We start from the raw sequence: 72,089 nt of genomic DNA, 5'->3' as shown, positions 1-72,089 counted from the left end.
GTCTTGAACAATATTAGCCAACTTTAATGGCTTGTACAAAGTAGCTGGTCGAGTAATCAGAACTAATATTTTAAACCTAGACAAATATGACACGTAACAAAATAATTAAGCCTACTATACATGCCATAATTCAAAACGTTTAGTTCAAATACCCTAAAGTATGATAGTGCGGGTAGATCTTCACGATCCTTAACTCCCGAGCAAGCGAAGGACACTATAAGACAAAAGAGAGAAACAAAGTAAGCTTATAGCTTAGTAAGTAAGTATGTAAATACTAATTAAAGAATCTAACATGTTTACACAACAATTCAAGTATATCTACTTTAACTTCACTATTCATTCCACTTTGATTAAGCTGTCTCTCATTGCGTCATATTCACTAAATAAATCATAACTCGAGTTACAAAACTCAAAATTCAAATCCGTAAAATTTCCTGAATCTAGACTCATAAATCTTTTTGCTAATTTTTTCTATAATTTTGGTTCAGCCGATTAGTACAGTTTATTAGTTAAAGTTTCCCTGTTACACAGCTTGACTGATCTGACCTCTGTTCACTATGAATTGAATTTCTCTCAGTACACAATTCAAACAACCCTGAAGTCTATTTCATTTAAAACTATTCTCAATAAGGAATTTAGGCATGTAAACTATATTTCTTAATTTGCTTTGTACAATTTTTAATGATTTTTCAAATTTGGAACAGGGATCACGTATTCATCCCGAGCAAGTCACATACAATTGTAAATATCTCAAAATATAGAATTCCTTTGCTTGCTCTGTTTCTTTTACATGAAAGTAGACTCATTAAAATTTAATTTTACATCTTATTCAACTTCTAATTATATTCCTCCTATTTTTGGTGATTTTTCAAAATCACGTCACTGCTACCATCTAAAAAACAGCTTTAATGCTAATTTCACTCTTTCACACATTCTTTATGCTAACCTCATTTTATCTTATATATGTATATACCACAAATCATTTTCACCACATTTCATTCACCAAAAGTGTAGGTCCAAACCACAATATCACCACAAAACCATCCTGTTGAACAATTCGGATCAATCCTCGATATTTAATGGTTTCAGCACACATCCCCACCATCATACTTCATTTAGTTCGACTCTCTTGTACACATGGTGAACACTTAGTACCACTCATGCGACCTAGCCGATTTGTCTCGTAGCTCTCTTGTCTACATGGTGTCCTTCACTTGGAATCACGCATGCGACCTAGCTACATTTATCTTTCACGTAGCTCTCTTGTCTACATGGGATACATCTCGTATCACACATGTGACCTAGCTACTACAGGTGTCTCGTAGCTTTCTTGTACACATGATGTGCACTCAAAGATCATACATGTGACCTAGCTACGCCCTCTATTTCATTCGATCTCTCAATGTTCAACCGGATCTCTCTCTATATTTATTTCCATTCTTCCAATAGTCAATTTATATTTTAACATCAGCTAGTATATTTATATAATTGGCTGAAATATAAGAATGTACATGAAATTATTGTAATATTTACATACAACTTACCTTGGTGCAAAATGTGGAAATTTTGCAATTTAGTCCAAAACTTTTTCCTTCCCGCTCGAGATCAATTCGCGTCTTTCTTGATCTATAGTAACACATTTAGCTCATTTAATACTCATACTATTTATTTCAATCCAAAAATCACATAATGGAAAAATTACATTTTGCCCGCTAACTTTACAAAATTACAATTTTGCCCCTAGGCTCGGAATTTAATTTCAGCCCTTATTCTTATGTTTTATGATATGCTGAACATTTTCTCTTCTACAACAACATCAAATTCTCACTCTATCATATAGTTATGAACAATAGGTATTTTTACCGATTATGCTGCTTTTACTCGTTTTCACTTAAAACCGAGTAGCACAAGTTATTTAACATAATTTAAAACCTCATATTCTATCATAAAACATCAAAATACACAAATTTCACCTATGGGTATTTTTCCCAATATGAACCCTAGGTTAAATTATTACTAGCATAAGCTTAATCGAGCTTCCGGATTCCAAAACGTAAAGAACATTAAAAGCGGGCTTGAAATCACTTACTATGGAGCTTGAAAATTGAAGAAACCCTAGCTATGGAGAGAGGAGAATTCGGCAGCAACTAAGGAGGATGATGATCAATTTTGTGTTATTTTTCCATTTTATTTCATTTAATATCCAAATGACCAAAATGCCCTCCTTACTAAACTTTCAAAAATTCCTTCCATGTCCTAATTTTGTCCATGAACTTAAAATTGGTCAAATTGCTATTTAAGACCTCCTAATTAATATTCCAAAACAATTTCATACTAAAACTTCCGGATGCAAATTTTGCAACTTATTCGATTTAGTCCCTACTTTCAATTTAAGCACTTTAGGCATAGAATTTCATCACAAAATTTTCACACAATCATGCAATCATATCATAAACCCCAAAATAATTATAAAACAATTATTTCTATCTCGGATTTGTGGTCACGAAACCACTATTTCGATTAGGCCCTAATTCGAGTTGTCACAATTCTCCCCCCCTTTTGAGATTTTCGTCCCGAAAATCTTACCAGAAAGAGGTTTGGGTAATTTGTTTCCTCATAGCTTCCTCAAGTTCCCACGTAGCCTCTTCTATCCCATGTCCGTGCCACAATACTTTCACTAAGGCTATACTTTTATTTCTTAACTGCTTAACTTCTCGAGCCAAAATCTTTATTGGTTCCTCCTCATAGGTCATATCCGATCGAATCTCAATTTCTGTTGGGGAAATCACATGTGAAGGATCAGAACGATAACGTCGCAACATTGATACATGAAACACGTTATGAATTCTTTCTAACTCTGCCAGTAAGGCCAACCGATATGCCATCGGTCCAATTCTCTCAAGAATCTCAGACGCCCAATAAAACGCGGACTCAACTTGCCTTTTCGACTAAATCTCGAATCTTTTTCCATGGTGACACCTTCAAGAACACTTTATCACCCACCGAAATTCAATCTCTTTTCTTTTAAATCGATATGACTTTTGTCGATCCGAAGCGACTTTCAAGCAATCCCGAATTACTTTTATTTTCTCTTGGTTTCTTTAACTAGATCAACTCCGTGAATCTGCTTTCTCACTAAGCTCGGTCCAATATAAAGGAGTCCGACACTTACGACCATACAAGGCTTCAGACGTGCCATTTGTATACTTGATTGATAAGCATTATTGTAGGCAAACTCAATCAAAGATAGATATTTCTCCCAACTACCTCCAAATTCTAAAACACAAGATCTAAGCATATCTTCGAGTACACGAATTACTCTTTCCGCTTTGACCATCTGTTTGTGGATGAAATGCGGTACTAAAGTTCAATTTTGTACCCAAAGCTTCTTGTAACTTTTTCCAAAATCTCGAGGTAAATCTTGGATCTCTATCGATATTATAGACATAGGTACTCCGTGCAACTTCACAATTTCAAAGAATATATAATTCGCTAATTTATCAAGTGAGTAATTGGTACGTCTTGGTATAAAGTGGGCTGACTTTGTTAATCTATCAACCACTACCCAAACAAAGATCCTTCTTTTAGGAGTTAAAGGCAAACCGGTTACAAAATCCATGGTAATCTTGTCCCATTTCCACTCGTGCACCATTACCGGTTGAAGTAATCTCAAGGCACTTGATGTTCACTTTTACTTGTTGATGATCAAACACTTGGTTACAAATTCAGAAATGTCCTTTTCATACCGGACACCAATATGACTTCTTTAAATCATTATACATTTTTGTGCTACCAGGATGAACGATAAACACCATTGTGCGCCTCATGTAATATTTTACAATCAATTTATCGTTTTTCGCACACATATCCTCTCGAAACATCAAACAGTCATCCGGTCCAACTCGAAAATCGAGTCGTAACTTTGATTCGCATTGAGTTCTCTTGATCCGCAACTCACTATCATTCTTTTGAGCATCACAAATCAACTGGAGAAATAATGGTTTAGCTCTCATCTCTGCTAAGATTGACCCATCATCGACAATGCTAACCCGTGTTCATGGCTCTCAAAGTAAAAAGAAATTTTCGCTCAAGGCGTCAAGAATTACATTTGCTTTTCCGGATGATAATCAATCACTAGATCATAATCCTTTAATAATTCAAGCCATCTTCGCTTGTTGCGATTCAGATCCTTTTGATTCATCAAGTACTTCAAACTTTTGTGATCAGTAAAATTCGGCATTTTCACCGTACAAAAATGTCGCCAAATTTTCAAGGCAAAAACAACAATGCCGGCCCAAATCATGTGTAGGATAGTTCTTCTCATGCGGTTTTAACTGTCTCAAGCATAAGCTACCACTTTACCCTCTTGCATCAACACACATCCAAGGCACATCAACGATGCATCACTATAAATTACGAACTCCTTTCCGACTTGGTCGTACTAAAATTGGTGCTTCACCAATCGTGCTTTCACTTTTCAAAACTTTGTTGACATTTATCACCCATTCAAACTTAACATTCTTTTGCAACAACTTAGTCATAGGAGAGGCAATCATCGAAAATCCTTTAACAAAACGTCTATAATACCCGCTAAGCCTAAAAAGCTTCTAACCTCGGATACATTCTTGGGCGGTTTCAATCAACGATCGCAGAAATCTTGCTTGGATCCACCAATACCATCACCGAGACTATATGTCCCAAAAATCCGACTTCACGGCCGTAACTCACTTTTACTAAACTTGGCAAACAGCTTCTTTTCTCTCAAGATCTGCAATATAGTTCTCAAGTGTTCGGCATGTTCGGACTCATCTCGAGAATAAATTAAAATGTCATCTATAAACACTACTACAAACTTATCCAAATATGGCCGAAAGATCCGATTCATTAAGTCCATAAATATAGTGGAGCATTTGTTAAGCGAAAGGCATCACAAGAAACTCATAATGTCTATACCTTGTCCTAAAGGCGGTTTTCGACATCCGACTCCTTAACTCTCAATTGGTAGTAACCGGACCTCAAATCAATCTTTGAAAACACTGTGGCCCCTTTAACCGATCGAATAAATCATCAATCCTCGGCAATGGGTACTTATTCTTTATAGTCACCTTATTAAGTCGACATAATCAATGCAAAGTCTCATTGAACCATCCTTCTTCTTTACTGAATAATACAGAGCACCCCAGAAGAGAAACTCGGTCTCACAAATCCCTTGTCTGTTAACTCCTGCAATCGAGCCTTCAATTCTTTTAATTCAATGAGCCATTCTATATGGAGCAATCGAGATCGGTGCAAGATGCAGCAACAAATCAATGGCAAAATCTATCTCTCTGCTCGGAGGCAACCTGCAATTCCTCCGAAATACATCCGAAACTCACAGACTATCGATCGATTCAAATTTCAGTTGAGGCAACTCAATATTCATTACATAAGCGAGATAAGCTTCACACCCTTTTCTCATGTATTTTTGTGCGGACATGTGCGAAATCACCATAGGCAATTTATTTGATTCATTTGTTTCAACCCACGAATTTCTCCATTTTCACATTTCAACTCTAGTGTCTTTTGTTTACAATCTACCTTAGCATCATACAATGTTAACCATCCATTCCCAAGATAACGTCAAACTCACCAAATGGTAACAACATCAAGTTGGCGGAAAACAGTGACCTTGAATCATTAATGGGCAATTCTTGCAAACCTTGTCACTAGCACATATTGGCCTAAGGGTTCGACACTTTAATCGTAAACTCAAGAAATTCAACAGCAACTTTTTATTGGATACTAAATTCATGCAAATATAGGAATGAGTGGACCGGGATCAATCAATGCAATAACAATAGTATCATAGAGAGAAATGTACCAAGAATGACATCGGAGATGATGCATCTTCTCGCACGTATAGCATAAGCTCTAGCAGTGCTCTAGCTTTTGATCTTGCCGTTAAATCTTTCATCACAGTTTTACTACTAGTCCCACCTCCAAGATTTCTCGGTGGTCTACCTCTACTAGCGGTGGTATTCATCTAGCACTCAAATCTTTCTTCTTTAACTTTCTCCGGACAATCTCTAATAAAATGCTCACGAGAACCTTTTGAAACAAGCTCGCTCGGTCCCCAACACTCACCATAATGTTGCCTACCACATTGCTGACACTCGGGCTTTCTAGGTCGCACATTACCCACACTTGCCACCAAGTAGCTTGAGCTTTAGACCTGAATATGCTCTACCACGATCTCTGTGAATCCCCAATTGAAACTGTCATTCGAGGGTTTGTCTCTTTGGACCTCTTTGGTTGAGATTGAAATGGCTTGCTTATCTGTCTTTTTCTGACATCTCGAGCCTCAATAGCAACTTTTCTTCTTTCTTTGTTCAATTCTTCGGCTTTAAGAGCTCAATCAACCAATACTACAAATTCTTTCAACTCCAAAATTCGTACAAGCACTTTAATATCCTCATTCAGCCCATCTTCAAATCTTCTACACATAATAGCCTCGCTGGACACACATTCCTAGGCATACTTGTTTGAGTCTTACAAATTCGCGTTCATACTCGCTACGACATTTTCCCTGCTTCAATTCAAGGAACTCCTTCCGTTTTTGATCAATAAATCGCTGGCTTATGTATTTCTTTCTAAATTCTTCCCGGAAGAAATCCCAAGTAACTTTTCTTTTGGCACCATCGCAACCAAAGTCTTCCACCGGTGGTAAGTCGAATCTCTCAAAAGTGATACAAGACACTTTAAGCATTCCTCGGGTGTACATGAGAGCTCATCAAATACACGGTAGAATTTTCAAGCCGAATTTCGCTTTCTCGGGATCATCATCGACCTTTGCTCTAAACTCTTGCCCCTTGTTTACTTAATCTTGTCAACCGGAGGCTTGTTCATTCTTACCAAATCTATACCTTGAGCAGCTACAGGAATCGCCCGAGGTATAGGAGGGGTGGAGGAGGTTGAGCATTTGGATTTGCTTGAATAAATTCAAGATACCAATTGTTCATCATTTGGAGAAAGGCATCCGAGCCTTATCTCCTTGTCTCAATGTCTCAGTGTCTACTTTCCATAGGCGCGATCCCTTGTGCGGGAGCCGACATTACTAAAGATCATCACCATAGTTCCTTCAGATCCATTACTATATTAAAACAAAAAACAGTTTAGAATAATCAGGAGTCACCACACTATCACAATATTTTTATGGCATGTATAGCTAGACTTTTACACACACTTTATTAGTCCGAGAACCGACTAAACCATAGCTCTGATACCACTAAATGTAACACCCCTTACCCGTTATGTCGTTTAAGCAGATACAAGGTATTACCAGAACATAACACATACCATTAAACATAACCGAGATATAAATATGTCATCCAATTTGATAGTGCATCGTATAACATATGTCTTGAACAATATTAGCCAACTTTAATGGCTTGTACAAAGTAGCTGGTCGAGTACTATAACTAATATTTTAAACCTAGACAAATATGACACGTAACAAAATAATTAAGCCTACTATACATGCCATAATTCAAAACGTTTAGTTCAAATACCCTAAAGTATGATAGTGCGGGTAGATCTTCACGATCCTTAACTCCCGAGCAAGCGAAGGACACTATAAGACAAAAGAGAGAAACAAAGTAAGCTTATAGCTTAGTAAGTAAGTATGTAAATACTAATTAAAGAATCTAACATGTTTACACAACAATTCAAGTATATCTACTTTAACTTCACTATTCATTCCACTTTGATTAAGCTGTCTCATTAGGTCATATTCACTAAATAAATCATAACTCGAGTTACAAAACTCAAAATTCAAATCCGTAAAATTTCCTGAATCTAAACTCATAAAGATTTTTGCTAATTTTTTCTATAATTTTGGTTCAGCCGATTAGTACAGTTTATTAGTTAAAGTTTCCCTGTTACACAGCTCGACCGATATGACCTCTGTTCACTACGAATTGAATTTCTCTCAGTACACAATTCAAACAACCCTGAAGTCTATTTCATTTAAAACTAGTCTCAATAAGGAATTTAGGCATGTAAACTATATTTCTTAATTTGCTTTGTACAATTTTTAATGATTTTTCAAATTTGGAACAGGGATCACGTATTCATCCTGAGCAAGTCACATACAATTGTAAATATCTCAAAATATAGAATTCCTTTGCTTGCTCTGTTTCTTTTACATGAAAGTAGACTCATTAAAATTTAATTTCACATCTCATTCAACTTCTAATTATATTCCTCCTATTTTGGTGATTTTTCAAAATCACGTCACTGCTACCATCTAAAAACAGTTTTAATGCTAATTTCACTCTTTCACACATTCTTTATGCTAACCTCATTTTATCTTATATATGTATATACCACAAATCATTTTCACCACATTTCATTCACCAAAAGTGTAGGTCCAAACCACAATATCACCACAAAACCATCCTGTTGAACAATTCGGATCAATCCTCGATATTTAATGGTTTCAAGACACATCCCCACCATCATACTTCATTTAGTTCGACTCTCTTGTACACATGGTGAACACTTAGTACCACTCATGCGACCTAGTCGATTTGTCTCAGAGCTCTCTTGTCTACATGGTGTCCTTCACTTGGAATCACGCATGCGACCTAGCTACATTTATCTTTCACGTAGCTCTCTTGTCTACATGGGATACATCTCGTATCACACATGTGACCTAGCTACTCTGGGTGTCTCAGTAGCTTTCTTGTACACATGATGTGCACTCAAGATCATACATGTGACCTAGCTACGCTCCTCTATTTCATTCGATCTCTCAATGTTCAACCGAGATCTCTCTCTATATTTATTTCCATTCTTCCAATAGTCGATTTATATTTTAACATCAGCTAGTATATTTATATAATAGGCTGAAATATAAGAATGTACATGAAATTATTGTAATATTTACATACAAACTTACCTTGGTGCAAAATGTGGAAATTTTGCAATTTAGTCCAAAACTTTTTCCTTCCCCGCTCGAGATCAATTCGCGTCTTTCTTGATCTATAATAACACATTTAGCTCATTTAATACTCATACTATTTATTTCAATCCAAAATCACATCATGGAAAAATTACATTTTGCCCCTAACTTTACAAAATTACAATTTTGCCCCTAGGCTCGAGAATTTAATTTCAGCCCTTATTCTTATGTTTTATGATATGCTGAACATTTTCTCTTCTACAACAACATCAAATTCTTACTCTATCATATAGTTATGAACAATAGGTATTTTTACCGATTATGCTGCTTTTACTCGCTTTCACTTAAAACCGAGTAGCACAAGTTATTTAACATAATTTAAAACCTCATATTCTATCATAAAACATCAAAATACACAAATTTCACCTATGGGTATTTTTCCCAATATGAACCCTAGGTTAAATTATTACTAGCATAAGCTTAATCGAGCTTCCGGATTCCAAAAACGTAAAGAACATTAAAAGCGGGCTTGAAATCACTTACTATGGAGCTTGAAAATTGAAGAAACCCTAGCTATGGAGAGAGGAGAATTCGCAGCAACTAAGGAGGATGATGATCAATTTTGTGTTATTTTTCCATTTTATTTCATTTAATATCCAAATGACCAAAATGCCCTCCTTACTAAACTTTCAAAATTCCTTCCATGTCCTAATTTTGTCCATGAACTTAAAATTGGTCAAATTGCTATTTAAGACCTCCTAATTAATATTCCATAACAATTTCATACTAAAACTTCCGGATGCAAATTTTGCAACTTATTCGATTTAGTCCCTACTTTCAATTTAAGCACTTTAGGCATAGAATTTCATCACAAAATTTTCACACAATCATGCAATCATATCATAAACCCCAAAATAATTATAAAACAATTATTTCTATCTCGGATTTGTGGTCACAAAACCACTATTCCGATTAGGCCCTAATTCGGGTTGTCACATATATACTTAAAAAAATTAAATTAGTACATTGCATGATCTTGAATGATTAATTAAATGCTTTTTGGTGGCTTTGATATATCATTATCGAACTATAATACAATATATATATGAGTATTGTATGTATAAAATATTGAAATTTTATATGTAATGTGATGTTTGTTTGTGTGTTTAGAATGAAATGCGAATGTGAACATAGATAATAGTTGAGTAATGTTTGTGTTTAAAATGATGGAATGGAGTGGATGCTTTAAATGTGTTATGAACAATTATAAGTTAAATTAAGGTTTGCTAAATTACCATTGTCATTGTCGAATATGTGCTTAATGAAAGAAGAATTTGTTGTTGAATGTTTTAAATGATTTAGATAGTTATAAATTAAGTCGAGGCTTGGTAAAATTGAATAATTGTGGCTTAATTGTTTAATGGCAATTGGCTATTATGGTGAAATGCAATGTTAATATTTAGTTGCTAGTGTTTATATGTGTGTTTGCCGAATTTGAACTTGAATAATGATTTGAGCATGATGTATTGTATTGAGATTATGCTTAAGTGAAATTATAGATATATGTGATAAAATTGATTTGTGATATACATGTTTAAATAATATGAATGTAAAGAGTTGTGAAAGAGTAAATTGTAGTAAATCTGCTTGGGACAGCAGCTGTAACGTGAATTTGGAAAATCACCATAAATTGTCGGAGTGGATTTAGAAGATGAATAAAATATGTAATTAAAGCTATATGAGTATAGTTTCAAATGAAATCAATGAGAACATATTTTGACTTCTGTACAATTAGAAATTTGATTCATAGTAAAGGGTGGTCAGATTAGTCAAACAGCGAAACAAAGGAAAATTTAAGAAAAATCTGGTATTGATTGGCCAAACTAGAAATTCTGAAAATTTTATGGACAAAAGATATATGAGTATATTTTCATGGAAATTTTACGGCAATTGATTTGGAGTTTCGTAGCTCCAGTTATAAATAATTTAGTGACTGTTGCTCAGGAAGACAGCTTATAGTAAATTTGTGATTATGTGGTAAACATTGATAAAAATTTGTTAATGAGTTGCTTATTGTTTTCTTATAAACTTACTTTGATCTATATGTGTGAAAGTCGAATATATATATATTATATTTTTGAAGTAATGCTTGAACAGTCGAATAATGACTAGTTTAAAATTGTTGATTTTAAGCTCAAGAGCATAGAGGGGCAAATTCAGATAAGGGAAAAGAGAAAGTAGTTGAATAGCCGATTCGAGACTGTTTGAAAATATTCGAGGTAAGTTTTAAGTAGTTAAATATATATAATATTCAAAAATCAGATGACAGACTATGAGAATTAAGTGTTACTTGTCATATATGTACATGGCCGAATGGCAATTTGTATTGGAAGTAAAAAGTGATATGCTTTCATGATCAAATGATAGTGTTAGATGAAAATGAGTAAGATTTTACGTGTAAACTATTATGTATTTAAATGTGAGTGATGAAATGAGATAAAAGTGAATGAAATGTAGGATGAGATATTGAACGATGCTTGTACCTAAATTGGTGTGATTGTGTTATATAAAACTTGTTGTTTTGAATATTGTGCAGTACTATTCGGGCCTTTGAGCCTAGCAGGCTATAATGCCGGTGAGATAATATTCGGGCCTTTGAGCCTAGCAGGCTATAATGCCGGTGAGATATTATTCGGGCCTCGAGCCTAGTAGGTGAAATGCCGGTGAATGAATTCGGGTTTTTAAACCTAGCAGGCTGAATGCCGGTGATTTGATAAAAGTCTAAAACTAAGATACCTCGTGTTAGAACGACGAATGAATACATTCAATACGTTAAGTTGGCCAAGTACGTGTTATGTATTTATATGTGAGTTTGATTTAAATTAAATCATAAGAGTATAATTTGATACATATGTGAATACATGATATGTTTATATCTATGATTATGATACATTCGATCAAGGTGTGAATGTATGTGAAAATGTTCAATTTTTTTTATGCCATATGAATTCAGATTAAGTGTAATTAGAATACTAAGTGTGCATTATATGCTTGTGTATATTCGGCCAATGGTAATAAATATATAGGAAATGACCTTTTGAGAAATTGGATAATTGATGTATAATTGAGTTTGTCTATTGTATTGCTTAAAACTTACTAAGCTTATGAAAGCTTGCTCCTTTTGTTATATTTCTCTATTTTATAGATTGTTAATTCCAGATTACTGCTTCGGGGAGGGATTGTCGTGACTCGTCACACTATTTGTCTTTTTCGTACTGCTATATTTTGGAACTAGTATGGCATGTATAAAATAGACTTAAGTGAATGATATTTTGAAATGTTGATGCATATAAGCCATGCGAAAATGGCATCTTTTGAATGTTTGTATAAAGTTTTTTTTTTTTGAATGCATATAAAATTTAATGTTGTAATATCATTGTGATTGTACAAATGTGGTATTTTGGGTTGGTAACACTTAATAACCCATTCTGGCGACGGATATGGGTTATAGGGGTGTTACAATTTTATCGGTATCAGAGCTACGATTTAGTCGATTCTAGGACTAATGTAGCGTGTATGGGTCTAGCTATACATGCCATAAAATGTTAATATGATAGTGTGATGATTTCTGACAGTTGAAATGTGTTTTTCGTATAGTAATGAATTCTGATCCCGACTGAGCAGTAGCTGATGATGTGGAGAGCATAGCGCCTGCTCCCGCGCTAGGGACAGCACCGTTGGACTCTCAACCGAATGCTAGTAATCAAAATGATGAGGCTAAACAAGCCTTTTATGCTATGATGAACGATTGGTTTACTCAGTATATTCGGACTAATCCGGCTGTTTCACATCCTCCACCCCCGACTAATACAACCCCTGCACCTGTGGTACCTACAGTAGTTGACCCGTTGAGGTTGAGCAAGCCCCCAGTTGATAGAATTCGACAACACGGGGCTACTGAGTTCAAGGCTACTGACAGTGATGATGCCGAGCAGGCTGAGTTTTGGTTCGATAATACCATTCGTGTGTTTAATGAATTATTGTGCACACCCGATGAATGCTTAAAATGTGCTATATCTTTGTTACGTGATTCTGCCTACTATTGGTGGAATACTTTGGTTTCAGTGGTGCCGAGAGAACAGGTTACTTGGGAATTCTTTCAAACTATGTTCTGCAAGAAATATATCATTCAAAGATTCATTGATCAGAAACGAAAGGAATTTCTCGAGCTCAAACAGGGTTCTATGGCAGTTACCGATTACGAGTGAAAATTTGTCAAACTTAGTAAATATGCTCGGGAATGTGTTTCGTCTGAGGCTATCATGTGTAAACACTTCGAGGACAGGTTGAATGAAGACATCAAACTGTTGGTGGGTATTTTGGAAATCAAAGAGTTTGTAGTACTTGTCGAGCGAGCTTGTAAGGCCGAAGAGCTTAGTAAAGAGAAAAGAAAAGCTGATGATGGAGCTAGAGAGTTTCGTAAAAGATTTTCGGGAAAACCTTTTCATCAGACATCGAAGAAATTTAGAGATGATTCAGGCTGATCTAAGAATACTTCGGGTTTTTCCAGACGGGACCGTGATCGACCCTCAGTGAGTACGCGGGCCACCTCGGTTGCCAGTGTTGACAATGATCGTCAGGACAGATCTGAGTGCAAGCATTGTGGTAAATGGAATTCAGGAAGCTGTAGATTTCATGACCGCTCTTGTTTCAAGTGTGGATCACTTTATCAGAGACTATCCGAAATTAGCTGAACAGAATACTGATTCGAGTGGGAGACCTAGTAACACTGCAACACGAGGTAGACCATCTAGACATACGGGTAATGCTAGTGGAAATCAGAGACGAACCAAAGATACTACTGTACGTTCGGAGGCTTGTGCTCCTTCCAGAGCATATGCTATACATGCGCGCGAGGATGCTTCTTCGCCAGATGTTATTACCGGTACTTTCACTCTTTTTGATACTGATGTTATTGCTTTGATTGTTCCCGATTCTACTCATTCATATGTGTATAAAACCTTGGCATCTAGTAAGACTCTACTTGTTGAGTCTACTGAGTTTGTGATTCGGGTGTCGAATCCTTTGGGTCGTTATGTGTTAGTTGATAAAGTATGTAAGAAATGTCCCCTAATGATTCGAGATTCTTGCTTTTCGGCTGATTTAATGTTATTACCTTTTGATGAGTTTGATGTCATTCTCGATATGGATTGGTTAACTGTGCATGATGCAGTAGTGAATTGCAAGCGAAAGACAATTGATTTGAGGTGTTCAAATAATGAAATAATTTGAGTTGAGTCTACCGATTTGAATGGATCACCGGCAGTGATATCCTCGATGTTGGCTCAGAAATATGTGAAAAAGGGGTGTGAAGCATACCTTGCGTACGTACTGGATAGTAAAGAATTAGAAAAGAAACTCGAGACTCTGAACGTGGTTTGTGAATATCTGGATGTGTTCCCCAATGAATTACCTGGATTACCACCTATTCGGGAGGTAGAGTTTGGCATTGAACAAGTGCTAGGGACTACACCTATTTTGATGGCTCCGTATCGTATGGCACCAACCGAACTAAAAGAATTGAAATCTTAGTTGCAAGAGTTGATAGATAGAGGTTTTGCTTGACCGAGTTTTTCTCCCTAGGGCGCACCAGTGCTATTTGTGAAAAAGAAAGATGGAACCATGAGAATGTGTATTGATTATCGTCAGCTTAATAAGGTAACGATAAAGAATAAATATCCGTTGCCGCGAATCGACGATTTGTTTGATCAACTGAAAGGAGCCTCAGTATTTTCGAAGATAGACTTGAGATCGGGTTATTATCAGTTGCGAGTTAGAGACTCTGATGTGCCTAAAACTGCTTTCAGAACGAGGTATGGACACTATGAGTTCCTAATGATGCCGTTTGGGCTCACTAATGCCCCTGCTATTTTCATGGATTTAATGAATTAGATTTTCAGACAGTATTTGGATCGGTTTGTAGTCGTGTTTATAGATGACATTTTGATCTATTCACGCGATAAAACTGAACATGTCGAGCACTTCAAGTTAGTATTGCAGATTTTGCGAGACAAGCAATTATATGCGAAGTTTAGTAAATGTGAGTTCTAGTTGAGGGAAGTCAGCTTTTTGGGGCATATTGTATCTGCATCGGGCATCCGAGTTGATCCGAGTAAAATTTCAGCTATACTTATTGGAAGCCTCTGAGAAATGTTTCAGAAGTTCGAAGTTTTTTTGGGACTTGCCGGGTACTACAGACGGTTTGTGAAAGGTTTCTCGATGATAGCAACACTGATGACAAAGTTGCTTCAAAAAGATATCAAATTTGAGTGGTCAGAAAAGTGCCAGAAAATTTTTGACCAATTGAAAACTCTTTTGACCGAAGCTCCAATGTTAGTTCAACCAGAATCCGGTAAAGAATTTGTAATCTACGGTGATGTGTCTTTGAATGATTTGGGCTGTGTATTGATGCAAGAGGGTAGAGTAGTAGCGTACGCTTCGAGACAATTGAAGCCACTTTTGAAAAATTATCCGACTCATGACCTCTAGTTAGCTGCTATTGTTTTCGCTTTGAAAATTTGGCGCCACTACTTGTTCAGGGAAAAGTGTCATGTGTATTATGATCACAAAAGTCTCAAGTACTTGATGACACATAGAGATTTGAATTTGAGACAAAGACGTTGGCTAGAATTATTGAAGGATTACGAGCTTGTCATTGATTACCATCCGGGAAAGGCTAACATGGTTACTGATGCTTTAAGCCGTAAGTCACTGTTTGTTTTGCGAGCAATGAATGAGCACTTGTCTGTGTCCGCTGATGATGTGTTAGTAGCGGAGTTAAAAGTAAAACCGTTATTATTGCAACAAATCCGTGAAGCTCAAAAAGTTGATAATGAATTAGTTGCAAAGAGAGCATTATGTGTTTCAAAAGAAGATTTAGAGTTTTTAATTGATAGCAATGATTGTTTGAGATTCAAAAATCGATTATGTGTTCCGAGAAATTCAGAGCTTATTTCAATGATTTTGAGAGAGGCTCATAGTAGCCGAATGTCAGTTCACCCGGGTAGTATGAAAATGTACAACGATCTGAAATGTCAGTATTGGTGGCATGGTATTAAACGAGACATTTCTGACTTTGTCTCGAAGTGGTTGATATGTTAACAAGTGAAAGCAGAACATCAAGTGCCTTCGGGATTACTTCAGCCAATCATGATACCCAAATGGAAATGGGATCGAGTCACGATGGATTTTGTATCTGGGTTGCCATTGTCACCAAGCAAGAAAGATGCGATCTGGGTTGTTATTGATAGATTGACAAAGTCGGCTCATTTTATTCCTGTACGTACGGATTATTCACTTGACAAGTTAGCTGAACTGTATGTTTCTCAGATTGTAAGGTTACACGGGGTACCTACTTCTATTGTGTCGGATAGAGATCCGAAATTCACATCGCGATTTTGGAAGAAATTGCAAGAAGCATTGGGTACTAAGTTGCATTTTAGCACCGCTTTTCATCCCCAGACTGATGGTCAATCCGAGCGGATTATTCAGATACTAGAGGATATGTTGAGATGTTGCATCCTTGAGTTTCATGCTTCGTGGGAATGATACTTGCCTTTAGTTGAATTCGCATATAATAATAGTTTTCAATCGAGTATCAAGATGGCACCTTACGAGGCTTTGTACGGTCGTAAATGTCATACACCTTTGTTTTGGACCGAACTCAGTGAGAATAAGATTTACGGAGTTGACTTGATTAAAGAGGCCGAACAGAGAGTGAAAGTGATTCGTGAAAGTTTGAAAGCAGCATCAGATCGTCAAAAATCATATGCAGACTTGAAACGGAAAGATATAGAGTATCAAGTCGGAGATAAAGTGTTTCTTAAAGTTTCATCGTGGAAAAAGATACTCAGATTTGGCCGTAAAGGCAAATTAACCCCGAGACTTATTGGACCATACGAAATTTTAGAACGGATTGGGCCGGTTGCTTATAGACTACTTTTACCACCTGAACTTGAAAAGATTCACGACGTTTTTCATGTTTCGATGCTTCGTTGATACAGATCCGATCCTTGTCATGTGATTAATCCATCAGAGATTGAAATTCAGTCTAATTTGAGTTATGAAGAGGAACCAGTTCGTATTTTGGCTCGTGAAGTAAAAGAACTACGAAACAAGAAAATCTCATTAGTGAAAGTACTGTGGCTCAAACACGGGGTTGAAGAAGCGACTTGGGAGATAGAAGACTCAATGAAAGAACGTTACCTAACCTTTTCGCTGGTAAGATTTTCGGGGACGAAAATTTCTAAGGGGGGGAGAGTTGTGACAGCCCTAATATGACCCCAGTCGAAAAGTGGTTTTGGGACCACAAAACCGAGTCATAAAAATAATTAGATGTTATATTCGGTGCTTATTATATGTGAAAGTTCATGTGTGAAAATTTCATGCTTTGATATTGTCATTTGTGAGTGAAATTATTGAATAGGACTTATGTGGAAAATTTTGAAAATGTGATAGGTAATTTTTGTAGTGGTTAAATAATTAATGGTGTAAGATAAGTGGATTTGCATGTTAAATTTCCCACTTTAGTTTTAGTGGCCTGCCATAATGATGATGTTAAGCAAAATATGTATTATATATTAATATTATATAATAGTAATGGTTTAAATTATGAAATAAAATATTAATTGAAATAAGAAAAGAAGAACAAAAGGTTTGGTTCATCTTCTTCCTTGTTTAGCCGAACCTTAAAGAAGAAAGGGAGATAGCCATTCGGTCACTTTTGAGCTAGAATTAAGGTATGAAATTCATGTTAATTTTGAAATTGTAGCATATATTAAGTTAGTTACTAAGTCCCTAACTTAGCCATGTCAAAATTTTGATTTTAGTAGTGATATGAGTATTCGGCTATGGAAGATTTTTGAAGAGAAAAGATTAAGGATGTCGCTTTGATTCTCGTTGTCATTAAATTTTGCGTATCTTGTACTGTGGGTAAAATGCACAAAATAAATATGGTTGGAACTAACATGCATTGCTGTTCGCTTATGCTTGAGGAGTTTAAAATTTGGGAGCTTAAAACTGTTTAAATTGCTATTTATATTGCTGTCCAAAAGTTTCAATTTTAGTAATGTCCCATTATTAATAGTTGAAACTAAGAAACAAGTATTTGATGAAAGGATGTAGGTGGCTAAATTGTCTGAAAATTTAATTGTTGTTAGCTGGAAAAGTATTCGAATGCGTGCTGGAAATTAATATCTAAAGGCATGCTAGAGTTTAATATGTCTGAATGTATACAGGAGATTAATTTAACCCTGCTTAAATAAATGAAATGTGTATGTAATTTAACCTTTTCTATTCAATAATTATTGTTGTTGTTCTGTTTCAAAACAGGTCAAGAGCTTATATACTTAAAAAAATTAAATTAGTACATTGCATGATCTTGAATGATTAATTAAATGCTTTTTGGTGGCTTTGATATATCATTATCGAACTATAATACAATATATATACGAGTACTGTATGTATAAAATATTGAAATTTTATATGTAATGTGATGTTTGTTTGTGTGTTTAGAATGAAATGCCGAATGTGAACATAGATAATAGTTGAGTAATGTTTGTGTTTAAAATGATGGAATGGAGTGGATGCTTTAAATGTGTTATGAACAATTATAAGTTAAATTAAGGTTTGCTAAATTACCATTGTCATTGTCGAATATGTGCTTAATTAAAGAAGAATTTGTTGTTGAATGTTTTAAATGATTTAGATAGTTATAAATTAAGTCGAGGCTTGGTAAAATTGAATAATTGTGGCTTAATTGTTTAATGGCAATTGGCTATTATGGTGAAATGCAATGTTAATATTTAGTTGCTAGTGTTTATATGTGTGTTAGCCGAATTTGAACTTGAATAATGATTTGAGCATGATATATTGTATTGAGATTATGCTTAAGTGAAATTATAGATATATGTGATGAAATTGATTGGTGATATACATGTTTAAATAATATGAATGTAAAGAGTTGTGAAAGAGTAAATTGTAGTAAATCTGCTTGGGACAGTAGCTGTAACGTGAATTTGGAAAATCACCATAAATTGTGGGAGTGGATTTAGAAGCTGAATAAATTATGTAATTAAAGCTTAATGAGTCTAGTTTCTAATGAAATCAACGAGAATATATTTTGACTTCTGTACAATTAGAAATTTGATTCGTAGTAAAGGGTGGTCAGATTAGTCAGACAGTGAAACAGTGGAAACTTTAAGAAACATCTGGTATTGATTAGCCAAACTAAAAATTCTGAAAATTTTATGATAAAAGATATATGAGTCTATTTTCAGGGAAATTTTACGGAAAGTTATTTGGAGTGTCGTAGCTCCAGTTACAAATAATTTAGTGACTGTTGCTCAGGAAGACAGCTTATAGTAAATTTGTGATTATGTGGTAAACATTGATAAAAATTTGTTAATGAGTTGCTTATTGTTTTCTTATAAACTTACTTTGATCTATATGTGTGAAAGCCGAATATATATATTATATTTTTGAAGTAATGCTTGAACAGTCGAATAATGACTAGTTTAAAATTATTAATTTTAAGCTCAAGAGCATAGAGGGGCAAATTCGGATAAGGGAAAAGAGAAAGTAATTGAATAGCCGATCCGAGACTACTCGAAAATATTCGAGGTAAGTTTTAAGTAGTTAAATATATATAATATTCAAAAATCACATGACAGACTATGAGAATTAAGTGTTACTTGTCATATATGTACATGGTCGAATGGTAAATTGTATTGGAAGTAAAAAGTGATATGCTTTCATGATCAAATGATAGTGTTAGATGAAAATGAGTAAGATTTTACATGTAAACTATTATGTATTTAAATGTGAGTGATGAAATGAGATAAAAGTGAATGAAATGTAGGATGATATATTGAATGATGCTTGTACCTAAATTGGTGTGATTGTGTTATATAAAACTTGTTGATTTGAATATTGTGTAGTACTATTCGGTCCGTTGAGCCTAGCAGGCTATAATGCCGATGAGATATTATTCGGGCATTTAAGCCTAGCAGGCTATAATGCCGGTGAGATAATATTCGGGCCTTTGAGCCTAGCAGGCTATAATACCGGTGAGATATTATTCGGGCCTCGAGCCTAGCAGGCGAAATGCCGGTGAATGAATTCGGGTTTTTAAACCTAGTAGGCTGAATGCCGGTGATTTGATAAAAGTCTAAAACTAAGATACCTCGTGTTAGAATAACGAATGAATACATTCAATACGTTAAGTTGGCCAGGTACGTATTATGTATTTATATGTGAGTATGATTTAAATTAAATCATAAGAGTATAATTTGATACATATGTGAATACATGATATATTTATATTTATGATTATGATACGTTCGGTCAAGGTGTGAATGTATGTGAAAATTTTCAATTTTTTTTATGCCATATGAATTCAGATTAAGTGTAATTAGAATGCTAAGTGTGCATTATATGCTTGTGTATATTCGGCCAATGGTAATAAATATATAGGAAATGACCTTTTGAGAAATTGGATAATTGATGTATAATTGAGTTTGTCTATTGTATTGCTTAAAACTTACTAAGCTTACTCCTTTTGTTATATTTCTCTGTTTTATAGATTGTTGATTCCAGTTACCTGCTCGGGAAGGGGATTGTCAGCAACTCATCACACTATCTGTCTTTTTGGTACTGCTATATTTTGGAACTAGCATGGCATGTATAGAATAGACTTAAGTGAATGATATTTTGAAATGTTGATGTATATAAGCCATGCGAAAATGGCATCTTTTGAATGTTTGTATAAAGTTTTTTTTTGAATGCATATAAAAGCTGATGTTCTAATATCAATGTGATTGTATAAATGTGGTATTTTGGGTTGGTAACACTTCATAACCCATTCCGGTGATGGATACGGGTTATAGGGATGTTACATGAATCGAGATTACAGTACTATGAAAACTCACCGAATCAACTAGATCTAACACGCACTTATCATCAATTAGCTGGAATTCCCAACACTCTAATCGCTATGGCACACCAACAGGTTGCTGACCTTCACCTAGCGAAAACAACAAAACAATCCTTCATCAACACTTAGTTCAAAAACATCAATGCTTAAGCAAGAACCCAAACTTACCGAGCACACCGACATCGTACCACCCAACCGAGTTAAAGGAAATAGGAAATGAAAAAAAAGGAAGCGATGGGGAAGAAAATGAAACCAAGATCAACAGAGGTAAATGGAGCAGAATTTTGGCAGGGGAGTAGTGAATTGACATTAGAAGAAAGAGGGGGAAGAATTTGGGGATTTCAAAATACAAAATAGAAAATAAGAAATTAGATTTTTGGATGACTCCCCACATCCCCTAATTCACTCTTAAAATCTCTCCCCTTGACTCCCCACTACACCCAACTACTTAGAATCCATACTAACTCGAACTCCTAACAGCATCGATAGCAAAAATTATCCCCTTTACACACACAGGGATTCAAACCTCAGACCTCCAGCCACTTAACACTCCACTTAACCACCAAACCAATAGGCCTATTCTGATAGAAAACTACCAATAAGTAATTATAAGCCTGCTGGATTAATAGTTAAGGCTTAATTCAGGAAAAAGTCAAAATTTGCCAAAACTAAGGCGTGATCTTGGGACCTCTCACACGCACACAGAACACTTAACCACTGAAGCAGATACAAATTTGTGTCATATATTAACAGAACAGAAATAGAAATTTTGGGGCGTTACATTGTGATAGTCTGAAAGCAGCATCAGATCATCAGAAATCATACGCAGACTTGAAATGAAAAGATATAGAGTTTCAGGCTGGGGATAGAGTGTTTTGAAAGTATTTCCGCGGAAGAAAATACTTTGATTTGGTCGTAAAGGAAAATTGAGTCTGAGATTCATCGGGCCGCATGAGATTATCGAGTGAGTAGGACCAGTTGTTTATTAGCTAGCATTACCGTCTGAGTTAGAAAATATTCATAACATGTTTCATGTATTGATGCTATGAAGGTATAGATCTAATCCTTCGCATGTTATTTCTGCTATCGAAGTTGAGATTCAGTCAGATTTATCGTACAGTGAAGAACCGATCCGAATTATATATCGTGAGATCAAAGAGCTGAGAAATAAAAGAATAGCATTAGTGAAAGTATTATGGCATCGATAAGGGGTTGAAGAAGCTATATGGGAACCCGAGGATGCTATGAGAAAGCAATATCCAAACCTATTCACTCGTAAGATTTTCGGGGACGAAAATCCCTAAAGGGGGAGAGTTGTAACAACCCGATTTTAGCTAAATCGAAACAGTGGTTTTAGTACCACAAATATTAGGTCATAAAATTATTTTAATATTATTTTTTGTGTTTATAGCATGTGAATATATATGTGTGAAAATTTTGTGAGTTAATTTTATTGTTTAGTTGCTCAATTTGAGAAAAAGGACTAAATCGCGTAAAGTGCAAAAGTGTTGTTCTATTAGCTAAGAGTATTAAATAGCTATAGAACCTTAAATTTAAGGTCCTTATGTTGTAATTACACCATATTTAGTGTAACTGGACAATTATGGCCATCCATTATATGTTTTTATATGTTTATAACATTAAAAAGGTAATTTAATTTATTAAGTTAAAATAAATAAAAACAAATGAAATTTATGTTCATCTTTCTCACTTACAACCAAAAATTTGAAAACAAAGAAATGTTTTGAAGCTTTCTAGGGTTCAGCCAACTCCTAGCTTGATTAAGGTACGATTTTTGCTCGATTTTTTATGATTTTTATGTTTTTGTAATTGTTGCAGGTCAATCTAGCTAGCCCGTACCTTTAATTTTGAAGCTGTTAAAGATTTTAAGAGTTACCATTGATGAATTAATGTGTTCTTGAATGTTTTATGATGGAAAATGATTTGTTGATAGATTATCATGTTTTGTAAAGTGATTTTTAGTGAAATTGCATAAAAGGGACTAATTTTGTGAAAAGTGTAAAATGGGTGGTTAAATTTGTGAAATATTGACAAATATGGGCTGATATGGAGTTTATATATATTTGGATAGCTTGGGTTTAGTTTAAATTGTTGTAAATTGTGTTTTTATGAAATAGGGACTAAATTGAAAAAATGTGAAATTATAGGGGTTAATGTGTAAAATGTCCCAAATTGTGTGTTTTGAATGAAATTGAATGAATTGAGGAATAAAAGAGTTAATTTTGAATTCATATAGTTCAAGAAAGAAAGAATTCGAATTTACATCGGGGAAAGTAGTAATCAATCTGATTCGTCAATTCCGAGTACGAGGTAAGTTCGTATGTGATAAACATTGTTTCAATTATATTTAAAATGATTTAATATCACATAAATTGTATTTATGAGACTACGGTTGAGAATGATGACAAATTTACTACGTTTGGCACTTAGTGTGCATTTCGAGATAGCTTCAACTATGTATAGCACATAGTGTGCGAATAGGAATAGCTTCGCCTATATGTGGCACTAAGTGTGTGGTACTGAGATAGCTTCAATTTAATGTGATGGCACTAAGTGTGCAATATCATTATAGCTTCGGCTAATCAATTTTGCACTAAGTGTGCGAGTTCTTTGAGTATTGAAAGATTTTCGAATGATTCAACATATTGAACAAAGATGTGAGAATGAAATAAATAAATATGGGAAAGTACAGGTACGTACGATACCTATGTGGTAGTTGATACTATGTGTATGAGGCTTGATGGATTTGTATATATATGATGAATGGTCATGGATTAGAATCAAATGATGATATGAGACTTACTAAGTGTTTATTAATTGATGATTTGGATATTATGAACTGTCGAGTTTATTACTACGAACTTACTAAGCTATGAAGCTTACTGTATGTTATTTGTCTATTTTTTATAAAGTATCAAAGCTAGCTCGGACATCGGGGGATCAGCAGAAACCTTCATCACACTATCGACAACTTGTTGGTACTTTTGGAGCTTTGTATATATGGTATATGGCATGTATAGGCTAGTGTCATTTTGGTATGTTTTGAGTTATGATATTAGCCATGAGATTTGGCTTGTAAATGGTGATGTGTATGGCCATTTGAGTTAGCTTGATTTATATGTTGATAAGTGATATGTATGTGATGTATATAATGCTTTATATGTTGGGTTATTTTGGTAGGTTTGCCATAGTTGTTGATATAGCCAAATAGTTGTTATTTGGTTAATTAGTAGATAATGCATTAATGTTTGGAAGAATGGCATATTGTGGTTTGATTTTGAGATGGAAATATGGTGCAATTTGTGTCGTGAAATAGAAGATAAGTTGATAAGTTAATGCATTTGGGAATTAAGTAAGTTGTGATGATTTTGGCATAATGAATTGGTATGTTTGAATATCGAATTAAATGGTTGAAATGGTTGTAAATAGATGGCATGGTATGTGTATGATTTGGTATGTTTTTGGTTGCCTATATATGTTTTAAAATGATACCATTTTGATGGCTAAGTGTGTGTGAGAAAAGGGTGGCAAATTGGCTTCGCAAATGGCCTATTTTTGTCCACATGGGCAGAGACATGGGCATATGTCGCAGCTGTGTGTGACACACGGTCATGTTACACGGTCGTGTGTCCCTTGGGGTACCCTTTCGAATTAAGTCAGTATACCCTACAGGTTTAGCACGGCCTAGACACACGGGCATGTCTACTGGTCGTGTGTGGCACACGGGCTGGTACATGGGCGTGTGGTCAGCCGTGTGACCCAAGTCAGTAACCTCCCTAGTTTTCCCACGGCCATGGTACACGGGCGTGTCTCTGACCATATGGTACAAGTCAGTATGTATGCCCTATTTTCACACAGCCTGTGACATGGGCATGTCTGGTGACCGTGTGAGGCACACGGCCTATTCACACGAGCGTGTGACCCTGAATTAAAGAAAAAATTTCTAAATTTCCTAAAGTTTTCATATGTTATCAGTTTAGTCCCAAACCACTTCTAAGCATGTTTTAAGGTCTCGTAAGACCTTATAAGGGAAAATGTGATTCATATGAATGGAGTTTTAGTATGATTGTGAATGAATGTTTATTAAGTTGTGAAATGTTAGTTAAATGTTGTGTTTGATCAGTAATGCCTCGTAACCCTATTCTAGCAACGGATACGAGTTAGGGGTGTTACAACTTCTATCTGTTTGAGTTGCCCGAATGAGGCGTAAAAGCTTTTTGATTTTTTATTTAAAATATCATAATATGGTGTCATTAATGTTGTCCAAATCAGTTTTTATAACAGACAGATTACAAAAATTAAGTTGTATGGCATGCGTTCTTTTCCAAACAACCCCTCCTATATAAATTTCAGCGTATGTATGAATTGTTGTACTTATATATTTATCGTGTTGGTTGTATTGGGTGAGTAGAATGAAATCCTTTACAAGCAAGAACTTGATTATATTGAACTGCAAATTATTTTTGAGACAACCATTGGGTAGGTGAATTATTTGATCTATAATGTCAGTTATTACTAGATGTTATTATGAGACGGTTGAAATATGAGGGGTGATTGAAATAGTAGAAAATCGAAGCATAAAGGGTGCTTGTAGAATGATACCTTTATTTTCTTCTAAGATCTATTCTTTGATAGTGCATGAAAATAATAATTGGGATGGTATTATTCCATGGATTTCAAAGATACGATGGGTGGAAATGGGATTTTAATATTGTGCAATGTGATGTAATTATGGTCTTGCGGAGGTCCGACAGATTTGCAAGGTTGATTGTTGTACTAAGAGAGGTGGTTCAATTAAATGGAGAAATAGTTTATGGATCACATGAAAAAATGATAGACTGTATCTTCTTTCTATATTTAAACGTTCACTAAGTGGATCAAATGCTTTGTTTCATTTTGTGCATGTTTAGAACTTGATAAATCTTCGACTAAAATTTCGCTTTCATTTACTTGTTTGATTTAAAACTTATGAAATTATATTATTCAATGTAATAGTTGGTTGTTATAAACTCTAATAAACTTGAACTCATTTGGGTTCTTCTCTTGTTTCTGTTTTCAAGTACAACAACCTACTCTAGGTTTTTGAAGGGACTTAACAAGATCGTGGGCATCTTCTTCTTTCGTAAGCCTTTACTTTTTTATTAATTTGTAACATGTATATACTTCTATACTGGAGTGGCTTATGAAAATTGTATATAGACAAACCGTTAAATTAACATAATTAAGATACTTAAGGTTGCAATATGGTAATGCCTATTTTGAAATTTCACAATTCTATCATGAAATTTATATTAAACCACTACTTGATAATTAAACAAAGTTGGAATTTAAAATCAGCTTTTGGACCAAACCATCCATTTCTGTTACTTTTGCATATGGAATGTTTATATCAAGTTAAAAATTTTTAAACCCACCCAAATTGACAGATGGATGAAGTCATTTGCATTCTTTTATTATTAGATGTTTTCCGATTTTGTATTTGGGTTGTTGGTCATCCGGTTTACTTTGAGTTTGTTACATAAAATTTCTAATCATTCCTTGGTGTCACAACACTAACTTTTGAATGGGAATAATATGGCTCCAAAGTCTGGTGTTGCGACACCACTCGTTGTCGTGATGTTGTAGTCGTCCTTCATCTTTTCAGCTTGAAAATAGGGTCTTACACACTAAATGAAGTCGTTAAATCATCCTTAGGCTCGTACTGGCCCATTAGGTCATGAAATTATTCAAAATTACGTAAAAATGCTTATTTTGCATAAATTAAAACCTAAGAGCATAAAAATTGAAACAATATATAAACACTCAAAAACAAGCTCGTTAAGTGCCGGAAAGATCTTTATCTACCACAAAAAATTGTGTCAGATCAGCAAGTACTATCAAATACATCATAAACAAATCATACAAACATTCAATAAGTCATAAACACATTAACAATATGATATACAATTAATTTCGAGCCTGGTTTATGAAAACCCTTTTTGTTAGCCTGAGCATGAAAAATGACCAAATTGCAACATTTTGAAATTTAAGAACAAGTATCGATACCAATTCGAGCTTTGATGTTTGGAAGAATTGAATAAAAAATCCATAGTATCGATACTCCACATAAAGTATTGGTACCTTCCTCAAATTATTGATATTTTATCTTGATAACGATACCATTTTAAGGTTCTATGTTTAAAAAATTAATGAAATATCATTGAAGTATCAGTACTTCTTCCATGGTATCGATACCTTATAATTTAAGGTCCAAAATTTACACTTGGTACATATTTCATACCAAACCTTTAACCAAACCATACCAAAACATTCCAAACATACTTAAGCGACACCAAGGCATGTTCAAAACATACCTAAACAATAATTTACCTATTTACAACCAATATCAATAATTCAATCACCATTTAGTTTACCATTTTCACATACCAAGATCTTCACTCAAGCATTAACCATATACCACTTTATTTCATACTAAAACACATCTTAAAAGTAACAATTCACCTCTTTAAGCATTCCAAAAATGGTCAAAACAAACCTATGTCAACATGGTACTAATAATTCATACCATATTACCATTCCAACTTGTATAATTCTAGTACAACATCTATCAACATTAAAACATATATTCAAATTATACCAACATTCATTTGCCAACTTTTCAAGGCCATATTAACTTCTAATTCAGACATTTCAACATAGCAAAATATAAAAGGACCCTCCAAGTATATGTCACCAAACTAACAAAAGAACTTTACCAACTTTGCTGAGTTCGGGATTTTGTCTAGATGTTGAAGTTGATGATCAGGATCTAACACTTAACCTAACCTTCACATAGAAAAAAAATTCGTACGAGGAGTATAAACTCAGTGATATTTCTACAATTCAAATATATATAATATTAGCATTAACAAAATCTATCCTAAAAAACATGTATAACTATATTCACATATCTACTATGAACTTATAACTTGGAGTTACCAAGTTTTATATCTTCAGTATGAACATGTTAAGTGTACAAAACTAACACCAATTCATTCCATTTCAATACAATCTATATAGATATTTCATTATGCTTATAATAACAACATTTCAAACATATCAATATCAAAGCATGCCCTTATCAGTCCTATTTCCAATTTGCCACTTCTATCATCACCTAATTCATTTGTTTGTGGAGTCTTCCAACTTGTTTGAATCTATTTCGACCCTAGGGCTCGATTTCATTTAATTCACTTACTTTATCATCTAATTACAACAATTCAATTGCATTTAATCACAAAACACATTGATATAATCTTGTTAAACTGATTCAGATTTTCAAGACGGATACTAGGATTAATTAATCTGCATCTCAAACTGGTACCACAATGTATCATTGACTAACCCAATGTATAGACCTGTACATTTAATAGAATAACCAATTTGGAATATCATCACATAGTTCAATTCACATCTCATTATTCTCAATTCAACATCAATTCATCATGTAATATAATATATTTCTGCTCAATTTCACATCAATTTCCTGTATCTGTTAAGTTGTGCAATCAATTTAGTCCTCGATATTCAATTCCGACCACAACATTTCATTCAATGATTATTAATAGTTTACCTCAATATCGTATAATGCAGTATATCCTGAATGTGCAGTAACTAAATAGGTTTCGAGTCATAGAAAAACAAATAGAAAGCTTGTGTCACTCGTCGTCGACTCTCGCCTTTCTTTTCCCTTTCGACAATATTTTGTTGTTTTTAGCTACGAATAATAATTCAGTAATTGTAAAATATCAAATACTATCCAAATCACATTCAATTACAAAGTCAAACATATATTACAAATTATTCAATTTAATCCCTAAAACTGATATAGCCATATCTTTCAAATTTCAGTTTTGATTTTAAAACTAATCTCAATTACATCCTTCTATAGCCCTCTGTTGTCTATCATTTCAGAATATTACACTAATTTCAAAATTTCTGCATGTTAGTCCTTATGTTCAAAAATTAACAATTAAACTTTACAAATTAGTATTTTTTTTCATATCTAAGCTTAAAATCTAACAAATTAACACCAATTTTATCAAGTATTCATCAATGAAAACTTTTAAAAACTTTAAAAATTTTACTAATTGGTACATTGACTAGCTAAATGAAGCTCCCTGAGCCTTAAAAACATAAATATTACAAAAAAAAAACAAAATTAAACATATCAATTTTAGATCGAGAGTTTGAAGCTTGAAACCCTCTTTTCTTTCCTTTGGTTTCTTCATGTGGAGAAGAAAAGATGAGCAAAATGTTTCTTTTCCTTTTAGTTTTTTGGCTTATATACATAATATTTAATTAATCTAATTCAACTCAATAAATCTTAATTAAGTTAATCTTAACTATAATTAATCAATTTAGTGTATGAAAAACAACATCCACCACCATTTGAAACTTTTAAAGTGGTTCAAATTGTTCATTTGGTCCTCTAATTAATTAAAAATTTGTAGCGATTAACTTTTATACCATTTAAAATTTAGTCCTTATATCTTAATTAAATATCCAATTGACAAAATTAAGGGAATAAAATTTAATTAACCTTTATACTAACTCTATAAATATTAAATAATAATATTTACAGACTCAAACATCGAAAATAGGGTTTCAAAATTATCTTTTTTAGCACCACTGAAAATCGGATTGTTACACTAACGACCCCCATTAAATCAACCATCCACTAACATATATTTTAGCATGGTCTAATTGATATTTTAGGCCATTAGTTAATTGCGGGTTAAGTCCTTAATTCATTTTCTAAATAAAAATCTATAGCGATCAGACTTTACAATTTAGTCTTTGAACCCTAATCAACTATCAATTTGGCAAAATTATTTATCCAAAATTCAATTCACCTATAACATATCTCCGGAAATATTTTTATTAAATATTTACGAGCTTGGCTTAAAGAAATGAGATCTCGAAACCGTATTTTCTGATACCACTAGAAACCAGGTCATTACAATTTTCCTCCTCTTTAAGAAATTTTGTCCTCGAAATTTACGTGAAGAGGGGTGGGAATACTGGGATTTCATTTTCAAATCAAATTAACTCATTTTCTATCCTTTCTTATCGGTCCTTAGACTCATTTAATTGTACCGCATAGTCTTTTGCATGTTATTGATATTCATATATTGAAATTTATATTCGAATTATCAAATCACAATATCAATTCAAATTATATTCCCTTAAATCTATTCACATATTATTACATTATTAACTTAGTTCGGACTCAAACCAAATACATAGATTAACCAACTTATATCTCAATCTAGCATTATAATACATCATTAAATAAAACCAACTTGATCTGTGACCCGTGAAACATACCTATTGTATCACTCGTCTCCATACCAAAAAGAGGACTCTCAATGTAGATTGGCCTATCATTCTTTGACAAATTAATCAGACAGTTTGCAGCCATATTGTTTTGCTATAAATATGGTCAATATGTACGAAATAAAATGCATAATAACTTCTTTTATTTTGAATTACACAAAAAAGTTGTTTGAGTTTTTTTCTTTTCTTTGTTTGAATTTTTTCAAATTATTTAAAATTAAATGAAATGTATTATGAATTTTAAATAATTCAAAAAATAAAAATTGATTTTTTAAAGTCAGAAAAATTCAAAATTCAAAATATATTTTCTTTACAATAATTTTTAATTATTCCTAACAATACATAAAAAAATTTAAAAATTTAAAATCCAAAATTATAAAAAAATAAAAACACAAAAATTATAAAATATTCTCTGAACTTTTATTTGAAAACCATCATTAATCTAACCCAAACCCCTAATCATTTTCAATCATTGTCTGCTACTCATCTTCATTTTCTCAACTCCCATTTACAACCATCATGAATCTTAACTTGAGTCTCTTGTCACCTACACTTATAGTTTGTTACCTATTATTAAAGCCAATTCTTTACCAGCAAAGCATCAGGCATCTCCATGATACCCATAAAATAGTGAGATCGCAGAGTTTCAACGTCATTATGGTTCTTCACTAATTTTTGTTCGAGGGTTTTTTCTTAATATTCGAAGGAGAGATTCGAGTTCACCGTGAGCATAGGTTTCTGGTGGAAGCGCAAGAAAAAGAGCGTGGTGGCAGCAGTGATGGTAATGTAGGTGGTTTTGAGTAGAGGCGTTAACTTTTGGAGGAGCGAAGGCTTTGGCCTTTGGGGCTTATAGAACAAATCAGAGGAAGATGGAACCCTAATGGAGTGTAACACCCTGTACCTGAGACCGTTGCCGGAGTCGGACACGAGGGGTTAACAGACTTAATTCCCTTATTTTTACAGTCCATTTTAAAAATTTTCAGACTAGCTGGCTAACTGCGTCACTGTCACCTTAAAAATCATATCTTGAGTTTCAAAACTCGAAAATTAGTTTCGTAAATTTTCCCTAAAACTAGACTCATATATCCATCTAAAAATTTTTTTCTAGAATTTTTGGTCTGGCCAATTAGTATAGTTTATTAGTTAAAGTCTCCCCTGTTACAGGGTTCGACTGCTCTGACCTTCATGCATTACGACTTATATATCTCCCTGTACAGGGCTTCAAAACTTATTCCGTTTGTTTCTAATGAAACTAGACTCAAAAAGGAATCTATAAATATATGGAATTACTTCTAATTATCTCTGGTTAATTTATAATGAATTTCCAAAGTCAGATCAGGGGATCCAGAAATCGCTCCGGCCCTGTCCCACGAAAATTTAGATATCTCTTAAAATCCGACTCATATGACCTTTTTGTTTCTTCCATATGAAAGTAGATTCATCAAGGTTCGATTACATAATTTATTCACTATTTAACTCCATTCCTACTATTTTTAGTGATTTTTCAAATTCACACCGCTGCTGCTGTCAGCATCTGCCTTTAGGGTAGACTTTACCTATTACATAGTTTCCATGATTTAACTAACCCTTTTAGCATATATAGCACAAAATATGATTGTGATTAACCATTCCAACGGCCAATCATTGCCAAGCATATCCACACCTCTCAATAACCATATACATACAAGATGATTATAACATTATGCTCAAAATATATATAAGCCATTTTCGCATGGCTATCCAAATTTGTACAATACCGAAAGGTACATGACCAACATCAAAAGGGTAGTCCTATACATGCCATTTCAAAGTTCAACCAAAAGTGTACCAAAAGGGGCTTTGATAGTGTGGACGACTTCGACTTCGACAATCCCGAGTCCGATAGCTGACGAACCAAAACCTATAAAACAGAGATTCAAAGAAACGGCGTAAGCATTTAATGCTTAGTAAGTTTTGAGCCATGAAATTAGACACAACTAAAGTGTAGCATTCATATGGCTAAACGAATAATTTCATATGCACAAATTCTCAATATCATACTTACTTCACATTACCAACCCTTATATTCATACATAAAAGATCAACTTAGCCAAAGGCCGGTAGCTCATTTATCGATTGAGCGAATACTATTTGTAAGGGATCAGCTAATTCAATGCATATACGAAACATACCTCATCGCTGGGATTTTACGAGCATATTAATTGAAACTATTACAGCAAGGTCGCTCATTCCCAAGCCAAGTACCTTCGGGATTTAACCGGATATAGCTACTCGCTCGAATGCCTTTGGGACATAGCCCGGATATAGTAACTCGCACCAATGCCTTCGGGACTTAGCCCGGATATAGTAACTCACACCAATGCCTTCGGGACTTAGCCCGGAACTAGTCACTAGCGCAAATGCCTTCGGGACTTAGCCCGGTTATCATCCAAATATTCATGCACATATCAATAAATCATGACACATCTATATTTCATTTTCATAATTAGAGTTCAAACACAAGTCACGATAAGCAATCCCATTTTCGCTCACTAGCCACATACAAACAAAGATGGTTTAGTTTGCTTTATGACACAATCTCTATGCACATACGGCTACCATCATACGCATAGACTAATTTACTCAAACTATAATTCAAGTAGAATCATCATATCACCGTATATTTGTTATGCTCATACGTCATGACTTAATCAAATCGTAAACTAAGTCTCGTTACTCAAAACTTACCTCGGATGTTGTCGAACGATTTCGATGGCTATTCACCACTTTTTCCTTCCCTTTATCTCGATTTAGTTCCCTTTGCTCTTGAGCTTAATTTAACAAATAAATTGATTTAATCATTTGAGCATCGAAAAGAGGAACTCAAGGTACTTAACCCATACATATATACATTAGACATTAAAGTCACATACATATGAAATCATGAATCAACTCAACATATTAACCCACACTCCTTTTAGCCGATTGTCTAAGCCAAGATAAAAGCATCAATATGCTTGCCTCTAACCGAATACATGCAACACCAATCTTCTTCCTATGGCGAATATGCATGTCTATGTTGAGGCCAATTATATACTTAATACCACATATAAATGACATACATTTTACTAACTAATGCATTACATATTATAACTCAATACGCATCCATCATTTACTCCATAACTGAAACACCACCATATATAAATATATACCTTGAGATAATATATATGTCATACCAATACATCATGTGCAAATATATATATGTGTAAGAGCCGAATCACAAAGTTGATTATAACCATCTCATATATTTTCATCATATACCCGAATGCACAAATACATTATAATAACTTCCAACTCAATTCATGTTACAAATTTATACTTCACAAGAATAAATCATTAACCAAATATAAACATATATCCAAAACACAAATCTTACCTACCATGTAATAAGCATATCAAAATAAACTCTTTCTACGTTCGAATATAACCTAATATCATTTAATACCAAATCATGTATAACACCTCAACCAAATATAATAACCAAATTCACATGTATATTTTATTTTTACATGAAGCATAGCCGAATCATTTTAACCATGAGTGACATAACAAGCATAAATCATACTTATGGATATACCATGGCCGATTGCTTCATGAAGTTGCTAAGACCTACCTTTTTCAAATTCTCACACACACTCTATCATCTTCATACCTCATCAACACAACATCAAACATCAACCAAGAATACAACACCCATGGCCGAGTATCATCTCCCTCACATAGCAAAGATTTAAACCATGGGCTAGGTAGGACTCAAGCTAACAACTAAAAATATACATGAATCTCATGGAGCAACATCAAACATACCTTAGCCTAGTTACATGCATGGCCGAACCTCTTCAACCTTTCTTCTTCCTTTCTCCTTAAAATTTTCAGCCAAAGATGTTAAAGGATGGACATTTTTTTCATCATTTTCCTTTTTCCATTTCTTTATTACTAACTTTTTATTTTATTGTTTCCTACATGCCACATTAACACAAAGTGTTTATAATATGGTTAATCCCATAGCATGGCCGGCCACTAGCTCAACTTTTGGGTATTTTGACATGCAAGGACAACATTTTCTAACATTCATCAATTGGCCACTTTAACATTTGCCTAGCACATTTCTAAATTTTCTCACATAAGTCCTATTTACCTAAATTCACCTACAATTAACAAAGTTCAAATATGAAAATTTTTACACATGCATATATACATATAATAAGCATCAAATAGGGCAGTTAATTATTTTTATGACTCAGTTTTGTGGTCCCGAAACCACTTCCCGACTAGGGTCACATTAGGGCTGTCACATGGAGAATAATTAAAATGGTGATGAAGATGAAGACTATGTCTCGAAGAAAAGAGAGGATTGTTGAGTAATATTTTGCTTGTGTCTTATTGATATAAGTGTCTAGGTATTTATACATGTTGTTACCGGTACTATTACAGCTCATGATAGGGCCCCACTATTTTTTCTTGACCCCGCTGCCTCCAGTACTGACATTTTCTATCCTAAGTACTAACATTCTCTTCGAACTCCAGGTTTGTTGGCACATATCTATGGAGCACACGATGCTTTGTGCTCCTAAGACTGGCATTCCGGGTGAGCTTCGTACCTACTGGACATGTGTCTAGGTGGCCTATAAAACACGTGGCACTTTCTATGAGTTACTTGGGCAATACAAAATGAGACTTCGACCTTCCATATGTCCCTGCGAGCTAGGTCTATAACCTTATCTTGCGAGCTAGTCTTGCAAGCTATACCTATGATCCTACCCTATGAGCTCACTCAAGGTTCCTATGAGATGGGTCTATAACCTTGCCTTGCAATCTAGTTCACCTTGTTGTCCTCTAGTGGTCGGGTCATGGGTCAAAGGATCGATTCTTTTCTAGGATTCGGGTCTCAGGTTAGTGACGTACAACAATCTACTGCCCCTAAAATGGGCCTAAGCGGTGTCTTAAAGTGGTGTTCCTTAGGTCTATCATATCAGTATTAAATCCAGCTTGTTAGGTACGCTTGCAAGCTATAACAGCTCGTTTTCAATGAAATTGGAAAAGTGGTCTTGGGACCACAAATCCAAGTCAAAAAGAAAAATTATTTTAATATTATTGTATGGTTTGAATTATGATAGGAAAGATGTATGAAAATTTTTATAAGAAAATTTTACCAATTTTATGTTTAATTAGGAGGAAAGGACTAAATTGCATAAAGTGCAAAAGTTGAATTCTAGTAGTTAGAATTAAATAACTATGGAATTCAAAACTTGAGGTCCTTAAATGATAATTAGACCATTAAATGGAGTTAGTAGATATTTATGATGAATCATCCATGGAAAATTAGAAAAAGAAAAGGACTTAATTGGAATTAGGAATAAATAAAGATGATAATAGCTTAATATCATCTTATTTCATCATCTTCCCCAAATATTTTCTACGGAAACCCTAGCTAAGAGAGAGAACTTCAGGCAAGCTTAATTGGGTTAGTATTCTTGTCCCGTTTTTATTAATTTTTATATTTTTGATATCGTAATAACCTAATCTATCTATTTTGGGGATTAATTTGTAAAGATATCAAACTATCAAAATTTTTCCATGGATGAATATGCTGAACTTTTTAAATTTATGGTAGAAAATGAAAGGTTGTAAATATATAAACAACTTTTGTAAAGTGAGTTTTGATGAAATTGTGATTTAGGGACTAAATTGTAAAGATGTAAAATTCATGGAGAATTTTTTATTTTTGTGAAATACATGAGCTGTAAATGTTATATGAAAAATTCGGCAAGGCTTGGAATAAGGATTAAATTGCATAAATTTCATTTTCCAAGCCTAGGGATGAAATTGAAATTAATGAAAAGTATAGGAGCAAAATGGTACTTTTGCATAAGATGTGATTTGGATTGATTTGAATATGTAATGTAATAAATTGATGTTTAAATTCATTTATATAGATTCAGAAATACCAAATAAGGAGTTAGATTGAGGAAAAGAAAAAGTTTCAGATTAGTAGATTCTCATATACGAACAAGTATCGAGGTAAGTTCGTGTAACTAAGTTATGTACATTTATATGTTTAAATTAAATGTTGTATATGTGAATTATATTATTGATATGTATATGAAATTGATTGAATATCCGATAATGCCCGGCAAATATTAAGCCCCGTTTGGACAAATGAAAATTGATGGATGCAAGTTTCTCGTATTGGTTGTAGTTCTGCATATGTTGCGACACACCATTGCTCAAAAGAGCATCCTGTTATTAGCCCTCTTGAGCTTCCTATATTATATGGTTCTTGCAAGCTTCCCGTTGTAGCCCTTCAGAGCGTCTCGATAGGTTGTGATCCTACATTTGTTGTGGACACATCTTAGCTCTTATGATCATCTTGATTATAGGCTCTTCGTGAGCTTCCTATTAATTTATCTCTTTGTGAGCTTCTCGGTAGTGCTCGCTTGAACTTCTTGATGTATGCCTATCTAGAGCTCCTAATATGGTTCTTTATGAACTTCCCGATTATGGCCCTCATGAGTTTCCCGTTATACAGCCCAGATAAGCTTCCCGATACATAGCTTACATGAGCTTTTCGTTACAAGGCTCGAGAGTGTGCTCCCGGTTATGTGCTCTAATGAGCACCCCTATATAAGAATTGACGACTCATTGATAAGTACACCTTGTGTGTACTATCTGGGTATCCATCGATATTTCAATGATTCAATGGACAAAACTCGTGATGTAAGAAAATATGAGAATTAAATGAATTTTATCTTAAATATTCCTTGAAGTACCAGGAAATGGTTGCATGATGAGCTCATCTTTGTTTTCTTGATATTCATGTAAATTTCATGACTAACTTGTTTGATGAGAGCATGTGTCTAGGCAATTGGCCACAATGTTTTGGATATATGTTTGTATGCTTACTTTAAATGAAAATGATTGGTAAGTTAAATTCTTGTTATACGAACTTACTAAGTATAATATGCTTACTTTGTTTTACTTTCTCTGTTTTATAGTGCTCAGAAGCTTGTGAAGTTGGAACTGGTCGGAAACACATCACACTATCCCTCGGATTTCTTAGTATATAAAACAAGAAATTTTTTGGTATTGGTATAATGGCATGTATAAGCCAAATAGGCATAATGATAAAATGTTTTAGTTATAACTAGCCATTAGAATGGCTAGTGTTAATCATATTTTGATGTAGTTATATAAGGCCTTATCATACTTGGTATGTGTATTGAATGGTTGAATGATGGAAGATACATAAATATATTAATGGTTACATGAATGGGTAAAGTATACTCATATGTTTATATGGACAATTAGGTAAGATCAAATATTTGGTTAAATGGGATGTTTTGACATGTATTGAACTTGTAATTGGCTTGAATTGAATGTTCTATTATGACTTGTAATGGTACAAAAATTGGTTGGATATGATGATTTCAGGTTGGGTGAGAAATAAGGCTTGGAAATGGCCTTATTTTGCCCACACGAGCATGTGTCTCAGTTGTGTGTGACACAAGGCCATAGGCACGGGCGTGTGTGTAATAGTCATTTTTAGTAAAAATCAAAATAGTGGTTTCGAGACCACAAAGTCGATGTAGAAATATTTATTTTATTATTATTTTAAGGTTTATAGCATGTTAATAGAGTCATATGAAAATTTCATTAAGAAATTTCAATGTTTGCAGGCTTAATTTAGTAAAAAGGACTAAATTGAAAAAGGTGCAAAATTAGAGTTCTATATGTTAAAAGTACTAAATGGCTATGAAATTAAGTATTTAGGGAAATTATGTGGTAATTTTACCATTGTTATTATGAGTGGACTTTTATGACCATTAAAATGAAATTATAAAGGTTATATGTTAAGGTTAAATTAGTAAATAGCCAAATAACTTAAAATTAAAATAAGTAAAATTAAGGTATCATCTTCTCAAAAGAAAACACCACTGAATTTGAAGGTTGAGAAACCATGGTTAGGGTTTGAAATATTCGGCCAACATTTCTGGTGCATATCAAGTTAAGCCTCGTACGGAATTAGATCAAGGGAAAGATAAAGTATTGGATTAGTTAATCTTATTTCATCATTTTTGTGACCGAGGTAAGTTCATATGTTTAATAAGCATTAAATTATATGTGTTGTAATAGCCCATTTTTGATAAAATCGAAACAGTGGTTTCGGGACCACAGATCCAAGTCCAGAAAGAAAAATTATTTTAATATTATTTTATGATCTACAGTATGATAATAATATTGTGTGAAAATTTCGTAAAGAAATTTTAACGATTACATGTTTAATTTGATAAAGGACCAAATTGCGTTAAATGCAAAAGTTGCATTCTAGTAGCTAGAAGGATCAAATAGCTATGGAATTCAAAACTTAAGGTCCTTATATGGTAATTAGACCATTAAGGAAAAGTTAGTAGATATTTTTGATGATTCATCCATGGAAAAATTAAAAAAGGCTAAGGACTAAATTGGAAAGCGATAAAATTAAAAGATGATAAATAATTAAATAGAAATAAAAATCATTTTCTTCCCCAAATATTCCATGGAAACCCTAGGAAAGAGAAAACAAGCTTTCTTGGCCAAATTAGGTATGTATTCAAGCCACGTTTTTAGTAATTTTTATATTTTTGAAACTGGGATAATTTAATCTATCTATTTGGGGAATTAATTTGAAAAGTTATCAAAGTATAAAATTTATTTCATGGATGAATATGATGAAAATTTGAAATTTATGGTAGAAAATGAAAGGTTGTTGATAGAAAAACAACTTTTACAAAGTGAATTCTGATGAAAACATGATTTAGGGACTAAATTGAAAAGTTGTGAAAATTGAAGAAAATTCTAAATTTTATAGAATACATGTGCTGTAAATTTTATATTAAAATTTTGGTTAGGCTTGGAATAATAAGAAAATTGCATGAATTTCATTTTCCGAGCCTAGGGACGAAATCGTAATTAATTAAAAGTTTAGGGGCAAAATGGTAATTTTTCCTAAGATGTAAATTGGATTGAATTGTGTTTAAATTGTATTGAATTGATGTTAAATTTACTCGTATAGATCTGGATAGATCAAATTCGGAGCTAGAACAAGGAAAAAAGAAAAATATCATATTAGTAGATTTTACGTACACGAACATTTGTCGAGGTAAGTTTGTGTAACTAATTGAATAGTTATATGCTTGAATTATATTTTTTGCATGTAATTTATATAAATATCATATATATATAACATTAAAAACATATCTGATAAAGCCCAATCAATGATAATGCCCGATAAAGGATAAACGAGAAAAATGTTACTTTAATGCTTGGAATGAATGTGGAATGCGTTTATTTAAATTATATGAATTTTATAGATGTATGAAATAATCACATGTCAGGAAATGCTTGAAAATGTTAAATCCCATTTGAATAAATGAAAATCGATGGATAAATGTAATTCCCCAAAATGAATGAGATCCTGCATTTGTTGCTGATGGGATTTAGCTCGGACGAGTATTCATTATAGATAGGATTTAGCCTGGACAGGTAATCCTGATATAATCTGTAACGCCCCAAAAATTGGGCCTAGAAGAGTTGGACTTTGAGTCTGGGATCCTAATATAATCTGTAACGCCCATGCAGATCGTGGCTAGAATAAGGGTTAAGAGGAGTTGCGGGTATAATTTAATATAAAGAGCGCCTGTGGAGCAGTGGCAGCAGCGTGCTAGACATATGGAGAGGGCACAGGTTCGATTCTGTACGCGAGCAAATCCAGTTTGATTTTTAAAGTGGGCCAGAACTTAAGCAGGTAAGGTTTATAATTTATTGTGACCATATATTAGCAAGGAAGGAAGCTCGTGCAAAGGCCAAGAAGACGGGCATGGGCGCAAGGCGACGGAGGTCCGGGGTTCGAGTTCGGTGAAGGTATGTTTTAATGTTATATTTTTAAAATGAACGGGACTTCAGCAGGTAACCTTTAAGATAAAATGTGATGGTATATTATTGAAAACAAATGTGCGTCCCAATGGCCAGTAGCGTGCTGGGTAACCTGGAGGTCCCTAGTTCGAACAGCGTTATGCGCAAAAGGGTGTTTCTTTTTGCTAAACGCGCGTGGGAAGGACCGTATGGGATTGAAACGGTACCAGATTGCAGGAGGAGTCGGTGAGTGGTGGACTCTCGCTCATCAAAGGAGAGTTTGAATTAAATTCAAACTTTGATTTTGGCCATGAATTAAGGAGAAGGAAGGAATTAAAATTGGAAAAGGATTTTATTTTATTCTAATCTTATCTTATCTCTTTTTGCTCATATTCTTTTCTATTTTTTTCCTAAAAGCTGAACAATTCTCTCATTTTTTATTATTATATTCTTTCCTTCTCTCATCTCTTCCCCTCTTCTCTTTTCTTTCTCCTCTTGCCAATTGTTCTTAAGCTAATCCCTTTCTTTTCTCTTCCATTATTTCTTCCACAAACTCTCTACCTCTCATTCTTCCTCTCTTTCATTTATAGTAAAAGTCGAACCTATCATTCTTTTCATTGCTAACCGAATAGCAACAAGCCAAATCCCGAATGAGTCAAAGGAAGTCGATTTCTTTATAAAGGTATACACTTGTTCTTTTTCTTTTTAGCCGATTCTTGTTATTTTAAAAAGCCTTTCAACTCTTTTGTCAACACCCTTTTTGGTCCATAACCACTTTTTCTTCAGTGACGTAAAAGCCGAAATCAGTGAAGCTAGTGGGGGTGCCGAATCTTTGTTGACCAGCAACTCTCTATTTCCTTTTCACTTGTTGGTGTTCAATTCCCTCATCTTTTAGGCATAACGGATTCAAGAGGAGAAAGACTGTGGTAAGTGCTCGAACTCTAAACGATTCCTAGAGTATCTAGTGGCCAAAAGCTGAAACCCCTCTAGTTTAGGGAAGTGGCCGAATATGGGTATAGGCCTTATAGGGTTCTTCTTTTAATATTTTTATCGTTTCTATAGTGGAGGAGTAGCAAGGCGTAGTGTCGACTTGGATTAGCTTGGATCACCGGAGTAGCTAGATCTCGTCATAAATCTCGGCAAAGGTAAGGTTCCTAAGGCCATTATGGATGGTGGCCGAATGTGTAAGTATTAATATTAGAGGGTTCTTGATTTGGTTCAATTATTGTGAGCTGATCTATTAACGGTTGATTATAGGAGAAATTACATAGGAGATCTTGACGAGGAATATCGCAAACAGGTGTGTAACGAACCCTTTTTCATAGCTTAAAGCGATAAATGCTGAAAAGCCGAAATGCCAAAACTCTGGCATTTCAAGGACTTGTCAGCAAGCGAACGCTTATTAGTCAGTTAGATTTGTTGAGATGATGATCGGGAAGGTTGGAAAAGGTAAGAGTGTGATTTTTGGCATTCACGGTAAGTTGGGCCTCGAGGGGCTGAAACAGGGCCCAATGGGCATTCGAGCCCATTTGAGTAAAATTGGTAGAATATGGAAACTTGTTAAATTGCGCATCGAGACTGATAAAACCGTTATGGAATATAGGCTGAATAGGCCTAGATGACAAAATCAGCTAAGTAAGGCCATTAGGGGTTTTTAGGCCCAATAACTCGATTTCGCTAAACATGGGCCAGAATCACTGTTTGCACCCATGAATTGTTAGTAACTGTTAATGAACATGGAAACCCTAATTTTCGGTAAAAATTACAGAATTACCCTTATAATATGAAAATGACCGTTTTGCCCTTAGGTAAAAATGACCATTATACCCCTAGGGTTTAAATATGAATTTAATACATGAGATTTTGATAAACATGGTATGTATGATATGCACATGACATGTAAGATATGCACATGATATGTATGATATGCACATGGTGTATTCATAAATGCATTGGGTTGGGTTTATATGGATGGAGGAAGTGCAAAAGGGCTTATGCCCCAGTTATTAAAGGGCTTATGCCCCAGTTATTAAAAGGGCTTTCGCCCCAGTTATTAAAAGAGGCTAGGCCTCCAGTTATATGATAAAGTAGCTATGCTGCCAGTGGAGAGTTATGGCGGGGTGGGTCGAGTTAATTCCCACATGGTGTGTTGGTTGGTACGGGTGAAGAGTAGTGGATGGTGGGTTGAGTAGTCTCCCCAAATGGGCTTGCATTCTCTCATTGACATTACATGTGATATTGAAATGGGCCTATGGGCCATACCGTTTACAGTAAAGGCTTCGACCCAGTAATATGAAATATGAAAAGGCTTCGGCCCAGTGTTATGAAATATGAAATATGAAAAGGGCTATGGCCCAGTACATGTTGAGTTTGGATTTGGGCTTAGGCCCAATAGGCCATTATTATTTTGGGCTCGAAAGGGCTTGTTGCACATCGAGTTTCCAAACTCACCCCTTTCCTTAACCTTGCGGTGAGCCTTGATGTGGGGACTTGGGCGGAGGGATTCAGAGTAGCCACGGTGATCGCCTTTGGACTTTTAAATAAGCATTGGTTTTCATTAAATTTCCTTTAATTATTATTTATTTTTGGGTTGTAATAAGGCCATTTTAACTTTCCTTTTATTTCTTTTCAGGATTATTTTAATTTAATAACTTTAAACCTGGTTGATAATTATTCAAATGGGCTATTGATGATAATAACTTTTAAATAGCATGTATAGGTTATATTGGCCATATTGGCATGTAAATGTAAATGATTATCATAATCTAGCCATTGGAATGACTATTGATGATTATGTTTTGGTATATACATATATTAAGATTATTTTATGGTGATAACATAAGTGTTTATTATTGATTGATTGAGAGAGGTTAAACAAGTATGCTTATAAAAAGTAAGATTAAAAGCATGAATGCATGTAATAATATATCATGTTAAATTAATAAAATTAACTTGGTTATGATGCTTGAATTGGTTGGTATATGAATGAAAGTTTTGGTGTAGGTCATTGGCAAAGTTTGGGTGAGAAATAAAGCTAGAAAATAGCTTTATTTTGTACACACAGGGTAGACACATGGGCATGTGTCTTGACCGTGTGTGACACACGGCCTGGCACATAGGCATGTGTTTTGGCTATGTGTCCCCTGCATCTTAAATTCGAGAAACAGAATGCTCAGAATTGAGCACACGGGTAGAGACACGGGCGTGTGTCTCAGCCATGTGTGCTAAACGGCCTAGAACATGAACTTGTGTCTTGGCCATGTGAAACTTGCACTTAATTTTAAAAAATTTAACTAACCACATGGTCTAACACACAGGTGTGTGGCTAGCTGTGTGGCACAAGTTAGAGAGCTACATGATTTCGAACACAGCCTATAGCACAGGCGTGTCCTAGGGTCACATGGGCGTGTCCCTTGAAGCACAAGGGTGTGTGAGCCCTGCACCTTGGAAAACTTTTGGAATTTTACAAAAAATTCTTAGATTTTTCGATTAAGTCCCAACTCAATTCTAATGCTCATGTTAGGCCTCGAGGGTCCACTTAAGGGACGTTATGAATAATCTCTGTAAATGAATAGTAACTGTTATGAATTATTTGTAAATGTTTTGAAAAGTTTAGTAATCCTCTGAAAACCCTATTCGGTGATGGATACGGGTTAGGGGTGTTACATGTGTTTGAATGCTTAATTATTATAATTTAGATGATAAGACACCATGAAAATTTTCGACGAGTTATCGACAATGTATAATTCCCGGTTGAACCTTAGGAATAGATAGGATACAAATGACCAGTCATTAGGGATTATCGTGTTTTGGCTGCTGGTCTTGTACGTTCTACTGGTGGTTGAGTTTTCCGGCATGTGTTACGGTTACTTGTCAGCTTGTGTGAGCAACACTGTGTAGTTACGTCTTGATCGTCATCTTGTGTGAGCAGACCCAGTGATAGCTCGAGAGTGAACATTTATATGAGATATGAGATTGAGATGGTTTTGACCATGTATTGCCACTTAGTGTGCGAGATTCCTAAGTATCCAATATTATTCCAAATGGTTCAACGAGTGAAAGAGGAAGAGATTGATATGTACCAGTACATGTATGATCATGAATTGTATAAGCATTGAATCTATGAGATTTGTGAATTCATGTCTAACCTTTTGATTTAATATGTATTAGGCTTTTGGATTCAAATTGAGTTGCATTATGCTATGTTTATTTACTTAAATTATGAATGAACGGTAAGATGTACTCTTTAGCCATACGAGCTTACTAAGCTTAATAGCATATTTTGTTTATTTTTTTGTGTTTTATAGTGATTTTGAAGCTACTCGAATTGGAAGTTGTCGGAGATCTCATCACACTATCCAGCAGTTGTTTTAGTACTTTTGGACTTAATGTATTTTGGTTATATGGCATGTATAAGTCTTTGGCTAATGAAAGCCTATATGTTTTGGTTATGTAAATAGTCATTTAATATGGCTTGATTTGGTAAATGATGGTATGTAAACATTTGTGTTTAGCCATGTGATTTGGCTTATTTTAATATACTTGGTTATATAAACATGTATAAATGATCCTTTTTGGTATGTCATGTATAGATGCTTGGTGAATGCCTTAATTTTGTATTTGGTATTTTGAGTGCCAATTGATTGATTTTGAGATGTGGTATGCATGTTGAATTGGTACAAAGTGTAACAGCCCGATTTTGGGCCTAGTCAGAATAGTGGTTTCAGGACCACAAATCTGACGAGGAAAAAATTTATTTTTATTATATTTCTATGGTCTATAGTTTCACGAAATGATTTCGTGAAATTTTCGTTCAAAAATTTCGACGTTGGCACTCAATTTAGTCAAAAGGACTAAATTGTAAAAAGTACAAAAGTTGAGTTCTACAAGTTAGAGGTGTCCAATTGTTATGGAATTTTAAATTGGAGGTCCTTAAATGGCAATTAGACCATTGGTTAACTTGTTGGACAAAAAAGGACATGAAATAGATGAAATAGAATATTTTTAAGTTAGGGGCATTTTGGTCATTTAGTAATTAAAATGAATTAAAAACAAAATTAAAAGCCAATTTTTGCCCATCTTCAACCCCATGGCCAAATTTCACAAGGGGAAACCATGGCTAGGGTTTTTCAAGCTTCCAAGCTCGATTGTAAGCCCGTTCTAGCCCCGTTTTTAATGATTTTTACATTTTTGAAATCCTCTTAACTCGGTTTAGCCATTTCTACCATTATTTTGAGCTAGGGTTTGTGTTTAAAAATTTACCCATGGATGACATACATGTGTTTTGATGTTTTATGGAAGAATATGAAAGTTTAGAGTGTGATAATCAACTTTTACTAAGTGATTTTTGATGAAATTTCATAAAAGGACCTATTTGTAAAAGTTGTAAAACATGTGTAGAAAATGTGATTTAGTGAAAAATGTGGGCTTCTATAAGAGGGAATATGAATCAGCTAGGCTTGGGTATTGAGAAAAATAGAAAAATGTAATTTTGCCATAATATTATTTTTGGACTGATTTGAATAGTATAATAATTTAATAAGTTGAATATGACATTATAGATCAAGAAAAACGAAGTTCGGACTTAAAACAAGGGGAAAACGAGTATTGGATGATTTGGTCCTTTTCACCATTTTATGTCGAGGTAAGTTCGTATGTTAATAAACGTTATTGATTTGTGTTAATTATGAATATTATTATATATTTTATTAAATTGTGAAAACTAAAGTAAACATTCGAAATGAGTAAAAACCCAGGATCGATCACAATCGTTCCGTAGTGTAGTATGAATTTGCAGTAAAAGACCATGGTTAGACCATGGCAATATGCTAAGTGAAATAAGTGATTCACATGTAAGACCATATCTAGGATATGGCATTGTGCTAAGTGAAACAAGACCGTGGCATCTAAGTGAAATAAGTCCATGGCAATGTGCTAAGTGAAATAAGTCCATGGCATCTAAGTGAAATAAGTCCATGACATGGTGCTAAGTGAGAAATTTCTCGGTTGAACCTTAGGAATAAAATACCTTTGGACACAAGTGTGGTACTATGTGAAGGCCACTTTGTGAATAAAATAGCTTTCGCTACAAGGGTGGTATTATGTGAAGGCCACCGTGTACCCGTTATTATTCCGATGTGTTCAACAGGAAATGACTAAGTGTAAACGAATATGACTATGTGATGATTAAATGTGAAAGAATTATGAACCAATAATATTATTTGATGTTGAATTGAAATAATGTGTTTTCATTGAGGTTTAAGTGTATCAACTGACATAGCCAAGATGAAAAATGAAAGTATAACTGATTTAAGCGATACAAGCATGTACGAAATCTATGTGAATGTTGAATGAAAGTTAATACAAAGAAAACGTGAGAGAGTAAAATTAGCAATAAAACAATTTTGGACAGTAGCAGTTGTGTGACTGAAAAATCATCAAAAGAGGTGGAAATCAAATTAGAGGTTGAATAAGATATGAAATTAAATCTTATTGGGTCCATTTTCACATAAAAGAAATGGTGTAAGCAAAAGAATTTCATATTAAAATATATTTGAATTGTTGTGAGACAGGGTCAGAATGATTATGAAATCCCTGTTTTGACTTTGGAAAATCATTAAAAATTTTATAAAAATAATTTTTGGTTAGAGTTTATATTTTATAAATTCCTTATTGAGTCTATTTTCAAAAGAAATAAACGGGAACATTATCCGAATCCCATACGATGAGATAATTAATTTCTAGTGAAGAAGGGTTGAAATTGTCAAACAACAGAACAAGAGAGACTTTAAAGAATAAATTGTACTTTTTGGCTAGACCAAAAATTCTGAATATTTTATGGTAATATATGAGAGTCTAGTTTCAGGGAAAATTAGCGGATCTTAATTTGGAGTTCGGTAACTCATGATATAAATAATTTAGTGACTGTGACTCGAGTAGATAGCTTGAGATGAACAAGAGTAAATAGTGGAACTATGTGCAATTACGATTGTATTATCTTGAGAACATATTGTGAGAATTGGTAAAAGCATGTTAATAAATTTCTTATTATTTACATACCAACTTACTAAGCTATATAGCTTATTCTGTTTTTTTTTTCTATGTTTATAATGTTCTCAGGTTAGCTCAGGTTGGAAGTCACCGGAGAACCTATCACACTATCAAACTAACAAATTGGGTATTGATGATTCTTATACTTAAGGTCATGGCATGTATAGGGGACTTGGTTATTTTTACATGTGTGCTATTTTAAAGTTCATTGTTGTGTAACGCCATTTGATGTTGGTATATTAGCTATATTATAAGTCCATGATGCTGCATTTCAAGGATGTGTATGCTTACATATGTGGATGAATGAGTGGTGACATCTATTTGTGACGTAAATTTGTACGCAACGACAAGTCAGATTAATGCAGGGGCTAGGGACATGACCATGCGAGTGATACGATTGTGTCCTAATATCATATGGGAGTGTGCCCCTGTTTTTCATAAAATTTTTCAAAGTTTTCTAAAGTTCTCGGTTTGGTGGTGAACCATTCCCAAAGCATGATTTGGGCTTCGTAGGCCCATATTAGAGACTTTAAGATGAAATGTGAAAAGTTTTAAATTTGAACGCAAATTCATGACCCGATTTTATACGATTGCATGTTTTTATGTCCGGTAATGCCTCATACCTTGTTCTGATGTCGAAAATAGGTAAGGGGTGTGACAGCCCAAAATTGACCCTAGTCGGGAAGTGGTTTCGGGACCGCTAAACCGAGTCACCGAAATGTTTGAACGTAATATTTATTGTCTAGAATATGTAATTATGAATGTGTGAAAATTTCAAGCTTCGATTTAGCCGATTGCATGTGAATTCAGTTAGTAGGACTTGTGTGACACTTTTGAAAAGTGATAGGCTAATCTATAAGGACCTAATAGTGCATGTAGTCAAAGGGGAGGACTTGCATGTCAAATTTCCCCCAAGTTCTAGTGGCCGCCATGACAAGGAATCATGGGCAAAACATGTCCTAGACATGTTATGTTGGTACATCATGGGAGAAAAGAAATAAACAAATAAGTATGGGTAATAAACAATGAAAAAAAAATGTGTGTGAGTGAAACCCCCCCTTTGCCGTGAGTTGAAGAAAAGCAAAGAAAAAAAAATTGTTCATCTTTTCTCATTCTTTTTGGCCGAAAATACTAAAGAAGAAGGAAGAAATTTTGCTTCATGCTTGGTTTGGAAGAGGATTAGGAGGAGGCTTGGCCATACTAGTGTCTAGATTAAGGTATGTTTGATGTTGTGCCATGAGATTCATGCATGTTTTTGGTTGCTAACTTGATGTTCTTATTAGCCCATGGTTCAAATCTTTGTTATATCATGGGGATGGTATTTGGCCAAGGTGGATTTTGTGTTAATGCCATTGCATGTTAAATATGAAGCTTGCTAATGATATATGTGATGGTGGATTGATGGCTCTTGGACTTTCTTTTTAGTATTTTTGAGTAAGACATTAAGTTCTTTGTTTAATCATGACCAAAATTATGGTGTTGTGATGTATTCGCCATGGTACATTCATAAGTATGATTTATGCTCATTGCATGGAAAGTAAGATTTGTGTTTTGGATTTATGTTCATGTTTAATTATAATCAACTTGAGATTCGGCTCTAGCATATATATATGTATATATGTTTGCACATGATGTATTGGTATGACATATATACTATCTCAAGGTATATACTTACTTATGATGATGTTTGGTTATGAAGGAAATGATAGATGTGTATTGAGTTAAAATATGGAATGCATTAGTTAGTAGAATGTATGCTGTTTTTTTTGTGTGTGGTATTAAGTGTATAATTGGCCTCAACATGGACATGCATATTCGCCACATGAGGGGAATTGGTGTGCATGCATTCGGTTAGAGGCAAACATATTGATGCCTATTCTTGGCTTAGAAAATTGACTAAGGAGAGTACTAACTAATGTGTTGAGTTGATTCATGATTTCCGTACCTACGTGACTTTAATGGCTAATGAAAATATGTGGGCTAAGTACCTTGAATTCCTCTTTCGATGCTCAAATGATTAAATCAATTTATTTGTTAAATTAAGCTCAAGAGCAAAGGGGAGCTAAATTCGATAAAGGGAAGGAAAAAGTAGTTGAATAGCCGTCGAAATCGTTCGACAACATCCGAGGTAAGTCTTCGAGTAATGACCCTACTTGAATTATATTGAAATCATGCTCCTTGTGTGTGGCTATTGAGCCGAAATTGTAAAGGTTTGATAAATATTTTGTGTTTGAGCCTTAGTAACGAAAATGAAATATGGATGTGTCGTGATTATTGATATATGTGTACATGAGCATTTGAATGATATCTGGGCTAAGTCCGAAGGCATTTATGCTAGTGATTATGTCCGGCTAAGACCAAGGCATTCGTGCGAGTTGTTATATCCGAGCTAAGACCAAGGCAATGGTGCAAGTTACCAAATCAAGGTTAAGACCAAGGCAATTGTGCTTGTGGTTGTATCCGGTTAAATCCGAAGGTGCGTGACTCGAAATGAGCAATCTTGCTGTAAAATTTCAGTTTATACACTTGTGAAAATTCCAGCAATGAGGTATGTTCGTATGTGCTTGAATTAGTTGAGTCCTTACAAGTGAGTATTCGCTCGGTTGATAAACGAGCTACCGCCTTTGGCTAAGTTGTTCTTTGTGTATGAACATAAGGGTCGGTAATGTGAAGTAAGTATGATTATGAGAATGTGTATTAATAGAGTGATTCATTTAGCTATGTGAATGTAATACTTTAGTCAAAGCTGATTTCATTGCTTGAGACTTACTAAGCATTAAAATGCTTACCCCATTGCTTTGGCTCTCTGTTTTATAGGTTTCGCTCGTTAGCTATCGGATTCGGGATCATCGAAGTCGAAGTCATCCACACTATCAAAGCCCCATTTTGGTACAATTTTGGTTGAACTTTGAAATGGCATGTATAGGACTACCCTTTTGTTGTAGGTCATGTACCTTTCGGTTTTGTGTAAACTTGGATAGCCATGCGAAAATGGCTTATATACGTTTTTAGCATAGTACTATAATCGTTTGTATGTTGATCATTATGAGGTATGGAATTGTTTTGAACGATTAGCCATTGGAATGGTTAATCATGATCACACTTTGTGCTATGTATGCAAAAAGGGCCAATTGAATCATGGAAATCATGAAATAGGTAAAGCCTACCTTAAAGGCAGATGCTGACAGCAGCAGTGACGTGGATGTGAAAAATCACTAAAAATAGTAGGAATGGTATTAAATAGTGAATAAAATATGTAAATGAACCTTGATGAATCTACTTTCATATGGAAGAAACAAAACGGTCATATGAGTTATATGTTAAGAGATATTAAAGTTCTCGTGAAACAGGGCCAGAACGGTTTCTGGATCCCCTGTTCCGAATTGGGAAATTCATTGTAAATTAACCAGAGATAATTAGGAGTTATGCAATATATGTATAGGTTCCTCTCTGAGTCTAGTTTCTATAGAAACAAACGGCAACAGTATTGAAGACCTGTATAGGAAGATATCCAATTCGTAATGCATAAAGGTCAGTGTAGTCGAACCCTGGAATAGGGGAGACTTTAACTAATAAACTGTACTAATTAGCCCGACCAAAAATTCTAGAAAAAAATCTGTAGATGGACATATGAGTCTAGTTTCAGGGAAAAATTACGAAACTGATTTTCGAGGTTTGAAACTCAAGATATGATTTTTAAGGCGACAGTGACACAGTAACCAGCTTGTCTGGAAATTTTTAAATGGACAGTGGAAATGATTAAGTCAAGTTTGTGTGCACCTTGTGTTCGACTCCGGTAACGGACTCAGGTACGGGGTGTTACAATTTTATTGGTATCAGAGGTACGGTTTAGTCGATTCTAGGACTACCGTAATGCGTTTGGGTCTAGCTATACATGCCATTTTATGTGATTATTTGATATTGTGGTGATTTCTGACATTTGAATTTGTGTTTATTTATAGTAATGGATCCCGATCCCAACCGAGCGATAGCCGATGATGTGGAGAGTGTGGCGCCTGCTCCCGCACAAGGGACAGCGCCGACGGACTCTCAACCTATTGCTAGCAATTCGAATGATGAGGCTAGGCAAGCCTTTTATAGCGTGATGAATGATTGGTTCAACCAATACATTCGAACTAATACGGCTGTTCCACAACCTCCATTCCCGACTAATACAACCCCGCACCTACAATGCCTCCGAGAATCGACCAAATAAGGTCGAATAAGCCCCAGTTGATGAATCGAAAACATGGGGCTACTGAATTTAAAGCTACGGATAACGACGATGCCGAGCAAGCTGAATTTTGGTTGGACAACACTATCCGATTTTCGATGAGCTATCTTGTACACCGATGAATGCCTAAAGTGTGCTATCTCCTTGCTACGTGATTACGCCTACTATTGGTGGAGCACTCGACTTCATTGTGCCCGAGAGCAAGTAACTTGGGAATTTTTCCAAACCGAGTTTCGGAAAAAGTATATCGATCGAGATTTGTTGATCAAAAGCGGAAGGAATTTCTTGAGCTTAAGCAAGGTTCTATGTCGATTCTCGATTCTGAGCGAAAATTTGTTAGACTTAGTAGATATGCTCGGAATGTGTTTCGTCCGAGGTCATCATGTGTAAACGCTTGAGGATGGGCTGAATGAAGACATAAAATGTTCGTTGGCATTCTTGAAATACGAGAGTTCGTAGTACTTGTCGAGCGAGCTTGTAAAGCCAAGAGCTTAAAAAGAAAAACAAAAAGTTGATGTGGGAACCGGAGAGTTTCGTAAAAGATCCTCGGAAAGTCTCTTCAACATGCATCGAAGAAATTTAGAGATGATGTGGGCGGTCTAGAGGCACTTCAGGCCTTTTAGACGAGATCGTGATCGACCCCACAATGGGTACACGAGGCACTTGATTCGCCAGTGTTGGGAATGAACGTCGAGACGAGCGAGTGTCGACATTGTGGCAAATGGCATTCGGAAGTCTGTAGGTTCCATGACCGCTCTGTTACAAGTGCGGATCGGTCGACCACTTTATTAAAGATTGCCCGAGGTTGCTGAGCGAATACAAATCGAGTGGGAAGCTGGGTGCTACCACCGCCGAGGTAGACCATCCGGAAATACGGGCAATGCTAGTGGTGGTCGAGAGGATCTAGAGATGCTACGACCGGATCCGAGGCTCGGCTCTCTGCTAGGGCTTATGCCATCGCCGCGTGAGGATGCTTCCTTGCGGATGTTATTACCGATACTTTCACTCTCTTTGATACTAATGTGATTGCTTTAATTGACCTGGTTCTACTCACTCTTATATATGCGAAACCTTAGCATCCAAAGAAGACTTTACCTATTGAGTCTCTCGAGTTCGTAATTCGGTGTCAAATCCCTTGGGTCGTTACGTCTTTGGTCGACAAAGTGTGTAAGAAATGCCCCTAGTAATTCGAGGTTCTGTTTTCCGGTGGACTTGATGCTTTTGCCGTTCGATGAATTTGATGTTATTCTTGGGTTGGATTGGTTGACCGTGCATGATGCGGTTGTGAATTGCAAAAGCAAGACTATTGATTTGAGGTGCGCAAATAACGAAATGATCCGAGTTGAGTCTACGGACTTGAAGGGTTGCCACCGTAATATCATCAATGTTGGCCCGTAAGTATGTAAGAAAGGGTGCGAAGCATACCTTGCGTATGTAATTGATGATAAGGAGCTAGAAATAAAACCCGAATCTGACTGGTGGTTTGTGAATACCGGATGTTTTTCCCAAGAATTACTGGGTTTGCCACTGTTCGGAGATAGAGTTTGGTATTGAGCTTGTACAGGACCACACCGATTTCGATAGCTCCGTGTCGTATGGCACCAACGGAATTAAAGGAGTTGAAAGCTCAGTTGCAAGAGTTGGTGGATAGAGGTTTTGCTCGCCCGAGTTTTTCACCTTGGGGTGCACCAGTGTTGTTTGTGAAAAAGAAGGACGAAACCATGAGGTTATGCATCGACTATCGTCGACAATAAAGTGACAATAAAGAACAAATATCCGTTATCACGTATCGGTGATTTGTTCGATCAACTGAAAGGAGCCTCAGTGTTCTCAAAAATAGATTTGAGATCGGGCTATTATCGATTCTTGAATCCGAGATTCGGATATACCCAAAACGCCTTCGAATGAGATATGGTCACTCTGAGTTCTTAGTGATGCCGTTTGGGCTCACTAATGCCCTATGGTATTTATGGATTTGATGAATCGGATTTTTAGACCATATTTGGATCGGTTCGTAGTTGTGTTCATTGACGACATCCTGGTCTATTCAAGAGATGAGACCGAACATGCGGAGCACTTGAGATTAGTGTTACAAATATTACAGGATAGGCAGTTATATGCTAAGTTCAGCAAGTGTGAGTTCTGGTTAAGAGAGGTTAGCTTCTTGGGTCATGTGGTATCTGCATCGGGTATTCGAGTCGACCCGAGCAAAATTTCAGCCATACTTAACTGGAAGCCTCCAAGAAATATTACTGAGGTTCGGAGCTTTTTGGGATTTACCGGTTACTACCCACGGTTTGTAAAAGGATTCTCGATGATAGCCACACCCATGACGAAACTGCTTCAGAAAGATGTCAAGTTTGAATGGACGGAAAAGTGTCAAAAAGTTTCGATCAATTGAAAACTCATTTGATGAAGCTCCAAGATTAGTGCGGCCGAATCGGCAAAAGTTTGTCATCTATAGTGACGCCTCCCTACTTGGGTTAGGTTGCGTATTGATGCAAGAAGGTCGAGTTGTGGCCTATCGTCGAGACAATTAAAGCCACATGAGAAAAATTATCCGACCCATGATCTCGAATTGGTCGCCATCGTATTCGCCTTAAAGATATGGCGACATTACTTATTTGGTGAGAAGTGCCATGTGTATTCGGATCACAAAAGTCTCAAATATTTGATGACTCAAAGAGACTTAAATCTGCGACAAAGACGTTGGCTCGAGTTGTTAAAAGATTATGAGCTTGTCATTGATTATCACCGGGAAAGGCTAATGTGGTTGCGGACGCCTTAAGCCGAAATCACTTTTGCTTTACTCTGACGATGAATGTACACTTGTCTATTCTACCCGAAAATGTGTTAGTAGCCAATTAAAGGCCAAACCATTGTTGACTCATCAAATTCGTGAAGCTCGAAAAGTTGACGATGAGTTGGTTGCAAAGCGGGCCGAGTGTGTTCCAAACAAGGAATCGGAGTTTCAAATTGATGATGACGATTGTTTGAGGTTCGAAGTCGTCTGTGTGTTCCAAGGAATTCGAACTTATTTCGATAATTACGAACGAAGCCCATTGTAGCCGAATGGCAATCCACCCGGGAGTACGAAGATGTACAACGATTTGAAACGTCGGTTTTGGTGGCATGGTATGAAACGAGACATCTCCGACTTTGTTTGAGATGTTTAATATGTCAACAAGTGAAAGCGGAACATCAAGTGCCTTGAGGATTACTTCACCGATTATGATACCCGAGTGGAAATGGGATCGAGTCACAATGGACTTTGTGTCCTGACCGCCATTGTCATCAAGTAAGAAGGATGCGATTTGGGTTGTTGTTGATAGGTGACTAAGTCGGCTCACTTTATCCCGTGCGTCTGGATTTTTCATTGGATAAACTAGCTGAATTATCGTTTCCCAGTTGTGAGATTACACGGGTACCGATTTACATTGTGTCGGATAGAGATCCGAGATTCACCTCGCGATTTTGGAAGAAATTGCAAGAAGCTTTGGGTACCAAGTTGCATTTCAAAGACCGCTTTTCACCCCAAACCGATGGTCAATCCGGCGGATAATTCGGATACTTGAGGATATGTTGAGATGTTGCATCCTCGAGTTCGATGGTTCATGGGAACGGTATTTACCTTTGATTGAATTAACACAACAATAGTTTTCAATCAAGTATTAAGATGGCGCCTTACGAGGCCTTGTACGGGCGTAAATGCCGTACACCATTGTTTTGGACCGAGCTCGGTGAAAGCAAAATTTTGAGTGGATTTGATTAAAGATCTTTGAATGAAGGTAAAGGTAATCCGTGAAAGTCAAGGCGACCACGATCGTCGTAAATCGTCGCGGATTTGAAGCGAAAGGACATTGAGTATCGGTGGGAGATAAAGTGTTTCTTAAAGTTTCGCCTTGGAAAAAGATACTCAGATTCGGCCGTAAGGGCAAGTTGAGCCCGAGATTCATTGGGCCGTACGAAATCTCCGAACGAGTTGGCCTAGTTGCGTATCGTTTGATTTTGCCCCCTGAACTCGAAAAGATTCACAACGTCTTCCATGTTTCAATGCTTCGACGCTATAGATCTGATCCATCGCATGTAATTAGTCCATCAGATGTTGAAATTCAAGCCGATATGAGTTATGAAGAAGAACCGATTCGTATCCTAGCTCGTGAAATAAAGGAGTTGCGAAACAAAAGGGTTCCGTTAGTAAAAGTGTTATGGCTCAAACACGGGATGGAAGAAGCTACTTGGGAACCCGAGAACTCTATGAAAGAGCGTTACCCAAACCTATTTACCGGTAAGATTTTCGGGGACGAAAATTTCTTAAGTGGGGGAGAGTTATGACAGCCCAAAATTGACCCTAGTCGAGAAGTGGTTTCGGGACCGCTAAACCGAGTCACCGAAATGTTTGAACGTAATATTTATTGTCTAGAATATGTAATTATGAATGTGTGAAAATTTCAAGCTTCGATTTAGCCGATTGCATGTGAATTCAGTTAGTAGGACTTGTGTGACAAAGTGATAGGCTAATCCATAAGGACCTAATAGTGCATGTAGTCAAAGGGGAGGACTTGCATGTCAAATTTCCCCCCAAGTTCTAGTGGCCGGCCATGACAAGGAATCATGGGCAAAACATGTCCTAGACATGTTATGTTGGTTCATCATGGGAGAAAAGAAATAAACAAATAAGTATGGGTAATAAAGAATGAAAAAAAATGTGTGTGAGTGAACCCCCCTTTGCAGTGAGTTGAAGAAAAGCAAAGAAAAAAATTCTTCATCTTTTCTCATTCTTTTGGTAGAAAATACTAAAGAAGAAGGAAAGAATTTTGCTTCATGCTTGGTTTGGAAGAGGATTAGGAGGAGGCTTGGCCATACTAGTGTCTAGATTAAGGTATGTTTGATGTTGTGCCATGAGATTCATGCATGTTTTGGTTGCTAACTTGATGTTCTTATTAGCCCATGGTTCAAATCTTTGTTATATCATGGGGATGGTATTTGGCCAAGGTGGATTTTGTGTTAATGCCATTGCATGTTAAATATGAAGCTTGCTAATGATATATGTGATGGTGGATTGATGGCTCTTGGACTTTCTTTTTAGTATTTTGAGTAAGACATTAAGTTCTTTGTTTAATCATGACCAAAATTATGGTGTTGTGATGTATTCGGCCATGGTACATTCATAAGTATGATTTATGCTCATTGCATGGAAAGTAAGATTTGTGTTTTGGATTTATGTTCATGTTTAATTATAATCAACTTGAGATTCGGCTCTAGCATATATATATGTATATATGTTTGCACATGATGTATTGGTATGACATATATACTATCTCAAGGTATATACTTACTTATGATGATGTTTCGGTTATGAAGGAAATGATAGATGTGTATTGAGTTACAATATGGAATGCATTAGTTAGTAGAATGTATGCTGTTTTTTTTTTTGTGTGTGGTATTAAGTGTATAATTGGCCTCAACATGGACATGCATATTCGCCACATGAGGGGAATTGGTGTGCATGCATTCGGTTAGAGGCAAACATATTGATGCCTATTCTTGGCTTAGAAAATTCGGCTAAGGAGAGTACTAACTAATGTGTTGAGTTGATTCATGATTTCCGTACCTACGTGACTTTAATGTCTAATGAAAATATCTGGGCTAAGTACCTTGAATTCCTCTTTTGATGCTCAAATGATTAAATCAATTTATTTGTTAAATTAAGCTCAAGAGCAAAGGGGAGCTAAATCCGATAAAGGGAAGGAAAAAGTAGTTGAATAGCAGTCGAAATCGTTCGACAACATCCGAGGTAAGTTTTCGAGTAATGACCCTACTTGAATTATATTGAAATCATGCTCCTTGTGTGTGGCTATTGAGCCGAAATTGTAAAGGTTTGATAAATATTTTGTGTTTGAGCCTTAGTAACGAAAATGAAATATGGATGTGTCGTGATTATTGATATATGTGTACATGAGCATTTGAATGATATCTGGGCTAAGTCCCGAAGGCATTTATGCTAGTGATTATGTCCGGGCTAAGACCCGAAGGCATTCATGCGAGTTGTTATATCCGGGCTAAGACCCGAAGGCAATGGTGCAAGTTACCAAATCCGGGTTAAGACCCGAAGGCAATTGTGCTTGTGGTTGTATCCGGTTAAATCCCGAAGGTACGTGACTCGGAAATGAGCAATCTTGCTGTAAAATTTCAGTTTATACACTTGTGAAAATTCCAGCAATGAGGTATGTTCGTATGTGCTTGAATTAGTTGAGTCCTTACAAGTGAGTATTCGCTCGGTTGATAAACGAGCTACCGCCTTTGGCTAAGTTGTTCTTTTGTGTATGAACATAAGGGTTCGGTAATGTGAAGTAAGTATGATTATGAGAATGTGTATTAATAGAGTGATTCATTTAGCTATGTGAATGTAATACTTTAGTCAAAGCTGATTTCATTGCTTGAGACTTACTAAGCATTAAAATGCTTACCCCGTTGCTTTGGCTCTTTGTTTTATAGGTTTTGCTCGTTAGCTATCGGATTCGGGATCATCGAAGTCGAAGTCATCCACACTATCAAAGCCCCCATTTTGGTACAATTTTGGTTGAACTTTGAAATGGCATGTATAGGACTACCCTTTTGTTGTAGGTCATGTACCTTTCGGTTTTGTGTAAACTTGGATAGCCATGCGAAAATGGCTTATATCGTTTTAGCATAGTACTATAATCGTTTGTATGTTGATCATTATGAGGTATGGAATTGTTTTGAGCGATTAGCCATTGGAATGGTTAATCATGATCACACTTTGTGCTATGTATGCAAAAAGGGCCAATTGAATCATGGAAATCATGAAATAGGTAAAGCCTACCTTAAAGGCAGATGCTGACAGCAGCAGTGATGTGGATGTGAAAAATCACTAAAAATAGTAGGAATGGTATTAAATAGTGAATAAATTATTTAAATGAACCTTGATGAATCTACTTTCATATGGAAGAAACGAAACGGTCATATGAGTTATATGTTAAGAGATATTAAAGTTCTCGTGAAACAGGGCCAGAACGGTTTCTGGATCCCCTGTTCCGACTTTGAAAATTCATTGTAAATTAACCAGAGATAATTATGAGTCATGCCATATATGTATAGATTTCTCTCTGAGTCTAGTTTCTATAGAAACAAACGGCAACAGTATTGAAGACCTGTATAGGAAGATATCCAATTCGTAATGCATAAAGGTCAGTGTAGTCGAACCCTGGAATAGGGGAGACTTTAACTAATAAACTGTACTAATTGGCCAGACCAAAAATTCGAGAAAAAAATTTGTAGATGGACATATGAGTCTAGTTTCGGAGAAAAATTACAAAACTGATTTTCAAGTTTTGAAACTCAAGATATGATTTTTAAGGCGACAGTGATGCAGTAACCAGCTTGTCTGGAAATTTTTAAATGGACAGTGGAAATGATTAAGTCAAGTTTGTGTGCACCTTGTGTTCGACTCCGGTAACAGACTCGGGTACGGGGTGTTACAAGGGGTTTTACACAAAGTCCATTAAATGAGTTTGATCATTTAGGTGACTTTTGGAAGTAATATTACTATGATTATGAATGGCCAATTGTGATGTTTATGAGCATTTCTGTTGTTGGCATTGGTATTGCATGATTTGGACTTGGTTTTGATTGGTTTGAATGCTTATTGATGTTATGGTCATATCTATTCGATGTGTTTAGGTTGTTGCAAATTTGGGTGAGAAATATGGCTTGAAACATAGCCTATTTTTGTCCACACGGGTAGAGACAAAGGCGTGTGTCTTAGTCGTGTGTGACACAGCCAGGTGAAACGGTCGTGTGTGACACACAGCCAGGTGAAACGGCCGTGTGTTCCCTGGTATTTATTTAGAAACCAAGTCAGTAACTTCACATGGCCTGACACACAGGAGTGTGAGACCATTTCGAAGGGTACACGGGCTAGTTACATGGGCATGTGATTGACCGTGTGACCCAAGTCAATGAGTTACATGGGGTCAGACACAGGCTGGGATACGGCCATGTGATCCCATTTTGAATGTCCACACAGCCTGTGACACTGGCGTGTCTCTTGGCCGTGTGAGACACACGGCCTGGCCACACGGGCATGTGTCCCCTGTACTTTAAAATTTTCTATATTTTTTTTTAAAAAAATTATTACGTGTTCGATTTAGTCTCGAACCACTCTTAATGCTTATTTTGGGCCTTGAGGGCTCGTGCTAGAGACTATATGATTGAATTTGATTGACTCTTTTTTGGATTTGGGAAATGAATGTGAAATGTATGATTGTTTAATATATAAGTCCGGTAATACTTTGTAACCCTATTCTGGCGACGGATACAAGTTAGGGGTGTTACATTTATTGGTATCAAAGCTACGGTTTAGTCGATTCTCGGACTAATGTAGCGTGTGTGAGTCTAGCTATACTTGCCATATTTAACCTTTGATAGTGTGATATCTCTTAACAATTTTAAATTATGTTTTCATATTGTAATGGATCACAATCGAGCAGTTTCTGATGATGTAAAAAGTAAAGCGCCAACCTCCATTCACGGAGTAGCGCCATCTGAATCGAGACCTGTATCTGAGGGTCATGGAGGAGAGGCCAAGAAAGCCTTCTTCAAAATGATGAATGAATGGCTCACTGATTTTTTCCGAACGAATCCTGCTGCTTAGAAACCTCTACCACCACCTTTTCTCCAACCGATTCCCGTAGGTCGTCAAGTTTTGGAACCTTTGTGTATGAGTAAGCTACCTATTGATAAAATTCGAAAGCATGAAGCTGAAGAGTTTAGAGCTACAGTTGATGATGATCCTGAGAGAACTTAGTTTTGGCTAAAGAATACAATCCTCGTATTTGATGAATTATCTTCTACGCCAGCAAAATGTGTTAAATGTGTTGTATCACTTCTGAGAGATACTGCATACCAGTGGTAAAGCACCTTAATATCTGTGGTGCCAAGGAAATGGGTCACGTGGGAATTCTTTCAGACTGATTTTAGAAAGAAATATATAAGTCAGCAATTTATTGATCAAAATAGTAAAAAATTTCTAAAATTGAAACAGGGTCGTATGATCGTAATAGAGTACGAAAGAGAATTGGTGAGACTGAGTAAGTATGCTCGAGAATGCATTTCCACTGAAGAAATTATGTGTAAGTGGTTCAAAGGCGGGTTCAATGAGGATATCAAGCTTTTAGTCAGAATTTTGGAATTTAAAGAATTTGTTGTTTTAGCCGATAGAGCTTGCAAAGCCGAGGAGCTTAGCAAAGAAAAGAGAAGAGTCGATTTTGTGGCTAGAGACTCAAGAAAGAAGTCAATGAGTAAACCCTGTCATTCTTCTTCAAAGAAATCAAGGGATTCTTATAACCGTTCGACTGCATCATTGGGGGTATTCCAATAGAAGTCGTGGGAAAAAACACACGAGTCCAAAAGCTCAAGCTACTGCAGTATTGAGTGTTAATAGTGTCAAACTCAACAAACCTGGGTGTCAACAATGTGGAAAACAACATTTTGGAGATTGTTGGATGAATAATAAAGCTTGTTTCAGATATGGCTCACAAGATCATTTTATTCGTGATTGTCACAAGGCCGAGTTGTAACACCCCGTACCCGAGTCCGTTACCGGAATCAGACACAAGGTGCACACAGACTTAACTATTTTCACAGTCCATTTAGAAATTTCCAGACTAGCTGGTCACTGCATCACTGTCGCCTTAAAAATTATATCTTGAGTTTCAAAGCTCGAAAATTTGATTCGTAATTTTTCCCTGAAACTAGACTCATATTTCCATCTACATATTTTTTTTTATAATTTTTCGTCTAGCCAATTAGTACAGTTTATTAGTTAAAGTCTCCCCTATTCCAGGGTTCGACTACACTGACCTTCGTGCGTTATGAATTGCATATCTCCTTGTACAGGGCTATAATACTGATGCCGTTTGTTTCTATAGAAACTAGACTCAGAGAGGAATCTATACATATATGGCATGACTCCTAATTATCTCTGGTTAATTTACAATGAATTTCCAAAGTCGGAACAGGGGATCCAGAAACCGTTCTGGCCCTGTTTCACGAGAACTTTAATATCTCTTAACATATAACTCATATGACCGTTTCGTTTCTTCCATATGAAAGTAGATTCATCAAAGTTCATTTACATAATTTATTCACTATTTAATACTATTCCTACTATTTTTAGTTATTTTTCACATCCACATCACTGCTGCTGTCAGCATCTGCCTTTAAGGTAGGCTTTACCTATTTCATGATTTCCATGATTCAATTGGCCCTTTTTGCATACATAGCACAAAGTGTGATCATGATTAACCATTCCAATGGCTAATCGTTTCAAAACAATTCCATACCTCATAATGATCAACATACAAACGATTATGGTACTATGCTAAAACGTATATAAGCCATTTTCGCATGGCTATCCAAGTTTACACAAAACCGAAAGGTACATGACCTTCAACAAAAGGGTAGTCCTATACATGCCATTTCAAAGTTCAACCAAAATTGTACCAAAATGGGGCTTTGATAGTGTGGGAGACTTCGACTTCCAAAATCCCGAGTCCGATAGTGACGAGCCAAAATCTATAAACAAAGAAACAGAGAAAACGGAATAAGCAATTTATGCTTAGCAAGTTTGAGCAAGAAATTCCAGCACAACAAAAGCATAGCATTCATAAAGCTAACGGATAATTTCATATGCACAAATTCTCAATATCCTACTCATTTCACATTCCAACCCCTATGTTCATACATAAGGGATCATCTTAGCCAAATACCGAAACTCATTACTCGATGAGCGAATATTATTCAAGGAATCAACTAATTCAAGCACATACGAACATACCTCATTGCTGGAATTTTTCAAGCGTATTAACTGAAAATTTTACAGCAAGATCGCTCATTCTCGAATCACGTACCTTGAATTTAACCGGATATAACGACTCGCTCAAATGCCTTCGGACGAAGCTTGGTTATAGTGACTCGCACGAATGCCTTGGGACTTAACCCGGGTTTAGTAACTTGCACAAATGCCTTGGGCTTAGCCCGATTTATTAACTCGCATACGAATGCCTTCGGATCCTAGTCCGGATATAGTCACTTAGCACAAAGCCTTGGGACTTAGCACGGACATCATTCGAATAACCGAGCTCAATTATCAATAAATTATGACACATTCGTATTTCATTTTCATTAGCAAAACTCAAACACAAGGCACTTTTCACACTTGCAATTTCGGCTCAATAGCCACACACAAAGAGCATGATTTTAATTTGCTTTAAACATGATCTAATCAATTCAGAATTTAAGCTCTATTACTCAAGAACTTACCTAGGATGTCGTCCAACGATTTCAATGGCTATTCGACCACTTTTTCCTTCCCTTTATCGAATCTAGTTCCCCTTTGCTCTTGAGCTTAATTTAACAAATAAATCGATTTAATCATTTGAGCATCAAAAGAGGAATACAAGGTACTTAGCCAATATATATACTCATTAGGCATCAAAGTCGCATGTGTACGAAATCATGAAACGAACTCAACACATTAGTTAATATTCCTCTTAGCCGAATTTTCTAAGCCAAGAATAGGCATCAATATGCTTGCCTCTAACCGAATGCATGCACACCAATTTCCCCTCATGTGGCCGAATATGCATGTCCATGTTGAGGCCAATTATACACTTAATACCACACAAAAACAGCATACATTTTACTAACTAACGCATTACATATCGTAGCTCAATACACATCTCTCATTTACTTCATAACAAAACATCATCACAAGCAAATATACACCTTGAAATAGAATATATGTCGACCAATACATCATGTACAAACATATATACATATATATATGCTAGAGCCGAATCTCAATTTGATTGTAACTAAACATGAACATAATTTCAAAACACAAATCTTACTTTCCATGCAATGAGTATAAATCACACTTTTGGATGTACCATGGCCGAATACATCACAACACCATAATTTTGGTCATGATTAAACAAAGAACTTAATGTCTTACTCAAAAATACTAAAAAGAAAGTCCAAGAGCCATCAATCCACCATCACATATATCATTAGCAAGCTTCATATTTAACAAGCAATGGCATTAACACAAAATCCACCTTGGCCAAATACCATCCCCATGATATAACAAAGGTTTGAACCATGGGCTAACAAGAGCATCAAGCTATCAACTAAAACATGCATGAATCTCATGGCACAACCTCAAACATACCTTAATCTTGATGCAAGTATAGCCAAACCTCTTCCTAATCCTCTTCCAAACCAAGCATGAAGCAAAATTTCTCCTTCCCTCTAGTATTTTCGGTCAAGAGAGAATGAAAATGGATGAACAATTTTTTCTTTTCTCTTCCTCAATACACTGACAATGGGGCATGCATGAGACCATTTTTTCTTTTTCCATTTCTTTATTACCCATGCTCATTAATTTATTTTTTCACCCATGATTCACCAACAAAACATGTCTATGACATGTTTTGCCCATATTCTTTGTCATGGCCGGCCATCACTTGTAAAAGAGGGTATTTGACATGCAAGGCCATTGTTTTGCATGCATGCTTTAATTAGTCATCACACATTCCCCATCATACTTTCAAAGTTTTCTACTAGGTCCTTTCTAGTGAAATTCACATTTATAACTCTAAATTAAAGCATCAAAAATGTCACACATGAGTTAACACATATTATAGGCATCAAAATAAATATCAAATTATTTTTATGCCTCGGTTTTTGTGGTCCCGAAACCACATTCCGACTAGGGTCGTTTTAAGGCTGTCACACGAGTAGTACGGCTGCCAAAGGGAGACCACCTCAAAATACTAGAAATGTGACTAGTAGCAAAGGTGCTACAAAGGGTTCTATTGTGAGATTAGAGGCTCGAGTGCCACTTAGAGCCTATGCTGTTCGTGCTCGCGAAGATGCATCGGCACCAGATGTTATCACCGATACATTTTCTCTTTATGACACTGATGTAATTGCTTTGAATGATCCTAGATCAACTTATTCATATTTATGTATGAATTTAGTGTCTAGTAAGATTTTACCTATTGAGTCCACTGAATTCGTGATTAAAGTATCGAAACCCTTAAGCCAGTATGTCTTAGTTGAAAAAGTTTGCAAGAATTGTCATTTGATGACTTGGGGTTACTATTTTCTGGCCGATTTGATGCTTTTACCGTTTGATGAATTTGATATGATTTTGGGTACGGATCGGTTGACTCTGCATGATGTTGTTGTAAACTATAGACAAAAGATTATTGAGTTGAAATGTCAAAATAGTGAAATTATTCGCATTAAATCCGATGATTCGAGTGGATTGCCTATTATGATATCGACTATGCTAGAACAGAAATATGTGAGAAAGGGTTGCAATGCTTACCTTGTGTATGTACTTGATACAAAAGTGTCTAGATTAAAGATTGAATCAGTGCCAGTGGTTTGTGAATATCCAAATGTGTTTCCAGAGGAATTACCCAGGTTACCAATGATCAGAGAGGTTGAATTTTCTATTGAGTTAGTACTGAGAACATCACTGATATCGATAGCTTCGTGCAAAATGGCTCCTACAGAGTTAAAAGAGTTGAAAGCTCAGTTGCAAGAGTTAACAGATAGAGGTTTTACATGACCTAGTTTTTCGCCCTAGGGTGCACCAGTTCTGTTCGTAAAGATGAAAGATGGATCAATGAGATTATGTATAAACTATCGACAGCTTAATAAATTTACGATCAAGAACAAGTATCCGTTACCTCGAATTGATGCTTTTTTTGGTCAGTTAAAAGGAGCAACAATATTTTCTAAGATTGATCTGAGATGTGGTTATTATAAGTTACGAGTTAAAGATTCAGATGTGCTAAAAACTACGTTTAGAACCAGGTACAAACATTATGAATTTCTTGTTATGCCGTTCGGATTAACTAACACTCTTGCTGTTTTTATAGATTTGATGAATAGAATTTTCAAACCGTATTTAGACATATTCGTAGCTGTATTCATTGATGACAGTCTGATATATTCTTGAGACGAATCTGAGCATACTGAGCATTTGAGGATTGTGTTACAAACATTGAGAGACAAGCAATTTTTTTCTAAATTCAGTAAATGTGTGTTTTGGCTCTAAGAAGTTGGATTTTTGGGACACACTGTTTCAGTTGAAGGCATCCGAGTTGATCCGAGTAAAATTTCAGTAGTTGTTGACCGGAAACCATCGAGAAATATTTTTGAGGTCAAAAGTTTTCTAGGATTAGCTGGCTATTATTGGTGTTTTTTAAAAGGCTTCTCAATGATAGCTACACCGATAACTCATTTATTGCAAAAAGATGTGAAGTTTGAGTGGTCTAAAAAATGTCAATAGAGTTTTGATTAGTTGAAAGCACTGTTAATTGAGGCACCAGTTTTAGTTCAACCTGAGCAAGATAAAGAGTTTGTAATTATAAGTGATGCGTCATTGAATGGTTTCGGATGTGTTTTAATTTAAGAAGGTAAAGTGATAGTGTATGCTTCTAGACAGTTTAAACCACATGAAAAGAATTACCCGACGCACGACTTAGAGTTAGCCACTATTGTTTTCACATTGAAAATTTGGCGACATTATTTGTTCGGTGAGAAGTACCGCATATTTACTGACCACAAGAGTTTGAAGTATTTGATGTCTTAGAAAGATTTGAATTTCAGACAACGAAGATGGCTCGAATTATTGAAAGACTCTGAGTTAGTGATTGATTATCATCCGGGGAAAGCAAATATAGTTACGAATGCTCTAAGTAGAAAATCTTTGTTCGCTTTGAGAGTGATGAATACACGATTGATATTATCTGATGATGGTTCGATTTTAGCTGAGTTAAAAGCTAAACCAATATTTCTCCAGCAAATTTGTGAGGCTCAAAAATGTGATAATGAATTGCAAGCTAAAAAAGTACAGTGCGAGTTGACTACTGATTCAAAGTATCATATCGAATTCGATGATTGCTTGTTATTTCGAGGAAGAGTGTGTGTACTGAAAAATCCAGAGCTTACACAAAAAGTTTACACGAAGCACACAGTGGTAGCTTGTCTGTTCATCTGGGGAGTACTAAGATGTATAATGATTTGAAACAGTTCTATTGGTGGTCAGGTATGAAACGTGATATTTCTGAATTTCTGTCGAGTTGCTTGGTTTGTCAATAGGTTAAAGCCGAACATCAAGTACCTAAGACCTGAGTGGAAATGGGATAGCGTTATGATGGATTTCGTATCGGGGTTACTCTATCTCTGAAAAAGAAAGATGTTATTTGGGGTGTTGTTGATCATTTAACGAAATCTGCACATTTCATTTCGGTATGTACAGACTTTTCACTTGATAGATTAGCTGAATTATACATCTCTGAGATTCTCAGATTGTACAGGGTGCCAGTTTCTATTGTTTTGGATAGATATCCGCAGTTTATGTCACGATTTTGGAAGAAATTGCAAGAGTCTTTGGGCACATGGTTGATTTCATCCTCAAACTAATGGTCAATTTGAGAGAGTGATTCAGATTCTCGAAGATATGCTTTATTATTGTGTTTTAGAGTTTGAAGGCAACTGGGAAAAATTATTTACCATTGGTTGAATTTGCGTATAATAATAGTTATCGGTCGAGCATAAAGATGGCACCATATGAAGCTTTATATGGTCGTAAATGCCAAACTCCGTTGTACTAGACCGAGCTTAGTGAGAAAAAGATTCACGAGGCTGATTTGATCAGAGAAACTGAAGAGAATGTAAAAGTAATTTGTGATAATTTGAAAACAGCTGTAGATCGACAGAAATCATATGTGGATTTGAAACGTAAAGATATTGAATTTCAAATCAATGTTAGAGTGTTTCTGAAAGTAACACCATGGAAGAAAATTCTTTGACTCGGTCGCAAAGAAAAGTTGAGTCCGTGATTTATCAGACTGTTCGAGATTATAGAGAGAATTGGGCGAGTGGCTTATTGACTTGAGTTACTGTCAGAGTTGGAAAAGATTCATAATGTATTTCATGTATCCATGTTAAGACGGTATAGATCAGATCTGTCACACATAATTTCTCCGGCAGAGATTGAAATTCGGCTAGATATGACGTATAGTCAAGCACCAATCAGAATCTTGCCCCGAGAAATTAAAGAGTTAAGAAACAAAAGCAGAGCTCTAGTGAAGGTACTTTGGCAACGTCATGGTTTAAAAGAAGCTACATGGGAACCCGAAGAAGCTAAGAGGAAGTAGTACCCTAACCTATTTTCTGGTAAGATTTTTTAAGATGAAAATTCCTAAGGGGGCAGAGTTATAATAGCCGTTTTCAGTGAAATCAGAACAGTGGTTTTGAGACCACAAATCCAATGTGGAAATATTTATTTTATTATTATTTTAAGGTTTATAGCATGTTAATAGAGTCATGAAAATTTCGTTAAGAAATTTTGACGTTTTCAGGCTTAATTTAATGAAAATGACTAATTGGAAAAAGGTGCAAAATTAGAGTTCTATAAGTTAAAGGTACTAAATGGCTATGAAATTAAGTAGTTAGGGGATTTATGTGGTAATTATACCACTGTTATTATGAGTGGACATTTATGATCATTAAAATGAAATTATAAAGGTTATATGTTAAGGTTAAATTAGTAAATAGCCAAATAACTTAAAATTAAAATAAGTAAAAACTAAGGTATCATCTTCTTAAAAGCAAAATACCACCAAATTTGAAGATTGAGAAACCATGGTTAGGATTTGAAGAATTCGGCCAACATTTCTAGTACATATCAAGTTAAGCCTCGTATGGAACTAGATCGAGGGAAAGATAAAGTAACTAGTCGATCTTATTTCGTCATTTTTTGTGGTCAATGTAAGTTCATTTGTTTAATAAGCATTAAATTATATGTGTTTGAATGCTTAATTATTATAATTGAGACGATATCACACCACGAAAATTCTCAACGAGTTATCAATGATGTATAAATCCCGGTTAAACCTTAGGAATAAATAGGATACAAATGACATGTCATTAGGGGTTACCGTGTTTTGGGGGCTAGTCCTATACATTCTATCGGTGGTTGAGTTTTTTGGAATTTGTTGCGGTTACTCATCAGCTTGAGTGAGCAGCACTGTGTAGTTACGTATTGACCGTCAGCTTGTGTGAGTAGACCTAGTGACAGCTTGAGAGTGAGCATTTATATGAGATATGAGATTGAGATGGTTTCGACCATGTATTGCCACTTAGTGTGCGAGATTCCAAAGTATCCGATATTATTCCTAATGGTTCAACGGGTATATTGATGTTATGAAAGAGGAAGAGATTGATATGTAATAGTACGGGTATGATCATGAATTGTATAAGCATTGAATCTATGGGATTTGTGAGTTCATGTCTAACCTTTTGATTGAATATGTGTTAGGCTTTTGTATTCAAATTGATTTGCATTATGCTATGTCTATTTACTTAAATTATGAATGAATGGTAAGATGTACTCTTTAGCTATACGAGCTTACTAAGTTTAATAGCTTACTCTGTAACACCCCGTACCCGAGACCGTTGCCGGAGTCGAACACGAGGTGCTAACGGACTTAATTCCTTACTTAAACAACTCATACAATTTATTTTTTAAAATTTCCAGATGAGCTGCCTAACTGCATCACAGTCACTCTAAAAATCATATCTCGAGTTCCAAAACTCAAAATTCAATTCCGTAAATTTTTCCTGAAACTAGACTCATGCATATATCTACTAATTTTTTTCTAGAATTTTTGATCAGGCCAATTAGTACAGTTTATTAGTTAAAGTCTCCCCTGTTTCAGGGTTCAACTACTCTGACCTTCATGCATTACGACTTATATATCTCCCTGTACAGGGCTTGAATACTTATGAAGTTTGTTTCTAATGAAACTATACTCAAAAAGGAATCAGTACATATAAAGCATGACTTATAATTATCTCTGGTTAATTTATTGTGAATTTCCAAAGTCAGAATAGGAGATACAGAAATCGCTCTGGTCCTGTTTCACGAAAACTTAAACGTCTCATAAAATACGGCTCATATGGTCGTTTCGTTTCTTTCATATGAAATTAGACTCATCAAGATTAGATTACATAATTTATTCATTATTTAATTCCATTTCTACTATTTTTAGTGATTTTTCAAATTCACATCACTGCTGCTGTCAGCATCTATTTTAAGGTAAATTTTTTTGTACCTATTTCATAGTTTTCTATGAATCAACTAGTAATTTGACATACATTATTTCCAAGTATAATCACGATTAGCCATGACATACGTAGCACCAATAGGACCATGATTGGCCATTCCAATGGCTAATCATTACCGTATTACTTCCACACCACTTAATAACCATATCATAAGACCATATATACAAAATGATCATAATGTTATACTCAAAATATACAAGCCATTTTCGCATGGCTATACGAATATACATTACCAAAAGATACTTAATCAACAACAAGGGTCAGCCCTATACATGCCATTATCAAGTTCAACTGAAGAGTACCAAAAGGGGCTTAGATAGTGTGGATGACTTCGACTTTGACGCTTCCGAGTCCGATAGCTGACGAACAAAATCTATAAAACAGAGAATTAAAGCAAAAGAATAAGCATTTCGATGCTTAGTAAGTTTTAAATAATGAAATCATTTAAAAGGATGGCATAATAATATCTAAGTTTGTTTGTTTCATCCTTTGGCCGAATAGAAAATAACTAAGGTACTACTTTTATCATTCATATCACAAAGGTGGAAGCAATATATATATCCAACTAAATTCATTCTATAGCCGAATCGTTCCTCTCACATTTCCGTGTCAATCTCATGCATATACACCTACATCTCACATTTGTGAAGTTGAACTCTCTAATTGAACTCATACATCATAATCGGATCATAAGCGTTGAATGATTTTAAACAATGGTCTAAGCATCCCTACCAATTTCAAAGTCATAATTTATCATAATCATATTCTCAACGAGAGTAAATTACTTACCTAGTTATCTTACTGTAAGTAGCACATTTGTTTAAAATTGTTTCAACATGTATTATATGATTTCTCATACGAATATTTATGAGTTTTCAACTCAATATTATGCCGTCACAGTCGCCCTTCGGAACCAAGCCCGATTCTTAGCGCTGACTTAAAAAGCCCTTCGATGTAACACCCCGAACCCGAGACCGTTGCCGGTGTCGGACATGAGGGGTTAACAAGCCAAAACCACTTATGGCACCGACCAATTTGACATTCCCAGGCAAGCTGGAAAACTGCATCACTGTCGCCTTAAAAAAAAGCATATCTCGAGTTTTACAACTCGGAAACTGATTCCGTAAATTTTACCTGAATTTAGACTCATATATCCATCCATGGATTTATTTCTAGAATTTTTGGTCGGGCCAATTGGTACAGTTTATTAGTTAAAGTCGCCCATGTTACAGGGGTCGACTGCACTGACCTTTGCACGTTACAACTTGAATATCTCTCTGTACAGGGTTTCAATACTGATACCGTTTGTTTCCAATGAAACTAGACTCAAAAAGGAATCTGCACATATAAGGAATGACTTCTAATTCATTCTGGATAATTTATGGAAAATTTTCAAAGTCGCGACAGGGGACCCAGAAACCGTCCTGGCCCTGTCTCACGAGAACTTTAATATCTCCCGGTATACTGATCATATGATCGTTTCGTTACTTTCATATGAAAATAGACTCGTCAAGGTTAGATCACATAATTTATTCACTATTTAATGCCATTCCTACAAATTTTGGTGATTTTTCACATCCACGTTACAGCAGCTGGCAGCCTCTGTTTTTAAGGTAGGCTTTACCTATATTGTAGTTCCCATGGACCAACTATAGTCTAGTCATACTTAGGTCCACATATGATCATATTTAGCCATTCCAATGGCTGATCATGTGACCAACTCTCTCATTCCAAACCATAATCACATCATGAAACCAAATATAATTACAAACCACATATGGTCAAATTCCATACTCCACTTTTACGAACCATTTTCGCATGGCCGTACATATACATCACAAGTACTTAAAAATAACCGAGGTAGTCCTATACATGCCATATCCAAAACTCAACTAAAGGAGTACCAAAAGGGCTTTGATAGTGTGGTTGACTTCAACTTCTATGATCCCGAATCCGATCGCTAACGAGCAAAATCTATAAACAGAGAAACAAAGAAACGGAGTAAGCAATTTATGCTTAGTAAGTTTGAGCCATAATATACACACAACCAAAGCATAGCATTCAAGTAGCTAAACAATAATTCATATGCACAATTTCTCAAAGACATGCTTACTTCACAATCCCAACTCTCATGTTCATACACAAATAACGGCTTAGTTAATGCCGATAGCTCATCTATCATTGGAGCGAATATTCATACGCACTTACTCATAGTGTGCAAAGCACACACAAAACATACCTTGTTGTTGGGAACTTCACAAGTGCATTAACTGAAAATTTTACAGCAAGCTTATAATTTTCAAATC

This window comes from Gossypium arboreum, chromosome 6 (assembly GCF_025698485.1).
Source record: "Gossypium arboreum isolate Shixiya-1 chromosome 6, ASM2569848v2, whole genome shotgun sequence".
NCBI lineage: Eukaryota > Viridiplantae > Streptophyta > Magnoliopsida > Malvales > Malvaceae > Gossypium > Gossypium arboreum.
Note: the sequence above shows the minus strand (reverse complement) of the source record.